The sequence below is a fragment of the Armigeres subalbatus genome, unplaced genomic scaffold (genome assembly GCF_024139115.2).
Source record: "Armigeres subalbatus isolate Guangzhou_Male unplaced genomic scaffold, GZ_Asu_2 Contig1141, whole genome shotgun sequence".
Classification (NCBI taxonomy): Eukaryota; Metazoa; Arthropoda; class Insecta; order Diptera; family Culicidae; genus Armigeres; species Armigeres subalbatus.
Window position 1 is genome coordinate 25113 of NW_026941893.1, and position 60948 is coordinate 86060.

A 60948-nucleotide genomic window follows, 5' to 3' on the forward strand; every position below is an offset into this window, starting at 1 on the left:
CAGCGTTATTGGAAATGTTATTTAAATTCACCTGCTATTTTTTCGAATCTGCTTAAAAAAAGGTTTTCAATTTCGTTGAAAAACTCAGTTGAAAATATCTCGTAGAAACTCACATTAATTTTGTAAAATGTTAGCAAAATCTCTCTAAGAGTATAAGATGAATATTCTGATTATTTTTAATATTAATATTGCCCTTGAACCTCCAAATGTAGTTGGAGTAGATTTTCCTTTGAAAATTTAAATGAATAAAAAGCCACGCCGCCGCCTTCGCTTCCGTGCAAAATTACGTCAAACACTGCGAATTTTAAATTGGCGCTCATTTCTACTCTAGACATTTATACAAAGCTTTTTAGGAGCTTATTTATGGAGGCATGACAAACCTTTTTATTTTCAGACCTTTCTGATTTTCCGCACATATTCACAGTTTTACAGAAACTGGCTGGTGTTATTTACAAATACTAACATTGATACCATTTCCCCTTCCAGGCCCACTTTGCCAACCCGGTGTACGACTCGATGTATGCCGGCGGAGTGAACGTGCACGCTGACTCGTCCTCGATACCGGGTAACAGCGCCCATCCGCTGTTGAACGTGTCCGGTTCGGCCCCGGAGGAGAAGAAGGGCCTCCTCCAGCACACACTGGACGACTCGAACGCGCAGGACTTGTTATGATATCGGTTGAAGAAATAGTAGCAAATGCGATTCTAGAGGCTGATCGCGATGGGAAGAGCAACGGTCCGGTCCCTCTAGAATAAGGTTCGTCATTTGCCAGCTTTGTTTACTTTGTTCTCTGATGATGTAGGAATAGTTAGATGTATGTTATTTCTCTATCATAATGTTAGAAATATGCGTTTATTTCGTTACGCTTTGATGAAGAAACATAAAGATAGTCATTTTCTAATTGTTAGACCCTGTTCTAGGTCAAAGAAAAATGTTTCACAGGGAATCTGTACATAGTATGTAAAAGTAAATCTACATCAGAACTCATTTAACTTTAGTAGTAAGATTGTAAAGTTTCAAAGATCTCGAAAAACACTTTTAGTGAATACGAGATCGTGACTATTTTTATATTTGCCTTTTATCTGTTTACGATATTGATTCAGTGAACGTAAAGATAGACGATGTAAATTAGTATCCAATTGAATCTATGATAGCTTCTATTTCTGTTAGTTAGTCAAAGATCAAACGTGGTGCCGTGGAGGTAGTAGGACAGATCATAAAGATCACCCCAATGAGCTTTAAACAACTTTATGTTAAGTAATCCATAATAATCATTCATTGTACATTCACAATATAGTATCCAATAATAGTTAATACTCCAGAATTCTTCATGATCACCTTTTACTCGAAACCACGACGACGAAACGCCATCATTAAAAAGCGTTCATTATTATATTTCTCTTGAATGACAAAGCAACAATAAAAATAAACACTAACCATGATGCGAAATTTGTCCATCCACTTTTTGATAATAAGAAAACCTTAGCAAATAACAATTGTTAATAAAAAGAACAGATCCATGCTTGTTTGTAAACGAGAAAACTAAACGAAAACTCTAGAAATTGATTGTGATTTTTATAAAACAAACGTAAGTAAACGAATCCTATCGTTAAATAAATTATTACTAGTTCAGAAAGATTCTGTGAAACGAACAGTTAAAACAAATATTAGTTAGTAAAACATATTGTAAGGGAAGCAAATCCTGTAAAGAAATAGTTTAATTCAGAACGATAGCCATTTCTATCTTTTAAATCGCGAACGAAACAATAGAATGCCATAAAAGAAGATGATATCGCAAACAAACTGCTCTAATGCCATAACGAAATATCAGTAAGCACAGTTTGCCAACACGGAATAGCCAAACTCATTGAATATCAGCAAACTAAACAGATAAGCGCCGATACAATTGAGACTAGTTGTAAAAATATCGTTTTTGTACTCAACGCGCGATTGAAGTAGAGTCAACTGTTGGCAGAAATCGAACACCCAGACGACGTAGGACGAGATTTTGTCACGAACAAATTTAGGAAAATCGTTTTAAATAAAGACTGTAATTTTGCAAACTGTGGATTTTACTTGAATGGAAAGAAAATAATCATTTTTTGGTTGAAATTAGGGAAATTTAAATGTATTTAGGCTTTTCTAGAGAGGTACCCCTTCGGTCTTCATTCAAATAAAGCCTCTTGGAAGGAGGTTTCCGAGCCTCTTGAAAGGAGGCTTCCGAGCCTCTTGAAAGGAGGCTTCCGAGCCTCTTGAAAGGAGGCTTCCGAGCCTCTTGAAAGGAGGCTTCCGAGCCTCTTGAAAGGAGGCTTCCGAGCCTCTTGAAAGGAGGCTTTGAGCCTCTTGAAAGGAGGCTTCTGAGCCTCTTGAAAGGAGGCTTCCTGAGCCTCTAGAAAGGAGGCTTCTGAGCCTCTAGAAAGGAGGCTTCCTGAGCCTCTTGAAAGGAGGCCTGAGCCTCTTGAAAGGAGGTTCTGAGCCTCTTGAAAGGAGGCTTCTGAGCCTCTTGAAAGGAGGCCTGAGCCTCTTGAAAGGAGGCTTCCTGAGCCTCTTGAAAGGAGGCTTCTGAGCCTTCTTGAAAGGAGGCCTGGAGCCTTCTTGAAAGGAGGCTTCTGAGCCTCTTGAAAGGAGGCTTCTGAGCCTCTTGAAAGGAGGCTTGAGCCTCTTGAAAGGAGGCTCTGAGCCTCTTGAAAGGAGGCCTGAGCCTCTTGAAAGGAGGCTTCCGAGCCTCTTGAAAGGAGGCTTCTGAGCCTCTTGAAAGGAGGCTTCTGAGCCTCTTGAAAGGAGGCTTCCTGAGCCTCTTGAAAGGAGGCTTCCTGAGCCTCTTGAAAGGAGGCTTCTGAGCCTCTTGAAAGGAGGCTTCTGAGCCTCTTGAAAGGAGGCTCTGAGCCTCTTGAAAGGAGGCTTCCTGAGCTCTTGAAAGGAGGCTTCCTGAGCCTCTTGAAAGGAGGCTTCTGAGCCTCTTGAAAGGAGGCTTCTGAGCCTCTTGAAAGGAGGCTTCTGAGCCTCTTGAAAGGAGGCTCTGAGCCTATTGAAAGGAGGCTCTGAGCCTCTTGAAAGGAGGTTTCCTGAGCCTCTTGAAAGGAGGCTTCCTGAGCCTCCTGGAAAGGAGGCTTCTGAGCCTCTTGAAAGGAGGCTTCCTAGCCTCTTGAAAAGGCTTCCGAGCCTCTTGAAAGGAGGCTTCTGAGCCTCTTGAAAGGAGGCTTCTGAGCCTCTAGAAAGGAGGCTCTGAGCCTCTTGAAAGGAGGCTTCTGAGCCTCTTCAAAGGAGGCTTCTGAGCCTCTTGAAAGGAGGCTTCTGAGCCTCTTGAAAGGAGGCTTCCAGCTCTCTTGAAAGGAGGCTCTGAGCCTCTTGAAAGGAGGCCTGAGCCTCTTGAAAGGAGGCTTCCTGAGCCTCTTGAAAGGAGGCTTCTGAGCCTCTTGAAAGGAGGCTTCTGAGCTCTTGAAAGGAGGCTCTGAGCCTCTTGAAAGGAGGCTTCTGAGCCTCTTGAAAGGAGGCTTCTGAGCCTCTTGAAAGGAGGCTTCTGAGCCTCTTGAAAGGAGGCTTCTGAGCCTCTTGAAAGGAGGCTTCTGAGCCTCTTGAAAGGAGGCTCTTGGAGCCTCTTGAAAGGAGGCTTCTGAGCCTCTTGAAAGGAGGCTTCTGAGCCTCTTGAAAGGAGGCTTCTGAGCCTCTTGAAAGGAGGCTTCTGAGCCTCTTGAAAGGAGGCTTCTGAGCCTCTTGAAAGGAGGCCTGAGCCTCTTGAAAGGAGGCTTCCTGAGCCTCTTGAAAGGAGGCTTCTGAGCCTCTTGAAAGGAGGCTTCTGAGCCTCTTGAAAGGAGGCTCTGAGCCTCTTGAAAGGAGGCTTCTGAGCCTCTTGAAAGGAGGCTTCCGAGCCTCTTGAAAGGAGGCTTGAGGCCTCTTGAAAGGAGGCTTCCGGGCCTCTTGAAAGGAGGCTTCCTGAGCCTCTTGAAAGGAGGCTTGAGCCTCTTGAAAGGAGGCTTCTGAGCCTCTTGAAAAGGCTTCTGAGCCTCTTGAAAGGAGGCTTGGAGCCTCTTGAAAGGAGGCTCTGAGCCTCTTGAAAGGAGGCTTCCAGCCTCTTGAAAGGAGGCTTCTGAGCCTCTTGAAAGGAGGCTTCTGAGCCTCTTGAAAGGAGGCTTTGAGCCTCTTGAAAGGAGGCTTCCTGAGCCTCTTGAAAGGAGGCTTCCTGAGCCTCTTGAAAGGAGGCTCTGAGCCTCTTGAAAGGAGGCTTCTGAGCCTCTTGAAAGGAGGCTTCTGAGCCTCTTGAAAGGAGGCTTCTGAGCCTCTTGAAAGGAGGCTTGAGCCTCTTGAAAGGAGGCTCTGAGCCTCTTGAAAGGAGGCTTCCTGAGCCTCTTGAAAGGAGGCTCTGAGCCTCTTGAAAGGAGGCTTCCTGAGCCTCTTGAAAGGAGGCTCTGAGCCTCTTGAAAGGAGGCTTCTGAGCCTCTTGAAAGGAGGCTTCTGAGCCTCTTGAAAGGAGGCTCTGAGCCTCTTGAAAGGAGGCTTCTGAGCCTCTTGAAAGGAGGCTCTGAGCCTCTTGAAAGGAGGCTTCCTGAGCCTCTTGAAAGGAGGCTTCTGAGCCTCTTGAAAGGAGGCTTCTGAGCCTCTTGAAAGGAGGCTCTGAGCCTCTTGAAAGGAGGCTCTGAGCCTCTTGAAAGGAGGCTTGAGCCTCTTGAAAGGAGGCTTCCTGAGCCTCTTGAAAGGAGGCTTGAGCCTCTTGAAAGGAGGCTTCCTGAGCCTCTTGAAAGGAGGCTTCTGAGCTCTTGAAAGGAGGCTCTGAGCCTCTTGAAAGGAGGCTCTGAGCCTCTTGAAAGGAGGCTTGAGCCTCTTGAAAGGAGGCTTCCTGAGCCTCTTGAAAGGAGGCTCTGAGCCTCTTGAAAGGAGGCTTCTGAGCCTCTTGAAAGGAGGCCTGAGCCTCTTGAAAGGAGGCTTCTGAGCCTCTTGAAAGGAGGCTTCTGAGCCTCTTGAAAGGAGGCTTCTGAGCCTCTTGAAAGGAGGCTTCTGAGCCTCTTGAAAGGAGGCTCTGAGCCTCTTGAAAGGAGGCTTCTGAGCCTCTTGAAGGAGGCTTCCTGAGCCTCTTGAAAGGAGGCTCTGAGCCTCTTGAAAGGAGGCTTCTGAGCCTCTTGAAAGGAGGCTGGAGCCTCTTGAAAGGAGGCTTCCTGAGCCTCTTGAAAGGAGGCCTGAGCCTCTTGAAAGGAGGCTCTGAGCCTCTTGAAAGGAGGCTCTGAGCCTCTTGAAAGGAGGCTCTGAGCCTCTTGAAAGGAGGCTTCCTGAGCCTCTTGAAAGGAGGCTTCCTGAGCCTCTTGAAAGGAGGCTTCTGAGCCTCTTGAAAGGAGGCCTGAGCCTCTTGAAAGGAGGCTTCTGAGCCTCTTGAAAGGAGGCTCTGAGCCTCTTGAAAGGAGGCCTGAGCCTCTTGAAAGGAGGCTCTGAGCCTCTTGAAAGGAGGCTCTGAGCCTCTTGAAAGGAGGCTCTGAGCCTCTTGAAAGGAGGCTTCTGAGCCTCTTGAAAGGAGGCTTCTGAGCCTCTTGAAAGGAGGCTTCTGAGCCTCTTGAAAGGAGGCTTCTGAGCCTCTTGAAAGGAGGCTTGAGCCTCTTGAAAGGAGGCTTCCTGAGCCTCTTGAAAGGAGGCCTGAGCCTCTTGAAAGGAGGCTCTGAGCCTCTTGAAAGGAGGCTTCCGAGCCTCTTGAAAGGAGGCTTCCGAGCCTCTTGAAAGGAGGCTCTGAGCCTCTTGAAAGGAGGCTTCCTGAGCCTCTTGAAAGGAGGCTCTGAGCCTCTTGAAAGGAGGCTTCCTGAGCCTCTTGAAAGGAGGCTTCCTGAGCCTCTTGAAAGGAGGCTTCCGAGCCTCTTGAAAGGAGGCTTCTGAGCCTCTTGAAAGGAGGCTTCTGAGCCTCTTGAAAGGAGGCTTCCTGAGCCTCTTGAAAGGAGGCTTCTGAGCCTCTTGAAAGGAGGCTTCTGAGCCTCTTGAAAGGAGGCCTGAGCCTCTTGAAAGGAGGCTTCTGAGCTCTTGAAAGGAGGCTTCTGAGCCTCTTGAAAGGAGGCTTCCTGAGCCTCTTGAAAGGAGGCTTCCTGAGCTCTTGAAAGGAGGCTTCCTGAGCCTCTTGAAAGGAGGCTTCGAGCCTCTTGAAAGGAGGCTTCTGAGCCTCTTGAAAGGAGGCTTCTGAGCCTCTTGAAAGGAGGCTTGAGCCTCTTGAAAGGAGGCTTCCTGAGCCTCTTGAAAGGAGGCTTGAGCCTCTTGAAAGGAGGCTTCTGAGCCTCTTGAAAGGAGGCTTCTGAGCCTCTTGAAAGGAGGCTTCTGAGCCTCTTGAAAGGAGGCTTCTGAGCCTCTTGAAAGGAGGCTCTGAGCCTCTTGAAAGGAGGCTTCCTGAGCCTCTTGAAAGGAGGCTTGAGCCTCTTGAAAGGAGGCTTCCTGAGCCTCTTGAAAGGAGGCTTCCTGAGCCTCTTGAAAGGAGCCTGAGCCTCTTGAAAGGAGGCTCTGAGCCTCTTGAAAGGAGGCTCTGAGCCTCTTGAAAGGAGGCTTCTGAGCCTCTTGAAAGGAGGCTCTGAGCCTCTTGAAAGGAGGCTTCCTGAGCCTCTTGAAAAAGGCTCTGAGCCTCTTGACAGGAGGCTCTGAGCCTCTTGAAAGGAGGTTTCTGAGCCTCTTGAAAGGAGGCTTCCGGGCCTCTTGAAGGGAAGGGCCTGGAGCCTCTTGACAGGGAGGCTTCTGAGCTTCTTGAAAGGAGGCCTGAGCCTCTTGAAAGGAGGCTCTGAGCCTCTTGAAAGGAGGCTTCTGAGCCTCTTGAAAGGGAGGCTTCTGAGCCTCTTGAAAGGAGGCTCTGAGCCTCTGAAAGGAGGCTTCTGAGCCTCTTGAAAGGAGGTTTGAGCCTCTTGAAAGGAGGCCTGAGCCTCTTGAAAGGAGGCTTCTGAGCCTCTTGAAAGGAGGCTCTGAGCCTCTTGAAAGGAGGCTTCTGAGCCTCTTGAAAGGAGGCTCTGAGCCTCTTGAAAGGAGGCTCTGAGCCTCTTGAAAGGAGGCTCTGAGCCTCTTGAAAGGAGGCTCTGGAGCCTCTTGAAAGGAGGCTTCCTGAGCCTCTTGAAAGGAGGCTCTGAGCCTCTTGAAAGGAGGCTTCAGGCCTCTTGAAAGGAGGCCTCTGAAAGGAGGCTCTGAGCCTCTTGAAAGGAGGCTTCCTGAGCCTCTTGAAAGGAGGCTTCTGAGTCTCTTGAAAGAAGGCTTCTGAGCCTCGTGAAAAAGGCTTCTGAGCCGCTGGAAAAAGGCTTCCTGAGCCTCTTGAAAGGAGGTTTCTGAGCCTCTTGAAAGGAGGCTTGAGCCTCTTGAAAGGAGGCTTCTGAGCCTCTTGAAAGGAGGCTCTGAGCCTCTTGGAAAGGAGGCTTCTGAGCCTCTTGAAAGGAGGCCTGAGCCTCTTGAAAAGGCTTCTGAGCCTCTTGAAAAAGGCTTCTGAGCTCTCTTGAAAGGAGGCTTCCTGAGCCTCTTGAAAGGAGGCTTCGAGCCTCTTGAAAGGAGGCTCTGAGCCTCTTGAAAGGAGGCTTCTGAGCCTCTTGGAAAGGAGGCTTCTGAGCTCTTGAAAGGAGGCTTCCTGAGCCTCTTGAAAGGAGGCTTCTGAGCCTCTTGAAAGGAGGCTTCTGAGCCTCTTGAAAGGAGGCTTCCTGAGCCTCTTGAAAGGAGGCTCTGAGCCTCTTGAAAAAGGCTTCTGAGCCTCTTGAAAGGAGGCTTCCTGAGCCTCTTGAAAGGAGGCTTCTGAGCCTCTTGAAAGGAGGCTTCTGAGCCTCTTGAAAGGAGGCTCTGAGCCTCTTGAAAGGAGGCTTCTGAGCCTCTTGAAAGGAGGCTCTGAGCCTCTTGAAAGGAGGCTCTGAGCCTCTTAAAAGGAGGCTTCCTGAGCCTCTTGAAAGGAGGCTTCCAAGCCTCTTGAAAGGAGGCTTCTGGAGCCTCTTGAAAGGAGGTTTCTGAGCCTCTTGAAAGGAGGCTTCTGAGCCTCTTGAAAGGAGGCTTCCGAGCCTCTTGAAAGGAGGCTTCCGAGCCTCTTGAAAGGAGGCTTCCGAGCCTCTTGAAAGGAGGCTTCCGAGCCTCTTGAAAGGAGGCTTACAACCTGCATGGAAAGAGGCTTTTGACACGCGTAGAAAGCGGTTTCCAGCCTTTCGCAACGAAGTAACTGCGCTTTTTTTTAAAAAGCCTTCATGCCTCTCAAATGAAAAGTTCATTTTTTCAACATTTCATTTCAACATTTAAATTTAAGATTTTAGTTCAGAGGTATATTCTTAATATATTATTCAACATTTTGTTTCGAACAGTTAGATTGCATTTAAAGTTTTTTCAGATCTTTAATCCAACAGCCCTTCATACTGAAACTAGAGTTTCCTGAATCGTCAACAATCAATAGCCAGGCCAGACCAGGGCACAAGAGACTCTCCGGCAATTTCAGGGTCGGCTAACTACTGGGTAATCAAGGATTTTTCGCGGTAAACAAAAACTAACACCGGGAACTTTCACTTTACTCATATAATTTTATTGATTCCTAATTGTGGTGTGTGCGTGTTGTTCTGTGTTATCAAATTGTGTGTTAATTTGTTAAGTGTGACCTATTTTTAATGTTGGTACCGGTACATATCACTGCTGCTTCGGTTGTTGGGGCCGGAATAGCCGGCACAGCGACTCCTGTCCTGCTGTGCGGCCAGAAATCTCGCCGGAATAGCGAGGCGAGCGGCTATGCGGACGATCGTCGTCCGACGGGACCAGCGGGCGTTGCTGGACAATGGTGGGCAGGCGTCTTCCGTCGTAGGCGCGATCGGCCGGCCGTGGCTTAGCCACCTTGGACGGCCGAGAGGGAAATTCCTTCTTGACGATTAGGGCCTACGGCCCGAGGAATCGTCCGGTGAAGGACATCACAATCCTTGACGGATTAGGCGCGGAAGCCTGAAGGCTTCGCGGGCCGAGCCGTGCGCTGGACGGAAAAGCAGTCCGAAAACGTCGTAGAAAAAGAGGCCCTAAAGGACACAAAGGAATTAATTCCAAGTTCCATAGTACAGGATTACCTGAACACTTTTTTTCCCGGAGCTCACACTAGCTCCCACTAGAAAAGGGGGAGGGGGTTCACTTGGAATACTTCACTTTACTTCCACTTCACAGCACACGGACGCCTGATTTACTAAGAGGCCGAGTTTGGGCAATGGCTACTCTTTTATACTAAAATTCCCTTCATATTTTCCCGCTAATTTTTATTGCCTTTTTCATCCAACATGACATTTGCAGAATCATGATGCCATGTTGGATATTTGATAGCATCCTCATGTCTTTACAGCGGTACCAAACCCTAACGCTTCTGTGGTACCTCTGCTGGTATTACACGAGAAACGTGAAGGCTCCGACAAAACAACATAATTACAAAACAAAAATCTACAATTTGTAACCAAACGGTTACAATACACCGTGCTAGTTGTGGTGGGCAGGATTTATTAGACTTTGATTCACTGATCGCCGTGCATATTGTGTACAATAGAAAGTTTTTAAATAAAATAATATGCAGTTATCAAAACATTATCGATAATTTTTTATCGGATTTGTAATACATCCGCCATTACGCATTTTTGTCCAAGGTACCCCCTGGAGTCAGCGAAGGTACCCCTAGGGGTACATGTACCCCAGGTTGAGAACCGCTGATCTACATTATTCACGAATAGAAGGCATTCGGTATGCGTTAGCATTCATGTCACTGTGCATAGTAAAATAAAATCTATTTCTAAACTCACTGGTAAGTGGGAATCCAAACAAGTAGGATCTACCATTCAGGAGATCTCTTCTTGTGTGATTGCTTCCCGCTGTTTCCGCGCTGCCTTACGACTCACGTACACCATCTCGATGGCCCACATGATCAGTGTCACAATTGTGAAGCCATTGATGAACAGAATGCTTTTCGAGTAATCACCCGAGAGGTCCCGGATCAGCCCGACCAGCGGACCAATCGTCATCAGGATTATACCGTTGGTCATCATCTGGATGCTGGATGCCGCGGGTAGACGTTTCAGCGGGATGTAACTTGGGATGACCAAGCCCATGTAAACCGTGCGAACTCCTTTGGCCACTCCGAGGAAAAATGCCACCACAATCATCTCGGTGTAGTTGCGCGCAATGAGAATACCTGCGAGTGACAGAAATGGCTTGTAAACATGGTTGAACGACTTGAGAACGGAAATTGAACTACTTACTAAACCTAGTAAGTATCAACATGCTGAGGGCAATCATGTACATGATCCGAGGAGTTAGCTTCAGCGAATCTCCAACGAATGGGGAGATAAATCGAAACATCAAATCCGCAACCGCCAGGGTCGACATAATTGACGCAATCTGCTCCGTCTCGTAGCCCAGATCATTCAGAATGAATGGCGTCAGCAGGGAGAAGTTTATCTCAGCGAATACAGCAATTGACATACCCAACATCATGTTGACATACACTTTGTCCCGCAGGAGAGTGAGATCAAAAAGGGTCACTATTTTTTGTGACAGACTTTTCCGTTTCTCTTCATGTAAAGTAACGGGATCCCCCTTGCCATCCACGTGGCTGAAATCAAATTTGGTGGTTTTCGGCCCCTGCGGCTTTGGAGATGCTGGATTATCCAACTGTCTCATGATCGACGGCAGTCGGTTATCATCCGTAAGGCCTTGGTTTTCACTTAAAACTGGAAGCTTCGATTGGGAGATGACAAGCATAGGAACTGCCAGTTCACGAATGTTTGATTGGGAACTCCTACGAGATCCTGGGTGCCGCTCGTCAAACAACTTCAGTGAGCTCCCCAAATGGAAGGATTCCTCCGACTTTTCGAACCATCGTTTGGTTCTAGGAGAAAATCTTGCTGTCGAAGATTTCCTTCTGGGAGAACCGTTGTCCAGAGAACCTCTCCGTTCTAGTTCTTTGTCTTCAAATATTTTCACTGAACTTCCTAAATTGACCGTTTCGGTCGATCCAGATTGGAACCATCTCCTCTTGCCGGTTTCCATGTGCGGATCCAAATTCTGCGAGTACGTTTTGAGCAACATTTCGGCCGTCGAGGGGTGCCTCTGTATGGGATGAATAACTGATTACAGTTTTGGGAGTTAATAGGACTCATTCAGTGCAGCAACATTCGGTGCAAAATTACCTTCACTTTTAGTTCGCGTTAGGTGCATCGCCGCGGCCATCGATTCCCGGCGGCGCATCTGAGATGTTTGCTCAAAGCCGTAGATACTTTGGGCATCCATGTCGTGGTCTGCGAAGTAGCTTTGTTTTTCGAGATAGTCGTCTTCGTTGTCAGATTCCAGTTCCCATTTGCTGTTGATTCTCTGGGATGCTGCGGATGGAAGCTTCTGTTAGTTATATTTTCAGAAAGCAATCTACAGTGTTTTTATGTTTAGCAGATAGGGCATAGTTTCTCATGAAAGCATAGGGAATTAAAAATGGAGCAGTAGCGAGGCCTTGCACAAATGATTCAACTCTAAATTCAGTTTGTGGTGAAGTTGAATGTATTAGAAGTTCGTAAAAAAATTAAAAAGTGATGTTAACCTTCGGGGACTCGCGCCGTTGTAAAAATAACAACACCTTCGAAAAAGCACGCTTCTCGTTCACAACAGAAGCGGGACTGTGTGAGCGGTCCAGGACCAAGCAAGTCCCGGAAGGTAAATTATGACTGAGAGCCTATTCGCAAATATCATTTTACGCTTTAGGAGGTGGGAGTGCACAGAATCAGACATTTTCATTTGAATCTAATCTCTTAGTTTTTATGCACTGAAATTAAAATAAAAACATTGCTTTTCTACTTTGCGTTATACCTACTATCAACAACTGAGTATTTTTCATCAGCAGCTTCCTCCTTCGGTAAGGATGGGTCGATCTTCGCCTCCACCGGAATCATGTGCCGATTGACCGGTTGCAAAAGTAGTGCACCGGCTACGATGTGTGTCGCCAGAGCCCCAATAATTAGCAAACAATTCCGGGATCCGTATAGAGCTACCAGCAGTGAAACTAACTGAGGTAGGAGGATCGGCCCTAGTCCGGTGATGGTCATTGCAATGCCGGCCGCTTTATTTCTGCGCGTGACGAAGTACGTATTCAGGGCCAACGAGAATGAAGAATTACAGAATCCCATACCCAGAGCTGAAACGGAAGATTTTTAAGAAAATGATTTAGCAATTTTTTAGTGGAATGTTTTCACTGTCATAAGACGAGTTTAGCACAATTCCATTCAATTCCACCACTTCGTATTACTTTTACATATACGTATTTCGACCTCAACTGTAAGGTCGTCTTCAGTGTCTCGTACTTGACTCAACTTCAAGTACAAGTCGAGTCAAGTACTAGACACTGAGGACGACCTTACAGTTGAGGTCGAAATACGTATATGTAAAAGTAATACGAAGTGATGGAATTAAATGGAATTGTGCTAAACTCGTCTTATGACAGTGAAAGATTTTTGGTGATTTCGTTTATGACGTTATATTCGCTATTATAGTTCTTGTTAAACTTACATGCTATAATACTGTAAGTAATGATGAAGTGAAGGAACGTTTCGGCACTGGAGGTGAACATGAGACCGAGGGAGAACATACATCCACCGAGGGTAGCTACCTTGCGGAAACCGAAGCTGCGCAGCAACGGGCCATTGAACAGGCCAAAGGTCATGCCGACGGCAGAGGCGAGGTTGATGATGAGCGAGGCGTCCGTTGCGGAGATGTTGATCTGTTTGAAGGTGTCCTTGAAGATGAGACCGAAACTCTGGAGCACTGGCACAATCATGATCTGTCGTGTTTGGAAGAGATTATGATGGAGATTTTATTATATTTTTTTTTTATATCCGTCAAACGATTGTGCTACAGAGCTGATGAATCTATATTTGTTTATATAATCAACAAGGATGACTCCAACAATGTATGGATAAGACTTTAATTATTTCACCGAAGCCTAGCGATAAGGATGGTAGACAAAACCCAGACCTACATCAAATTTTGGGAGCTGAACGCAAATCCATATCTAAACCAGATTATTCTTTTTTATGGCAGGAAGGTACAAATCTGTGAGAGATTATGAGCGAATAAACGCTACTGGGGAGCATGGATTATTAAGAATGTTAAGTCCGTAGTCCGGTTTGCGTACCTCGCATATAAACGTCATACTTGCACATACTTGGGTAGCGAAGGCTTATCAAACACCTGTTGTCCGACACTGATTGAGCAAGGCCCCGACACCCAAAGCCGCAGCGTGGACTCTCAGCATTTATTGGGCGCCGCTTTCTTACATAGGATAATAAAATTTGTAATACTTACTTAAAATTCGGAAAATAATTTGAATACTCCTCAAAGAAGTAAAATTAAAAATGATGACTAAAAGGTGACTTACACAGCAAATAATTTTGAAAATTCAACGACGTGTAAAATTGCAGGTAACCCTATCGAACGAATTAACATTCGATATTCAATTAAATTTGATTGAATTTTACAAGCAAGCACAGTTTAAATTTATTTCGATTCAAAAGAAAAGCAAGATCGATTGAATGTTACGTTTATTTGCATGCTCCAAATATGTGCATGAAAATACATTTAAAATCACAAAATATTTTTATCTGTGTATATAATAATTAATATTCGACGATATGCAGGAACCAGGTTCCTGATTCAGTCTATAATCGGTATTGATTATAGATAGTAGAATCTATAGATGAGCGAAAGCATGGCTGAGTCGATTTTTTTTTGCCCGTGCACACGCGCAGATGACGTCACAGCCCTTAACGTTTGCATTGAAATCGTGACGTCATGCTCGTTTGGAGACACGTTTGACAGTTCGTTTGGAGACAGAGGATTTATCTTCGCTCATCTATATATTCCACTATCTATAGTATTGATAGACTATTTGAAAAATATTTGGGATAACCTTGCAAAGTTGTATTGATTTCTAAATCATCGTACACGGAAGAAAAAAAGTACCCAAAATTGAGTATTTTTATACTTACTTTTGAGTTATTTTTTCTCTTCTCTTTCATCCACTCTTTCTTTTGTTGTCAAAAACAAAAGAGCCAAACAATCCAACGACGCCAGTTCAATACGGGAAGCCAATTTTGAGTTTTATTATCTGAGGTCGAAATTGAGTGAATTTAACTTACATTTGGGTGAATAAATTTTCCGTTGGGTACTTTTTTAACATGGGAGTAAAGGCAAACTACTTCGACCCTACTTACTCAATTTTGGCTTCCCGTACGGATGTTCGAGGTTGAGTGAATTAAACTCACTATTGGGTAGTTTATTTCTTCCGTGTATGGAATCCGTAAAAATCCAGAACGAGTTGAAAGTTGTTAACATTGCTGTTAGTCGACCGTCTACATATAATATACTTCAGAGCCGAACAAATCCATAAACATATAAATATATTTAAGATGATTAGAACAAGTTGTATGACGATAACTAGAGTGGCCTCTGCAGTTCATAGAAGACGTCTCTTTCAGTTCGGTCCATAGCTACCAATCGCCAATCACGCAGTCACAATTCTCATCTGCCTGCTGTACGGACTTCGAGAAAAACGTACCACTTTTTTTTAAACTAATTTTATTTGATAACTATCTAATACGTGCATTCATCTCTTAGACTAGGTGTTCCGTGTTTTCTTAACACTATCACCCTTATTTGCTATGTTACGTTTTTAGTTATTATTAATACATTTCAATTGCCTGTGACAGCTAGGATATTTCCTCTGGTTGAATTGAACCATGTAGGAATAACAATGTTTTCTACTTAAACTAAACTTAACCTATTTTATACTAAGGGTACAAGGAGTTAATCGTTGCAATAGAAGATTCCAACGATTTTTGTCTAAAATTGGAAATTATTTTGTTGGGCATTTGTTGCAATGTCTCTATATAAGAAAATCTATGAAGTTTATTGGTACTATACCACGGAGGCAACTTCAGAATCATTTTCAAAATTTTATTTTGAATCCTCTGAAGTGCCTTCTTTCTGGTATTGCAGCAACTAGTCCATATTGGCACAGCATACAACATGGCAGGTCTAAAAATTTGTTTGTAAATCAAAAGTTTGTTCTTAAGACAAAGTTTTGATTTTCTGTTTATAAGTGGATATAGACACTTAATATATTTGTTACATTTGGTTAAAAAAAAAGTTAATTTTTGATCTAGCAGAAGTTTTAAATATTTAGCTTCGCTAGACCAATTAATTGGAACCCCATTCATAGTGGCAATATGTCTGCTAGAAGGTTTCAAATAAGAAGCTCTCGGCTTATGTGGAAAAATTATAAGCTGAGTTTTGGAAGCATTCGGGGAAAATTTTCCATTTTTGCAAGTAAGTGGAGAAAATATCCTTTTTGCAATCCACTACAAATGACACGAAGGCTTCGCCCTTTGGCTGAGAGGCCCGTGTCATCTGCAAACAAGTTGGACACTATTGTTTTTGTTCGCTAATAACTCATACGGTTCGAATAATATTTCTATTTTTCTTTTAACAAATACGCTGTTTACATGCACACTTTAAATCATTAATCAATTTAGCCGTGACGCAATCCATTACTCTCATAGTTGAGTAATTCTTAAGCAGCGTGATATAATCGCATCAAAGCTTTTAACCGCCAAAATGTAGGCAATTTACGTTGCATTTACCATACTAATTCGAATTCAACACATTGAATCGAGAAAGGCATAATCACCACTGGGGGATAAATTTGGGTTTTGGATTGGATTGCTAATGGCTTCCTGTGAGATTTTGAATGTCACAGGAAGGTGATCAGAGTCAAAGTCGGCATGAGTTACCAATGAATGAATCGCCTGCTTTGAGCGTGCTTACAGCGGCACACTAGGAGTTAACTTTCTGAAATCAGTATGGCGAAAAGCATCTAAGGTTCAATTTCTCAAAATTAAGCACCTTAATGGAGAAAATATTTGGTAGGCGTAGTAGTGAACACCATCCTTCATAACCGGTATCAAATAGTTTTTCATGAAAAGTTCCTAATTTTGAGAAAACCCGTATTAGATGTCTTTCGCCATACAAATTTCTGGCGGTTAGCTCTTGCTGGTTATTTTGCACATATACTATAGCGCCTGGATGTGACAGCGGCGGGTAGAAAATCAGCCACTGCCAATAATTCATTGTTTGGCATTGAAGTCATAAATTATGAAAAATTTGGATTTGTTGCGAGTTAGAATTTGAAGATCAGCTCTCAACAAATTCCTTTGCTTGGCCATTGCACTCCCGTGACGGCTTTACAGAAAATCAAATCGACCACATCTGCATCAGCCGAAAATGGAAACGGAGCCTTCTTGATGTACGGAATAAACGTAGTGCCGATATCGCATCTGATCATCACCTCCTCATTGGCAAAATACGCCTGCGCATTGCGCGGTTTCGTCGGCAGGAGGAAAGGATTGGACGACGATTCAACACACGCCGACTGGAAGATGCCACGGTGAAACGGTCCTTCGTTGAAGAACTGGAGACGCGTGGTGCAGATATTCCGGAAGGTGGCAGTGTGGAAGACCAATGGACCGCCATCAAGAATGCCTTCATCGCCACCAGCGAGAACAATCTGGGCGAACTGCGCACCCAGAGAAAACAATGGATCACCGATGAGACCTGGAGGAAGATAGAGGAGCGAAGAGAAGCCAAAGCCGCGATAGAGCGATCGAAAACCAGAGGAGCCAAAGTCTTAGCCCGTCAACGATACACGGCTCTTGAAAGGGAAGTAAAACGCTCATGTCGATGGGACAAGCGAGCGTGGGCAGACTCTCTGGCCGACGAAGGAGAGAGAGCCGCCGCAACCGGGGACATTCGCCTCCTCTACGATATCTCACGACGCTTAAGCGGGGCGAAGATGAATGCAACGATGCCTGTGAAAGACGCGAATGATCAGTTATTGACCGACCCAACTGACCAGCTGAAACGCTGGTTCGAGCACTTTTCAAGTGCCAGCCAGGCCATCACCACCTCGGCATGATCTGCCTGGGATCCGACGTATAACACGCGTCAATACCGAAGCTCCATCACTGCTAGAGATTCAAACAGCCATCCAAAGCATGAAATCGAATAAAGCCCCAGGGGTCGACCGCATATCAGCCGAGATGCTCAAAGCTGACCCCATGACATCCGCTCAACTACTGCATCGTTTATTTCGTAATATCTGGGACACCGCAACTTTCCCGGTCGACTGAATGCAAGGTATCTTAGTGAAGGTGCCCAAAAAGGGTGACCTGACTGTATGCGATAACTGGCGAGGCATTATGTTGCTGTGTACCGTTCTCAAAGTTCTGTGCAAAATTATCCTAGCCCGGATTCAGGAGAAAATCAATGCGACTCTCCGGCGGCAGCAAGCCGGATTCCGTGCCGGAAGATCCTGTGTGGACCATATTGTCACGCTCCGCATCATTCTGGAGCAGGTCAACGAATACCAAGAGTCCCTTTACTTGGTATTCATTGACTACGAAAAAGCTTTCGACCGTCTCAATCACGAGAATATGTGGGGCGCCCTGAGACGCAAGGGAGTTCCTGAGAAAATCATCGGCCTCTTCGAGGGACAGTACGAGGCCTTCTCGTGTAGAGTGCTGCACAATGGGGTCTTGTCCGACCCTATCCGGGTCGTAGCTGGTGTGAGGCAAGGATGTATTCTATCACCGTTACTGTTCCTCATCGTAATCGACGAAATTCTGGTAGATGCGATTGAACGTGAACCAAACCGCGGGCTGTTATGGCAGCCTATAACCATGGAGCACCTAAATGACTTCGAATTGGCGGATGATGTTGCACTCCTCGCGCAACGGCGCTCTGATATGAAGAGTAAGCTCAACGACCTTGCCGAGCGCTCGTCTTCGGCAGGTTTAGTCATCAACGTCAACAAAACCAAATCGTTGGATGTAAACACGGCGACTCCTTCCAGTTTCACAGTAGCCGGGCAACCAGTGGATAATGTTGAAAGCTTCCAATATCTTGGTAGCCAAATGGCGTCAGACGGCGGCACCAAGATCGACATAGGCGCACGGATCAAGAAATCAAGGGCTGCCTTTGCGAGTTTAAGAAATATCTGGAAAAACAGGCAGAGAAGTGAACGCACCAAAATACGAATTTTCAACTCTAACGTGAAATCTGTGCTGTAATACGCTAGCGAAACATGGTGTGTATCAGTGGAGAACACTCAACGGCTGCAGGTGTTCATCAACAGATGCCTACGGTATATAATTCGAGCCTGGTGGCCTCACAACTGGATCTCAAACAACGAGCTCCATCGTCGTTGTCACCAGAGGCCGATAGCAACAGAAATTCGAGATCGGAAGTGGGGCTGGGTCGGCCACACTCTCCGTAGGGGCGGAAACGAAATCTGTAAACAAGCATTAGACTGGAACCCAGCGGGACATCGCAGCAGAGGCAGACCCAGAGGCTCATGGCGGCGAAGCCTCAATAAAGAAATAAAAGAAGTCGACCAAAATCTAACCTGGCAACAGGTTAAAGCGATAGCCGGGCAACGCTCAGGATGGAGATCTTTCAACACCGGAGGTGTACAGGATCCATAAGTAAGTAAGTGAAGCACTGGAAAGGCAAGTAGGCAGGTACAAAAGAGAATTATCCAAAATTTGTTTCAACAGAAATTCCCAAGGTTTCCAAAACTTTGGTTTCAAATGAAGAATATAATTTATGTTTGATACGTCTATTAATGGCGACCCCACCACAGACGCTGTCAAGACGATCATTTCGGTATATAAAATAATTTGGATTTCTTTCGATGAAAAGACATTAGGCATAATTTATCTTCCTTACCCTTTAAAGAGCGGTTGAGTTCAGTGCGAGATTTCTCTTGTTTCGGACAGCAGAACGATCGCGCGATCGGCCGAAATATTGTGTTCTGCATTGCGCGGCCGGTAATAAATAAAGGTAATCATGACCCTACAGTACGCTAGACTGGTGCTTTAACCAGGTATCAGGTATCAGAACGTCGGCTCAGGAGGCACGTTCCCCTCAATTTGGGAGATTTGTGCCATCGCCTTCACTGGCCTTCCTCATCATTTACCTGACGGAAAAGGAAGTGAAAAGGGGAAAGAAGAGGAAGTGAAGTTGGAAAGGAGAATGGAACCATTTTTAGGAAAGCCAATTATGTAGACGCATTCAGCTAGGGACTAAAGAGAGGTGTCACAAAAACACAGAGGACGTGACAATGGACGAACGTCAAAGACGAAACACAGAGTGCACTGTGAAAAACGCATAATGCGAATCCATATAGGTGACAATCACAAAGTATATTGTAAAAAACGCATAATGCGAATCCATATAGGTGACAATTTGTTGAAAATTAATTAAAACACATATTCATAACCCTACTCTTATTTAACCTCACGATGAGGTTGAATAAGAGTAGCCGATTATCTCGGAGAAGTAAAGAGTCAACTACGCCATATCTCCGGTTAGCGCAGCGAGGGCTAAAATACTGTGAAGGGGGCCCTGGTGCTTCACAGGCTCCGTTTGCGGTTAGGTTCTTATTAGACCCCCCTAACCATTCATTCGTAGGCACGGTAAGCATAAAGCCGCATCACACCGAGAATTAGGGGTCACCTGTATGGTGGACTTTTACCACTGGAACAGGCAATCCGTAATGTTATTCTTAGCCAGATAACCAGCTGCCGACACCACACGGCTATCTAGGCTGTTCGTGGAGAGAAGTTGACATTGACTTTACGTCAACTCTCAATGTGGCCGAACAGCCACAAAATTTGTTTCAACAGAAATTCCTAAGGTTTCGAAAACTTTGGTTTCAAATGAAGAATATAATTTATGTTTGATACGTCTATTAATGGCGACCCCACCACAGACGCTGTCAAGACGATCATTTCGGTAAATAAAATAATTTGGATCTCTTTCGATGAAAAGACATTAGGCATAATTTTTCTTCCTTACCCTTTAAAGAGCGGTTGAGTTCAGTGCGAGATTTCTCTTGTTTCGGACAGCAGAACGATCGCGCGATCGGCCGAAATATTGTGTTCTGCATAGCGCGGCCGATAATAAAGTTAATCATGACCCTACAGTACGCCAGACTGGTGCTTTAACCAACTAAGCTACGAAGGACCTCCGTCGGCCTTGTTACCGTATAAGGGGTCGTACAATAATTACGTAAGCACTTATGGGGGGAGGGTGGGTCTGCCATTTTCTTACGTTCAATATAAATAAAAAATTATTTGTATGGGAAAAATCTTACATGGGGGAAGGGGTGTTGAAGAACCCAGAAAAAATGCTTACGTAATTAGTGTACGGCCCCTTAAGCTAACAATACTTATCGACACATTTGCCTGACCCAATTTTATGCTGTGAGACTTCACATGTAGTACCTTACGTAGACTAGATAGTAATACAATGTGTCTAGTCTACTTTCACTATGTAAGCAATAACTAACCTCCCCCCCCTTTTACACGATTCGCTCGGGAGCGAACCTCACTATATGGCCACCCTATGTTCGCGGGCGAAAGGGAGCAGAAAAGCGAGCAGAAAACTGAAAAAGGTTCGGTTGTTCGGGAGTGCGAGTTAAGGAGTGATCGAAGACAGACCGGTCAAGTTTGACGATCGAAGAGCGCATAGTGGCCACGCGGGAACTTGTTGCTCGATAACCTCGACGGCCATTGCCCGCCGTTAGAAGCGTATAGTACAGTGGTCCCCAGGATGCTTACTATAAAGGGCCGCACAGACGTTTTGAGCTGTTGAAGCGGGCCGCAGTATATTTGCAAGATTTGTAGCGGACTTGACATAGGAAAATGTTTTCGCTATATATAGCATCTTATCGGCACAGTTGGCAGAAAATATTCTATGCTTTTTTCCTAAATTATCAAGTGGCAACTAATTCTGTAATTTTGATCTCATGCTTTTCATACTTGTTGTTCGTAGCAAATAACAAAGGGATTCTTAAAAACACTCTAAGCAGCATCCGCTCGATATTCGAAGCAAAATTCGTTTGAGTTTCTAAACAGAATCCGTTTGGGATTCTAAACAGAATCCGTTTGAGATTCTAAAAAAATCATTCGGGAATCTGAACATAATCCGATCAGAATTTTAAACAGAATCATTTTGGAATTCTAAAGAGTATCCATTCGCGATTCTGAACAGAATTCCGGTCGAGATTCGGGGCAGAATCTTTTCGGAATTTGTATGAGATTTTCAATAGAGTCCGCTCTGTTGATTAGTCCTGTTGAATACAGCCCGCTCTGCTGTCAATACTTCTGTTTGAGATTCTGAAAAAAAAACGATTAAAGGTTCTTGTGTAGCTTGCTGCTGCGCCAGGAAATCACCCATTGCGCATTATTGCACTCGGCGAAGGTATCGCCTTACTCGGATCACTGTTGGACTCTGACTGAGGGAGAACGATGCTTGGCTGCTTGCTCGTCACCAACACCAAGACGGCATAAACAGCATATAATATAGAGTGGTATACAACAGGGCTGTCTCGCCCCACACATCCCCCTTTCTCTCCGGCTTTTTTTATTAGTCTCTTGCAATTATAACTTATCCTTGGTTTTCTCTTTTATTGTAAATGTATTATTGAGCTTATATTTAATTAAACACTCGGTAAAAATACCACTACAAAGATTTATTTGCCGAAGGCACCATTCAAAGGCCAAGGAAATCTAAAACCATTTTCTACGGAATATTGTCTTATATTCAGGCAACGAACAGATATTTCCGGTTTGAATAGATGAAGTTTCCTCCAACGGTTGTTCATTCACCTCATTCATATGCTCCAAGATACAATTTGTACGTTGGTCTCCCTGGTCTTCAACCCATAGAGGGCCATCGCACTTTGTAGGTGGTTCTAAGTACGATTTTCTACTACAATTTTGGCGCGTCAATCTCCAGCTGCTGAGCGAAGCACATCAACTCAACACCACGACCTCCTACCAAATATTCCACTCTCTCATCTGTCACTTTCCCATCTAGGGCTAATGCTTATGGCTAATATATATGCCCTTTATTCGGTTTATGTCATTTACCATACCCGTCTCAATCCCTACAGATGCGTCTCCGAATTTCGTCGCTGGCTCATTCGTTTCATTTATTCAGTTTACATCTAAACAGACAACACTGAATCAACAATTTGACGCCACAATACACGGTTTGAGGCCTGCACCTGGTCTGCTCACCTCGCCCGCTGTGCTCTACGCTGTCTCATTCCTCCCGGATCGGAAGCGAACACCATCTTTGCAGGGTTGCTGTCCGGCATTCTTGCAACATGTCCTGCCATCGTACCCTTGGGGCTTTAGCTACCTTCTGGATACTGGGTTCGCCGTAGAGCTGGGCGAGCTCGTGGTTCATTCTTCGCCGCCACACAACGTCTTCTTGCACACCGTCAAAGATGGTCCTAAGCACCCGTCTCTCGAATAATCCGAGTGCTTGCAAGTCCTCCTCGAGCATTGTCCATGTTTCATGTCCGTAGAGGACTACCGGTCTTATCAGCGTCTTGTACATGGTGGTGCGGTGGCGAGTCTTTTTTTTACCGCAGTTTCTTCTGGAGCCCGTATTAGGCCCGACTTCCACAGATGATACGCCTTCGTATTTCACGACTAACATTGTTAGCAGCCGTTAGCAAGGATCCAAGGTAGACGAATACCTAGACTACCACGAAGGTATCCCCGTCTATCGTAACACTGCTTCCCCGGTGGGCCCTGTCGCACTCGGTTACGCCCACAAGCATGTACTTTGTCTACGATGCATTCACCACCAGTCCAACTTTTGTTCAACAACACGTTTCAGGTAGGTGTACAGTTCTGCCACCTTTGCTAATGTTCGCCCGACAATGTCCATGTCACCCGCGAAACAAATAAATTTACTGGATCTGTCGTCGCTGGTATTGATTCCGTAGATTTGCAGTTAAACAAAGTACGCGAACACAATAACCGCCCTAGTTTCAGCTCCGAACTTCTTCTGAAACGAACTTTCTCTCGGAGTTTGATCTGTCGAACTGAATGATGCGTTTTTTAGTGCAATTTTATGAGAATCTAACGCACTTCGTCCGAAGTTGGGTTTCTAGCCTATATCTTGCATGCTATGATGGCATAAACACCAGCTATCTCGCATCGACAAAACACGCTAGCAGTGCACCACTATCTTGTGCATCTTCGCATTCGTTCAAAAGCCTTCATTCCTTACACAAGCAAAATTATCCGCTCTTTTTTTCGTTATTCAATCACACGCACATTTTCTAAAAAATAGTGATCGACATCACTATGTGTGCCATATTCCGAGTACTGATCAAATTTGACATGATATTTTAGGGAGCATCAGAACTAGCGAAATATCAAATTCTTTTTTATATGAAACTGTATCTGAATGATAAATACATTTCAAGACAAGACTGATCACCATCGATGCAAACTCATGGTGCAGCTACATTGTCTTCTTTTATGTCTTTTCCTGTCATGTACATCGTTTTCCAGGTGGTCATGACTGTACACAGAAAAAAATAATGAAAAGTAAACAGCGCGTAAAACTTGAGATGCGGATATTTACACTATTTAACGCTGAAATGGCCCTCTTCCTAACAAGTTTGCTTACAACTTGCATGCGATATTGATAATTCACGTCAAATAATTCATACATTTAGGCTGTATCTCGCATGTATTTACGCTGATAATGGCGTTCCATTTATGTGCATGATTCTTAGCGTAAATTTCAGTGGATTTTTCTATCTGTGTAGCAGGTTTCCTCTATCTTATCGTTCCGTGTCAAAGCACCAATTCCGACATTGCTAAACGGTCCTTATACAAATCATACTAATAGAGTTATTCCATACCAAAGCGAAACTCTCTGAATGTTCCCGAAAGGATCGAAAGCGTTCGTGTAGTTTGAAATACTCGTTTTTCGTCTTTCCAACGTCGCCTTAACTAATCTTGTTAGTTTATCCGAAAGTTCACATTCGTGCATTAAATGCCCTAGCAAACGAACATAACAAAACGATACAGATTTATTTTTAGTATTCTATTCTGTAGTGTGCTCATAAGATGTAAGGGAAGGTAATCATATGATAATTACTTCTGCCTCATACGCAGCTGGTCGTGGGATCAATCCCAAGTTCAATTCTCCTACTTTTTCTCTCCATATATTTCTCATGTTTTAGCAATTGCTAAGATTAGAAATAGATTGAATACCGGTTTCATCTTCTATTCTCTACATCATCTACAACTTGACTAATTCTAGCCGTTAGAAACCAAAAAGAGCGAAAGAAAGCTCGTTTTGGCATCCATTGCAACTTGTTAACCATAGAACCTATCCCCTAAATTCCAATAATATTCTCGTGGCGAGTGCAGAAGTGTTCTTGGTTTACAATGTGGCGAGTGACTGCATCTTTTATTAATTCCTTTACATCTACGGTAGCCCGAAAGGACGTGGCCAGCGCCGTTTGTTAACCCCCCTAGAGCTTTTGAACTGAGCCCATTGAGGTGCTCAGTGCAAATCCCATGCCCTAGCCGTTGACTCTCTATGCAATTGCGATTGTTCTGGTAAAACACGGAGTAGCAACTACGACATGTAAGGTTATCATGCTCAGGCTCTACTTTGTTAATGTAGTGTTCTTCTCATAAGACAAGAACCTCGACTAATTCTATTCGCTTTTGGAGCGAAACATCGTGATTTCGCATGAATTAAAACTCAAGCATAATCCATTTCTTCAAATTTGCGAGCAAGTTTTCCAAAACATTAGGACTCCAATATTAAGATCTGGGCAGGGATCTGGGTATTATTTAACCACCATGGTTGGAGATACATTCAATATTATTCCTGACATTTGCACGAAAAGAAAGTTGAACATGTTCAACCTTTGGCAAGTCAAATGAATTTTACTGAAATGATCAAATTACTTGCCTTGTCAAAACCTCGGTTAAAACATAGCATGATACTTTAGGATCAACGCCCCATTGTTGTTTCCTCAGAAACTTGCTTTGTGTTTTCTAGTGCTTTTAACACACCATTGTGTTTTTCGTCATCAAACCATTTCAACTATGAACGGACCTTTCTAATCGCCCACGACATGCTTTGAACTGTGTTCCAACTCGCAAACCTTCAGCTATTTAATTGATCTGGCTGTCATCATAACTCGCATATCATTCCAACTTTACTTGGCGGTCTTCCCAACACGCCATTACGGTTCTCAAAACACGTAAAAAGTCTCTACTTTTCTTGGCGGTCCACCTAACACGACATTTCAGTTCTTTCACACGCAAATCATTCAAGCTTCACTTAGCGAGCTTACCAATACGCCATTATGGTCCTTAAAATACGCTAATCATCAACCGTCTAAGACGAGTTAAGTAACTCCATTTAATTCCACCAATTATTTCGATATCTTTGCAGATACGTATTTCGACCACAACTGTGTGGTCGTCTTCAGTGTCTCGTACTTGACTCGACGACGCTAATCATTTTTACTTTGCTTGGCGGTCTTCAAAACACGCAAGCCATTTCATCTTTACTTGGCTGTTCACTAAACACGCCATTGCGGTACTAAAACACGCAAATTCTTTCATCTTTACTTGGCAGTTCTCCAAACATGCCACAGCAATTCTTAAAATACGCAAAAGATTTCATCTCTACTTGGTGGTCTTCCCAACATGTCATAGCGGCCCTCAAAACCCGCAAAAAAAATCATCTTTACTAGGCGGTGCTCCAAACACGCCATTGCGGTCCTTAAAACTCGTAAATCATTCCATCTTTATTTGGCGGTCCTCTAAACACGTTATTGCGGTCCTCAAAACTCGCCAGTCATTTCAACTTTTCTTGGCGGTCCTCCAAACACGCCATTGCGGTTCTCAAAACTCGCAAAACATTTCATCTTTACTTGGCGGTCCTCCAAATTCACCATTGCGGTCCTCAAAACACGCGAAACAATTCATCTTTTCTTGGCGGTCCTCCAAACTCGCCATTGCGGTCCTCAAAACTTGTCAATCATTTCATCTTGGCGGTCCTCCAAACACGCCATCCATTGCGGTCCTCAAAACTCGCATAACAATTAATCTTTTCTTGGCGGTCCTCCAAACTCGCCATTGCGGTCCTCAAAACTCGCTAATCATTTCATCTTTTCTTGGCGGTCCTTCAAACACGCCATTGCGGTCCTCCAAACTCGCAAAACAATTCATCTTTTCTTGGCGGTCCTCCAAACTCGCCATTGCGGTCCTCAAAACTCGCCAATCATTTCATCTTTTCTTGGCGGTCCTCCAAACACGCCATTGCGGTCCTCAAAACTCGCAAAACAATTCATCTTTTCTTGGCGGTCCTCCAAACTCACCATTGCGGTCCTCAAAACTCGCCAATCATTTCATCTTTTTTTTGGCCAAACACGCCATTGCGGTACTCAAGACACGCAAACAATTTTGAATCTTCTCCGTTTTACTTACTTACGCAGCCACGTCTCTCCCAATTTGGAGCACCGGTCCCCACGTAAACACAAGCAAAAAGCAAACATCCTTCTTGGTTCAGGAATTTACCTTTTCTTCTGAGATTGCGCGGTGGGTGATTTCCATGACGCAGTATTTTTATCAGGCACATTAGTTTTAACATTATTCCACTTGATTCTAACAGAAATGAGCAGTAAAACCTGCCACTGTCGCCAAATGTGTAGCTTGCTGCTGCGCCAGGAAATCACCCATTGCGCATTATTGCACTCGGCGAAGGTATCGCCTTACTCGGATCACTGTTGGACTCTGACTGAGGGAGAACGATGCTTGGCTGCTTGCTCGTCACCAACACCAAGACGGCATAAACAGCATATAATATAGAGTGATATACAACAGGGCTGTCTCGCCCCACACAGTTCTGAACAGAATCTGTTTGCGATTCTAAAAAGAATTCGAATGGTATTCTGAACAGAATCCATTTCTGATAGTCAACGTAGTTTCTGGAGGTAATAATCCACTAAATTTCAGTTCAATTTCTCCAAAACCTTACTTATTTTGAGAAATTGAAACATTCATGTTACGGAGCAGTGCACAGTGTATTACAACATTATTTTTACCTGTAGTTCAATCTTCAGTTCCTTCAAATCTGAGATGAAATACAAATTTGCCATTATCATATCCCGAGGCAATAACATCGAAGTATATTTGCTGCCGGCCTGCATATCATCCATATATGAAGTTATGAATTTTATGAACCGTAATGATACAACTATTCTAAATTTGTAAATATTGCTTCAACATCATAGTGATGTGAACTTGACAGGTTCCCCAAAAAAACCGAGATATTGGGAATGATAGAAAGCTTTTCCTATCATATAATGCTTATCAATGGGCCACACGTAGTGTATTCTCAAAAAACCTTCGCGGGCCGCACTCTGGTGATCACTGGTATAGTATAATCTGGGAATTTCACTCCGTAAGTGCAAGTGCTGTTGGTCGTCGACTCCAACAAACCCTAACTAGCAAGGCTCAGTCAAGCAACACGTGGTAATCAAACGGCTCCGCCAGCCTTACCCTGCAACGCGGAAACCTTCAAATCCCAAGGCGGATATCCAGATCCAGTGGCTGATACCCCCGGGTAACAGGTATGTCACCGTCAGCCAGCATGTCCTCTAAAGGGCCCCAACGCATCGATTGGCCACAACATTTACTAACCCTAACCACTAACACAAGAAAATGAAAAAAATAAATAAAAGTTAAATAAAATGTAACTATATCTATTTCTTAATCACTCGCTTTCCTTTTGGCTATTGCATGTAATTGCGTCGATATAATATTGTTTTGTCCACCCTTCTTTGTCTTCTGTGTCGTTGAGTCCTCAAGCAGGTAGATGGTGAAGCCTGAGTATCTCAAGCTTAGAGAGCTAGTTAGGGACGTGCGGATGTCCACTGCATAGACGTATGGACGTCGACAGCAGTAACAGCCTTCGCAACCTAGCGGCTACTAAACGAGCTCGAGATTCCCAAATTGGACGCATAGTCACATCACTCGCAATTTTGACTATGCGTCCAATTTGGGAATCTCGAGCTCGTTCAGTAGCCGCTAGGTTGCGAAGCCCGACGGAGGTCCTTCGTAGCTTAGTTGGTTAAAGCACCAGTCTAGCGTATTGTAGGGTCATGGGTTCAAGTCCCATCGGAGGGAAAGTGGTTACCTCCAATACATTCTCCAAATCAATATCTTCCACATAACGTACATATTCACATATGAGTTTTCACAACATTGTAAATTAATGTCCAAGTCGGGTGGTTTTATCCCCGGAAATAGGCAATTAACTTTGATCAATTAATCAGTTCAGTGCGTGATTTCTCGTGTTTCAGATTCTCCAGTAAGCAAGGTCACCGAAATTTTGTTCTGCTTTGTGCGGGTGAATAGGTTAATCAGAAAGTGAAAATTGAGTTCGCATCCGATAATTAAAATATTTAGCGTTTTTCGATTGTTTTTGTGTTAAATCAAACTACACGCTATGTATACATGGCAGACCGTTTACCAAAACGAACCCTGCCACACTCCCTACCCCATATATCCAACATCCCAGTGATTTCTCCTGGAAGTGCAGATGACTCGTCGGCTTCTATCAAAGCGAGTATCGCGTCATCAGTTTCCTACCTATTCCTTAATTGATTTTTGGCACTTACGGCACTGAGTGGGGTTTTGGAAATTTCCCTCAGGCCTGCGGAAATGTTCCCATGTAACACGGACATGGGACATAATACAGGCCTTTTCCAAACTTTTCATATTAAAAATAATTTCCTACCTATCCCTCAATTGACCTGCATTCGGATATGGCCGGCGCTAGTATTGTTTATATTTGGGTCACCAGTTCTTACACACTGAAGATGATGTTAGTCCCAAACTTCTTCTGTTGGTTTTCTGTGTAATTACAGCTGACCTGGCAATAACGGAGTAGCAACCGTGGGCGGTCAATCATGCTCATGCCCATGCTCTTTCCTGGCTTCGTCGAACAACATTCCTGGGGCTATATTTATTCTATGAATTCTCCACCCTTCCCTCCTTACACAGCGCATAGCTCCGCTGTTCGTGTATGTCTCGGAGGTCCATCCTGATTGTCATTTAAACGCATTTTGACTATATTTATATCTGTGTGTCATAATCGTGCGGAGGGGCTGTCCTTTTCCGAAAGAAGCTTTGGCCATATGGTCACGATGCACTATATTTAAAGCTCTGTCTAGTTAGAATGCGGAATCATTTATTGTATTGCAGCGGCACGGAAATAATTTTGCATATATGGCAACGATCGCAATGATATCGAAGCACTGCAAAAAGGTGAGCCTGCTGGAGAAGAAAATAGAGTTCCATCGGGTCTTCCTTTACCCCGTATGCACGGCTACAAAGCAAGGCCATGCTGAAGGTGGCTAGTGGAAGCTGCGAGGCGGCAATGTCGCAGTGGGGGATATAAAGCCAATAAGAAGAAGAAAAAGAAGTTGTGTGCAACTTCGGGGTTTATGAAGAAACAAACGAGAAGCATCTACAAATAACCAACGATGCGTCTGTCCCCGAGTGCGAGGACCTCTCCCTTTAAGTTATTTACACTTATTTCAAAGATTAATGTCTAAAATATGTGAAATACATGTTTTGCATGTCGTTATTACTTCTAAGGTTTTCAAAAATCCTTTGGAATTTAGCTCTTTGATCTCTATGGAGTAATCCCTTTTTATCTACGAACGTAACACGTACGTTCACAGCAGTCTATTGATGTAAATTTTATTATGGTGCAGACCTATAGAATTCAAACTAGAAAATTGTGTATTGTCCTGAGCTGTACAGATGTTCTAAGTAGCCCAAGGACTCCATAGAATACAGGCTTTTGAATCTACGACGTAACTGGTTGTCTTTGAAGGATTTTTTTTTAAATTGGTTCAGGCTTTTAACCTTGAAAACAAGCCTAATGAATACAATATTTGAAACCTACACAAAACAATCAACGTTTATCATGATTGTAATCGACTGATTTGTGTACAACGGAATGGGTTTTTTCGGCATGCAGTCTTTGGAGGTAAGCTGAATGATATCTATTTAAGCATCGCCGACGTTTCGGTGTTGGATTTACAGTTCTTCAGGGAGAATTTTGTAATCAAGTCGGCGATGATTAAATAGACATCATTCAGCTTCCCTCCAAAGACTGCATGCCGAAAAAACCCATTCCGTTCAACCAACATTTATTTATTTTAAGGACACTCCTGATGGAATCCAAACTTCAAAGTACTCGCGTTTTCAAGGGCACACCACTCGACAAGGAAGCAACGCACAACTGTCATTTTTATTTTTTCAGCTTTGCTGCGTCGCAGCATGCGTGAAATAGTAAAAATGACAGTTGTCCGCTACTTCCGTATCTAATGGTGTGCCTCTGAAAACGCGAGCATTTCTTAACCTGGATTCCATGAGGAGTGACCAGATCGATTAAAATCAAATATGGCATTTTTCTCACTTTTCACATCTGTTGCACATGCACTGCAGGAGCTTTCAGTCACTAAAAAAATTTGAACATCGTATTCCAGATTAGATTTATTTTGAACTCGGTTACCTAAGTTTAGTGAGCTCAAAGGATCCGACGAGCTAAGAGCATAAATGAAAATGTCTTGTAAATTTTCATCTATTGATGGTCTCCTGGCATGATAAGTCCAAATTTTTACTTAAGTGCTTGTGTTGGCACTGCTTCTTCAGCCAATCTTCCTAGTGATGCTAGTTAATGAATTATTATATCCCCATCATGGGCAAGGACTTTATGCACCGTAGCATGAATTTTATACCAATCATACCAGCATACGGCAGAACAGAGGTTAAAAATCGGAGTTCCAACCGAAATTAAGAGCCATTGAAGAAAAACATTAAGTAAACTTAAATAATAATTCTGTGCGTACAAGATAAACTGAATATTAACAAGCATTTCAGTAGTAGTAGCTTCCATACGCATCGAGTTATTCAAGCAGCTGTTTAAAAAATGTGAAAACTTATATTCGAATTGCACAAACTTCCGCCCCAAAACAAATATCTCCCTAAATGATTCCACCAGATAACGCACGAGCACTGATAATCAAGGCGAATTAGAATTAATTCCCCACATGTCACCTAGACGTCGGCCATAAACATTTGGGTACACATCAAGGCCCAAGTGCAAAATTTCGAAAGACAAAGAAGCACTAGCTTGCGTTTATTCATCAAACGGGCGAACGGGAACTGGCAATCCCCTTGGAATGATTTAAGTTGGATTTATTCTATTTGGTCCCGTGTGCATCTGACGTAGGTGAAAAATCTTATATTGGATCGGAAGGGCAATTTTAAATTTGGTTAAATTGGGTACAAGTTGACTTACATTGGCCATGCCGTAGGCGAAAACCACCATCCATCCCCAGCCGCCGTCTGGGGGTCGCAGTTGGGCCGGTTCAGCCATGTCTATGTCTGCCACTGGGGTCTGTGAAATATTCACTTCCAGCACAAAAACAGAACACTTCCAGTCACGTAGGCACTTCCCGGGGTTATCACTGTACTATCACCTGTTGCAGCAGCCGCTTTCAAATTGCTTTGAATGACCAACGAGCGTGTATCTCGCCTACAATGTCGATATCTCCCGGGTGCGGGGCAGCGCATATCGTTTAAGCTATCACCGAATCTAATATCATGTGTCACAGGGTAGCTAAAGCGACGTCGGGCGTTATCAGCTCAGCTGTTTGCTTGAAAGCGAATGCGGCAGTTGGTGGAGAGATTACATTCGGGTCGTGTCACGGCGCCGCTGAGGATCTGATTCTGCTGGCGTATTAAACTCGCACAATGATATGCAATCTAGGACGAGTGCTGTCTCGTCGAATCCATTATCGCGCTAGATATGTTTGATGACGTTGCATATTCTTTATCACTTTTACACATATGGCACTTTTCGTTGTTTATTTTATTGTCATATAATATAGCTATTTTAAAACCATGATCACGAACTTGAATGCATAAAACTGTTGGTTCTGCATTGCACACCGAGATATCAACCGAACAGATCAGTTTTGTTTAGAGAACGATTTCCAACTAAGTTTAAGTTGAAAGCCAACATGTTCGACCGAGTAACGGCCGCCTGTGCTGTGACTTAATCACGCGGGCACTTGACGAATAATGCGCGGCGCGCGATATGTTTATCGTTCCAGGTCGTTCCGATTCCATCGAGCGCTCTATCAGAGAGCAAACGAAACACGGTTGGTGTTGGTGGATCAGCAATCTGCAGTGATAAGAAAGGCATAATGAACGAGTTAACACTTATTTATTTTGACAATTTGATAGAAAATATTGAATGCGATAGTAGTAATGTATGGTCAGCGTTAAAATTAGGTCATCTCGGTTAGCAGGGTGGCGACTCATTTTCAAAATAAAAGTTCCCTGATTTTTCCAGGTTTTTCCAAGGTTTTTGTTAAATTTCCAGGATTATAAAAAATACCCCATAACGCTGGGTAGACACCTTTGCGTGGTATGTTACGGTGTAAGATCTACTATGGTCACAGTGTCAGCTTCAGATAAATCCTGACCAAACGAATTCCTCCCCCCATAACCAACTCTGTGGTACTTATGAGGGTGTCGCTGAGTCTCTCATCAAGTAAGTACTACCAACATGCCTTTTCCCTTCCAAGCTAAGGAGCCCAGGAGTAATAATCCTCATGCCTTTGTGATTTTTGTCCTAGATTAAAATCAAAGACCACACCACCTTGATTTCTAATAGTAATCTGAATGAAGATTTCAAAATAAAAACATAAGTATCACTAGTGCCCAATCTACCAAGTACACCGTAGCTTTGCTGGCTGTGCTAATGCCAATTTTCAAGATATTAAAAATACGTTGAATACACACATAACATTTATAAGCAGATATAAATAATTTTGAAGGGATTGTACGACGATTCCTCGAAAACCAATTCCCCGAATAACAATTCCCCGAAAGAAACAATTCCCCGAATGTAACATTTCCCCGAATGCTTCTCTCTTCTTTTTAGTGCGGCACAAAGCGATTGTAGGATTTCTGATGCGGAGGTAGCGAGTTCGATTCCCGGTTCGGCTTAGGATGCTTCAGGGTGGAAAGCATTTTCGGCTCCGCAGTGTGGCCATTGCACTTGCCACACAAGACATTCATGCAACTGCCTTCTTTAAATGTATAAGTTTCCTTGGTGTGATGAATTCATCTGCCCGGTTTAAAGCAAAAGGAAGTAATAATGTCTTCAATGTCTTGTAATAATGTTTGTGGATGGAAGGTGTCGTGTGTCCCATCTACAAAAAGGGCGATAAGCTGGATTGTAGCAACTACCGCGCAATCACATTGCTGAACGCCGCCTACAAGGTACTCTCCCAAATTTTATGCCGTCGACTAGCACCAATTGCAAGAGAGTTCGTGGGGCAGTACCAGGCGGATTTTATGGGCGAACGCTTCACCACGGACCAGGTGTTCGCCATTCGCCAAGTACTGCAGAAGTGCCACGAATACAACGTGCCCACACATCATCTATTCATCGACTTCAAAGCCGCATATGATACAATCGATCGGGACCAGCTATGGCAGCTAATGCACGAACACGGTTTTCCGGATAAACTGACACGGTTGATCAAAGCGACGATGGATCGGGTGATGTGCGTAGTTCGAGTTTCAGGGGCATTCTCGAGTCCCTTCGAAACCCGCAGAGGGTTACGGCAAGGTGTTGGTCTTTCGTGTCTGCTATTCAACATCGCTTTGGAAGGGGTAATACGAAAAGCAAGGATTAACACGAGTGGTACAATTTTCAATAAGTCCGTCCAGCTATTTGGCTTCGCCGACGACATAGATATTATGGCACGAAACTTTGAGAAGATGGAGGAAGCCTACATCAGACTGAAGAGGGAAGCCAAGCGGATCGGACTAATCATCAACACGTCGAAGACGAAGTACATGATAGGAAGAGGTTCAAGAGAAGACAATGTGAGCCAACCACCGCGAGTTGGCATCGGTGGTAGAAGAATTTGTGTACTTGGGCTCACTGGTGACTGCCGAAAATGACACCAGCAGAGAAATTCCGAGACGCATAGTGGCTGGAAATCGGACTCCGCAAGACGCTCCGATCGAATAGAGTTCGCGCCGTACCAAACTGACAATCTACAAAACGCTCATTAGACCGGTAGTCCTCTACGGACACGAGACCTGGACGATGCTCGTGGAGGACCAACGCGCACTCGGAGTTTTCGAAAGGAAAGTGCTGCGTACCATCTATGGTGGGGTGCAGATGGCGGACGGTACGTGGAGGAGGCGAATGAACCACGAGTTGCATCAGCTGCTGGGAGAACCATCCATCGTTCACACCGCGAAAATCGGACGACTGCGGTGGGCCGGGCACGTAGCCAGAATGTCGGACAATAACCCGGTGAAAATGGTTCTCGACAACGATCCGACGGGTACAAGAAGGCGAGGTGCGCAGCGGGCAAGGTGGATCGATCAGGTGGAAGATGACTTGCGCACCCTCCGTAGACTGCGTGGTTGGTGACGTGTAGCCATGGACCGAGCCGAATGGAGAAGACTCTTATATACCGCACAGGCCACTTCGGCCTTAGTCTGAAAAAATGAAATGAATGAATGTCTTCCTCAAATGAGCACATTTGCCCGGTATAAGGTAAAGAGGATAGATAGTGAAACAATGAGACAGTGATAATTCGTTCACTCTAGGAGCGCGCTTGCCAGATATAATAATGGATTGATATGGAGCAATTATATGTTTAAAAACTGCCTCTATGCTTAACTTATCCAAGAAAATGCCAACATTCTGAAAAAACCGCCTGATGCTATTCTGAGAAAATGAATTCGGCAAAATGTTTTTCGATAAAATATTATAGATTCAATGCATATTGCTTATATATTTTTTCCTTATTCTGGCCTAAATGGTATCAAAATAAGAGATCACATTAATCCTTATTATCATTCTCGATTTATCTTTATATTATTTCGAGCTAACGCTTATTTCAGAAAAAGAGGCTACATCTACCACTTCCTTACTTCGTGAAAATGTCTTCTTTGAAAGAATGGATCACATCCCTATTACCTTTTTTCGGGCAGATACGTGTTATTAAAGATAGAATAATAACATGAATAATCTGGGGAAACACCCACCCATTAACCGACGCATTTACCATTGCATTATTCCGAGCAAATACATTATTTTTAAAGAAGGAATCACATTCACCATTGCCTTAGTCCGGGCAAACGCATTATTTTTGTTTAAAAGGATTCACATCAACCATTGCCTCATACTTATATAGAAGGTTTTACAGGACAGGAGTTTAATTTCAAAGATAGAAAAATATTAACCAAAACGCTTTCAATCGGAAATGCCGTTTGCGATTCTGCTTTTTAAAGAAACACAGCCGTTGTTCGACTATTATAGATCAAAAAGCACCTTGGAAATCATTGTACTTTGATATCTTTATAATTTATAAAAACCCATCTTGGAGGATCAAGAATATCTAATACTACCAAAGGATATTGAACTGATAAGCATAGCACAGTTACGGCGTACTTCGTAGATTGGACACTAGTGATACTCATGGTCACATTAACCTTCACCAAAGGATATTACGCTGGTAACGTCCAATAAGACATACTTGAACGTATCTTTTAACGCTGTTTATTTTTCGGACGCATACAGTCGATTATGAAGATGTGTTTGCAAAAGGTACTATGTTTCGGGGAATTGTTACATTCGAGGAAATTACCTTCGGGGAAATTGCATTCGGGGAATTGGTTTGAAGGTTCTATGCACAGCTGAAGCAGACATACGATGAACGCTCACGTCAAAATCGTCATAGGTGACATGAACGCTCAGGTAGGAAGGGAGGAAATGTATGGACCGGTCATCGGACCGGATAGTCTGCATACCGTATCGAATGACAACGGCAAACGATGCATAAATTCTGCAGCCTTCCGCGGAATGGTAGTTCGAAGCACTTTCTTTCCCCGCAGGACTATCTACAAGGCCACATGGAAATCACCTAATCAAGTAACGGAAAACCAAATCGACCACGTTCTAATCGACGGAAAATTCTTCTCCGACATCACTAATGTCCGCACTAGACTGGCCCAGATTAGTATGGGGAGAAAAATTTTTTGTCGAATTCCACGGGGCACCCCCCAGAATTGTGTCTTTGGGTGAGAAAATCAATCTCTGAAAATTTCAGCTCAATCGCTTGCTGCATAAGCTGGCGCATTTTATTTGAAGCATGTATGGGGATTTCAGCCAAAATGTATAGGAAAATACACCTCCGTCACTCATTCCATCTGGAAATTGGTTCTGATTGCTCGATTGACCTCAGAATTGCAAAAACGGTAGTTGGTATGCTACATAGCAATTTCACAGAACATTGCATGATGATTAAATGAACTTTTATATAGTTTTCTGATGATTTATTAGGAGCTGATTTGTCTATTTTTGGATTTTTTGATCGAATCGCATCAGCCGAAGGCCATACAAGATACAATCACTGTGCTGCAGTGGAACTGTCATAGTCTGAAAAATAAATTGGACGTGTTCAAGTTTTTAATTCGCAACTCCGATTGCGATGTATTTGCACTCTGTGAAACATGGCTTTTTTCTGAAGATGAAATCAACTTCCACGATTTTAATATTATTCGCCAAGATCGGAATGATCATTATGGTGGCGTTCTTTTGGGAATCAAAAAATGTCACACTTTCTACAGAATTCCCTTTCCGACTGTTAATGGTTTAGAAATCGTCGCTTGCCAAGTAAATGTAAAGAAAAAAGATCTTTGCATAGCTTCAGTGTACATTCCTCCAAATGCCTCCCTTAATCGTCGGTATCTTTGGAGCGTAGTCTCTCTTCTCTCATCCCCAGTTTTAATACTGGGTGATATGAATGCACATGGTATTGCTTGGGGCGAAACTAGAGACGATAACAGAGCGCCTATTTTCTATGATTTGTGCGACGATTTCAACTTGAATATTTTGAACACAGGTGAAGTAACTCGAATAGGACCGAATGGTCAACAAAGCAGTATTGATCTGTCTTTATGTTCAAATTCACTATCATTAGATTTCACGTGGAAGGTAAGATCCCCATGGTAGTGACCATATGCCAATAGTCACCACAATTAAAAGTGGCAGTCTGCGCCAGTTAATGTTCCTCTCAACCTCACGAAGAACAGAAGACTAGCCACTCCAGGATGGGATGATGAATGTACTAAGTTGTATTCTGAGAAATCTAATGCTTTCAAGGCTTTCCGTAAACACGGAAGGTCTGAGCTTTTCGAAGAGTATTTGAGGCTTGAAAGAAAGCTGAAAAATCTTCCAAAGGCTAAAAAGCGTAGCTACTGGCGACGTTTTATCGAGGGACTATCACGAGAAACCTCAATGACAACTCTTTGGAAAACGGCCCGCAATATGCGGAACCGTATCTCCACCAACGAAAGTGAAGAATGCTCCAATCGATGGATATTCAACTTCGCAAAAAAGGTCTGTCCAGATTCCGTACCAGCTGAACCGCTATTTAGAGAATCAACTACTGATCCCGGTTCTCTGGGTGGACCATTCTCAATGCTGGAACTATCTATGTTTCTTCTTTCATCGAACAACTCTTCCCCGGGATGCGATAACATTAAATTCAACCTTCTGAAAAACCTCCCTGATATCGCTAAAAGACGATTACTTGGCCTGTACAACTGTTTCATGGAGTACAACATTGTGCCACCAGAATGGCGATAGGTGAAAGTAATAGCTATTCAAAAGCCTGGGAAACCAGCGTCTGATCACAATTCATACCGACCGATTGTCATGCTATCATGCATGAGAAAATTATCGTAGAAAATGATCCTTTTAAGAATCGACCATTGGGTCGAACAAAATACATTGCTTTCAAATACTCAGTTTGGTTTTCGAAAAGGTAAAGGAACAAATGATTGTCTAGCGTTGCTCTCTTCAGATATACAGCTGGCCTATGTGCACAAGGAACAATTGGCTTCAGTATTTTTGGATATTAAGGGCGCTTTTGATTCAGTTTCCATAGAAGTACTGTCGGAAAATCTGGACAGTAGTGGATTACCCGTTATTTTGAATAATGTCTTGTACAATTTGTTGGCAGTAAAACACATGAACTTTACTCTCGGCACTCTGACAACTTTCAGAAATAGTTACATGGGCCTTCCCCAAGGATCATGTTTAAGTCCCTTGCTTTATAATTTTTATGTTAAAGATATTGACAATTGTTTGGAAGGACAATGCACGCTCAGACAACTTGCAGATGACGCCGTGATCTCTCTAAGAGGTCCATGTGCAAATGCCTTGCAAGGACCATTGCAAAGTACCCTAGATAATCTGACTGTTTGGGCCAGACATTTAGGGATCGAGTTTTCACCGCAAAAAACTCAATTGGTTGTGTTTACTAGAAATCTTCAATAGGTTTCGATCACCGCTTACTTAATCTTTCGAACTTGAATTGGTTTTTCTCGGTGAAATAAAAACTCACTTTTGATTTTTTTTTTACGTTTCAACCTACTTTGTTTTTTCGGTCATCCTCAGAAATATTCCGCCTTGCGTTCGTTTTTATTGGCGGTTAACTTATTTCTCTAACTAAGTTAACCGCCAATAAAAACGAACGCAAGGCGGAATATTTCTGAGGATGACCGAAAAAACAAAGTAGGTTGAAACGTAAAAAAAAAAATCAAAAGTGAGTTTTTATTTCACCGAGAAAAACCAATTCAAGTTCGAAAGGTTTACTAGAAAGCGGTATCCAGCTCAACTGAAACTAAAGCTGTGGAATGATGACATCAACCAATCTTTATCTTCAAAATACCTTGGGGTCTGGTTTGATTCCAAGTGTACCTGGAAAACCCATATTGATTATTTGTTAGAGAAATGCCGAAAAAGGATCCATTTTCTCCGTTCTATCTCCGGAACGTGGTGGGCGCTCACCCGGAAGATCTCATCAAACTATATAGAACGACTATTCTCTCTGTTTTAGAGTATGGCTCTTTCTGCTTCCTCTCAGCAGCTGATTGCCACCTGATCAAATTGGAACGAATTTAGTATCGTTGTTTGCGTATTGCCCTTGGCTGCATGCATTCAACGCATAACATGAGCCTGGAGGTGCTTGCTGGAGTCACTCCTTTAAAGCACCGTTACTGGGAGCTCTCACTTAGAATACTGATCAAATGTGGAACAAGTAACACACTTGTATTAGAAAACTTCGATAATATGCTTGAACTGGCTCATCGTTCAAGATACCTGCGAGTCTATCTCAACTACATATCGACAGATCTCTGTCTTCCATGTTATAATCCACCTCGAGTTCACTTCGTCAACGACAGTTCCTCAATTGAATAAGATCTGTCCATGAAACACGCTATTCAAGGAATACCAGATCATCTTCGACAAATATCTATCCCTTCCATTTTTTCTGAAAAATATGGACATGTCAATTGCAATAACAGATATTTCACAGATGGTTCTCGCATTAACGGATCCACTGGCTTCGGTGTTTTCAACGTAAATTCAACCACCTTCCGAAAACTTCAAGAACCGTGTTCGGTTTATGTTGCTGAGCTGGCAGCAATTAATTTCGCTTTGGGGATAATTTCCGATCAGCCCGTAGACCATTATTTCATCTTCTCGGATAGTCTTAGTTCTATCGAGGCACTCCGGTCGATGAAACCTGTTAAGCACGCATCTTACTTTCTTACAACTGTAAGAGAGCAGATGCGTGATTTGGTCGAAAGATCATTCAAGATTACCTTTGTATGGGTCCCATCCCATTGCTTAATCTATGGCAATGAGAAGGCGGACTCGCTAGCAAAGGTGGGCGCACAGGAAGGTGAAGTTTTTGATAGACAAATCTCGAACAACGAGTTTTTCCCACTAGTCCGTCAGAGTACTCTTCAAAATTGGCAAATGATTTGGTCACACAATGAACTTGGACGGTGGCTGTTTTCCATAGTTCCTAAAGTTTCTGCGTGAGCGTGGTTCAGAGGTGAGGACTTAAGCCGAGGCTTCATTCGCACGATGTCGAGACTTATGTCCAATCACTATTCACTAAACGCACACCTCTATAGAATAAACCTGGTCGATAGCAACCTATGTAGGTGTGGAGCCGGTTACGATGACATCGATCACGTAGTTTGGTATTGCTCGGAAAACGACGCCTCCAGAGAGCAACTATTGGATACCCTTGTGGCCCGAGGTAAACAACCCTACAGGGAAGTAAGAGGTGTTCGGGATCACGATGTGGTTTATATGCAGGCTATCTATGCTTTTATTTGCTCGTCTGACATAAAAGTCTAATTCCCCTATTTTTTTCTTTCTCGTTTTGTTTTGTTTTTGTCTTATTGTTCTGTGTAATACGAAGCTATGGCCATCCGGAAGATGCTCCCTGACGAACCACAACTCGAGCCCGACGCTACGCCATACCGTTAATGACGTCAAATACCCGGATGAGCAGCTGTAATGCCTCAAACCTAAATCCCAACCTAGTCCGTCCTGAAATTACGCAATCTAACCTTGAGTCGCCACGAGTATCTTGGTCTATACCCTTTCCCCTTACTAACTGTTGATAATAAGATGATATCGATTGTAAATATCATAAAGTCTCGGCTCCGTTAAGTGTTATACACGCCTGAGCCTGTCAAATAAACGAAATAGATAAAAAAATCGCGAAGCTCTGGGATGAACTTAGAATTGGCCACTTTTACGGATGTTCTGGATCATCCGGAGGACCGTTTCTGGGAAATTTTGGAGTCACAGAAGACATTAACTGTTTATTGCACCCACAATTTGCCAGAATGAATGGTTATCAAAAAATCGCGAAGCTCTAGGATAAACTTTTGGAATTGGCCGTTTTACGGATATTCCGGATCATCCGGAGGGCCGTTTCTGAGACATTTGTAGGTCACAGAGGGCTTTAACTATTGATTGCACCCACAATTTGCCAGAATGAATCATTACGAAAAAATCGCGGAGCTCTAGGATAAACTTTTGGTATTGCCCGTTTTACGGATGTTCCGGATCTTCCGGAGGACCGTTTCTGGGACATTTGTAGGTCACAGAAGGCTTTAACTATTGATAGCCCCCGCAATTTGCCAGAATGAATGGTTTTAAAAAAATCCCGAAACTCTAGGGTGAACTTTTGGAATTGGCCGTTTTACGGATGTTCCGGATCTTACAGAGGGCTTACCGCTCGAGGGATAAATTTGCCCAGAAATGGCATATGCAATATAGCAAATACGGTTGGGATCATCAGAGCACATATTTGCAAGCAATTTTATGTTTCATAACACGAAACTCGAAAATTAGGTTCCAAATTGAGAAGCTCAAACAGTACCTCTTTAGCACAGGTTCCCCGGGGACTAGAGTGGTCAATTTGGATGAATCACCCCGTGGGCTTGTTATTGGAACCCACAGCTTTCGTTTGGTGCCTAAAGATCGAAAACCGGTTGAAATTTGAGTTTTTGTGATCGAGATGAAATCTTGGGTCCAAATGGACCCCAATGCACAATGTGTCACTTTTTTTGTGGCGCTTCTCCTAGATGTCGCTGGAAGCTGATTTTCTCAGGGAATCCTTATTTCCGAAAGTTAGGAAAAGTCAGAATTTTTCAAATTTTTATCTCGTTACGTTACAAAGTTACAGCGGTGTTTTGGGTGTGCTTGGGTCGAAATGGACCCCAATGCACTAGGAAGGTTAAACACAGGTGAAGTAACTCGAATAGGACCGAATGGTCAACAAAGCCGTATTGATCTGTCTTTATGTTCAAATTCACTATCATTAGATTTCACGTGGAAGGTAATTCAAGATCCCCATGGTAGTGACCATATGCCAATAGTCACCACAATTTCCAATTTCGTTTATTTGGTAGGCTCAGGCGTGTATAACACTTTACGGAGCCATTGTTCTTTGTGATATACCCGAGCAAAGTCGGTTAACAAAATGAGAGCAAATTGATATTAAGCTCTGCTGTTGAGATTATATTGAAAACAAAATTTGATGTCAATTGTTAGTTAATACAAATTGATATCGCAACATGTTTTCAATATGCATTCCTCAGTTATCAAATTGATAGCAGCTTTACATCAAATTATGCTGTCGATTATCTAATTATGTGTTTTACGAAGATTAAAAGCAATCTGCAACCAAAATATGCTGTTGTTGTTATGAATGCTCATAAACACAATCTAATTGAATACTCATTTTGTTATCAAATTAAAAATCTTATGATATCAAATTTAGTAATCATGTTGATTTCATTGATAGCAAAATGTGTTTTCAGTATGATTTCACAGTGTAAAAATATGCTCTCATTCCTGCTGTGTTAACCGTTAATCCATACAAAACGAGATCAACTGAAGTAATCAAATAATTGACATCATGACAGCAAATTTTGATTTCAATTTGATTTCAAACTTTGCTCGGGTATACAATCAATATCATTTTATTATACGGTTAATAAGAAAGGGGAAGGAGCCAGCGTACTCGTGGTGACTCGAGGTTAGTTTACAATGTTTAAGGATGGACGGGGCTTAAGATTTGGGATCAGGAAATTTCAGCTTCTCATCCGGGCATTTGGCGTCAGTGACGATGTGGCGTGTCGTCGTGCTCGAGGAATGGTTCGACTGGGAGCATCTTCCGGATGGCAAGAGCTATGGAGCTCTACGGAACAAAAAGGCAGAGACAGAACAAAAAAAAAAAACTTTAAAGAAAGAAAAAAAAACCAAATGTTAGATTTTGATGTCAGAAGCACAAAGAAAACTATAAATGGCCTGCATATAGACAACATCACGATCTCCCAAAACACCGCGAACTTCCCTGAAGGGTTGTTTACCTCGGGCCACAAGGGTATCCAATAATTGCTCTCTGGAGGCGTCATTTTCCGAGCAGGACCAAACTACGTGATCGATGTCATCATAACCGGCTCCGCACCTACATAAGTTGCTATCGACAAGGTTTATTCTGTACAGATGTGCGTTTAGTGAATAGTGATTAGACATAAGTCTCGACATCACGCGAATGAAGCCTCGACTTAAGTCCTCACCTCTGAACCACGCTCGCCCAGAAACTTTTGGAACTATGGAAAATAGCCACCGTCCAAGTTCGTTGTGTGTCCAATTTCTTTGCCAACTTTGAAGAGTACTCTGACGGACTAATGGGAAAAACTCGTTGCTCGAGTATTGTCTATCATAAACTTCACCTACCTGTGCGCCCACCTTTGCCAGCGAGTCTGCCTTCTCATTGCCGAAGATTGAGCAGTGAGATGGGACCCAAACAAAGGTAATCTTGAATGATCTTTCGACCAAAACACGCATCTGCTCTCTTATGTTTGTAAAAAAGTAAGATGCGTGCTTAACAGGTTTCATCGACCGGAGTGCCTCGATAGAACTAAGACTATCCGAGAAGATGAAGTAATGGTCTACGGGCTGATTGGAAATTATCCCCAAAGCGAAGTTAATTGCTGCCAGCTCAGCAACATAAACCGAGCACGGTTCCTGAAGTTTTCGGAAGGTGGTTGAAGTTACATTGAAAACACCGAAGCCAGTGGATCCGTTGATGCGAGAACCATCAGTGAAATATCTGTTGTTGCAATTGACATGTTCATATTTTTCAGAAAAAAATGGAGGGAATTGAAAGATTTCGAAGATGATCTGGTATTCCTTGAATGGCATGTTTCATGGACAGATCGTATTCAATTGAGAAACTGTCATTGGTGAAGTCAACTCGAGGGGGAGTATAACATGGAAGACAAAGATCTGACGATATGTAGTTGAGATAAACTCTTAGGAATCTTGACCGATGAATCAGTTCAAGCATATTATCGAAGTTATGTAAGACAAGTTTGTTACTTGTTCCACATTTGACGAGTATTCTAAGTGAGAGCTCCCAGTAACGGTGCTTTAAAGGAGTGACTCCAGCAAGCACCTCCAGGCTCATGTTATGCGTCGAATGCATGCAGCCAAGGGCAATACGCAAACAACGATACTGAATTCGTTCCAATTTGATCAGGTGGCAATCAGCTGCTGAGAGGAAGCAGAAAGAGCCATACTCTAAAACAGAGAGAATAGTCGTTCTATAGAGTTTGATGAGGTCTTCCGGGTGAGCACCCCACCATGTTCCGGAGATAGAACGTAGAAAATGGATCCTTTTTCGGCATTTTTGTATCAAATACTCAATGTGGAGTTTCCAGGTACATTTGGAATCAAACACGACCCCAAGGTATTTAGATAATAAAAAGATAAAGATTGGTTGATGTCATCATTCAACAGTTTTAGTTTCAGTTGAGCTGGGTACCGCTTCCTAGTAAACACAACCAACTGAGTTTTTTGCGGTGAAAACTCGATCCCCAAATGTCTGGCCCAAACAGTCAGATTATCTAGGGTACTTTGCAATGGTCCTTGCAAGACAGCTGCACATGGACCTCTTAGAGAGACCACGGCATCATCTGCAAGTTGTCTGAGCGTGCATTGTCCTTCCAAACAATTGTCAATATCTTTAACATAGAAATTATAAAGCAAGGGACTTAAACATGATCCTTGGGGAAGGCCCATGTAGCTATTTCTGGAAGTTGTCAGAGTGCCGAGTGTGAAGTTCATTTGTTTTTCTGACAACAAATTATACAAGAAATTGTTCAAAATAACGGGTAATCCACTACTGTGCAGATTGTCTGACAGTACTTCTATGGAAACTGAATCAAAAGCGCCCTTAATATCCAAGAATACTGAAGCCAATTGCTCCTTGTGCGCAAAGGCCAGTTGTATATCTGAAGAAAGCAACGCTAGACAATCGTTTGTTCCTTTCTCTTTTCGAAATCCAAACTGAGTATTTGAAAGCAATGCATTTTCTTCGACCCAATGGTCGACTCTTGAAAGGATCATTTTCTCCAATAATTTTCTCATGCATGATAGCATGGCAATCGGTCGGTATGAATTGTGATTAGACGCTGGTTTCCCAGGCTTTTGAATAGCTATTACTTTGACCTGTCGCCATTCAGGTGGCACAATGTTGTACTCCATGAAACAGTTGTACAGGTCAAGTAATCGTCTTTTTGCGATATCTGGGAGGTTTTTAAGAAGATTGAATTTGATGTTATCGCATCCCGGAGCAGAGTTATTCGATAAAAGAAGAGACATAGAAAGTTCCAGCATTGAGAATGGTCCACCCAAAGAACCGGGATCAGTGACTGATTCTCGAAATAGCGGTTCTGCTGGTACGGAATCTGGACAGACCTTTTTTGCGAAGTTGAATATCCATCGATTGGAGTATTCTTCACTCTCGTTGGAGGAAGTGCGGTTCCGTATGTTGCGGGCCGTTTTCCAAAGTGTTGTCATTGAGGTTTCTCGCGATAGTCCTCGACAAAACGTCGCCAGTAGCTACGTTTTTTAGCCTTGAGAAGATTTTTCAGCTTTCTTTCAAGCCTCAAGTACTCTTCAAATAGCTCAGACCTTCCGTGTTTACGAAAAGCCTTGAAGGCATCAGATTTCTCAGAATACAACTTAGTACATTCATCATCCCATCCAGGAGTGGCTGGTCTTCTGATGACAGATGTACTTGGAACGCGTCGTTTCTGAGCTTCTAGTGCGCTTTTTTGAATCAACTCAATAAGGAATCGATATTCATCCAAAGGTGGAAGAGTATCAGTTGAGTCAATACCAATTTTTACCGCCGATGCAACATCGGATTTTGGCAATGGCGGGAATGCCTTACTGCAACTAGGATCAAAAGAAGCAGTAGGGACAGGTTGCTTCGGGATTTTAAATAAACCCCCATTACCTTCAGATTTTGCCAAGCTTTTATGGATGATTTTTGTTCTCTTGCGGCGCGATCCCGGGGAAGACGGTTGCTTCCTCTTTTCGGGCACGTGTACCTCCGCAGGATCATCCATATCGGCTGCGTCAGAGTCTAATTCATCAATGGATATGGAATCATAATAATCACTTACACGAACGGTGGCTGAATTAGCAGTCGATGCAGTGGCTGTGGCGGATGTGTCTTGCGACTTAACCATTTCCGCATACGACTGCTTGGAGCGCTGTACCAACGAGCGCTTCACTTTTTGGGTGCGCTTTTTGTACACCGGGCATTCCTGCAAACCATGGGGAGGATTCAAACCACAATAAGCACATTTTGTTGCCTGTTGCTGGCAGGACTCCTCCTGATGCCTTTCAGAACATTTGCCACAACGTGGTTTGTTGTCACAAAACTCGGCAGTGTGACCAAGTTGTTTGCAATTGGTACAATTAAATACCCTTGGCACAAAAGACGCACCGGAAATAGCATGTTTTCAATATCAACATATTTTGGGAGCATCGAACCGGCGAACGTCACCCGAAGCGAACCTGACTTGGAATATACCTTCTTTCCATCTACCGTGGCTGCTGAATGCAATTCCTTGCAGTCCAGAATATCCACGGTAGACTCCATTGCATTCTTTAGGCGGCCTTTTCCCGCAAGTACATCCTTGCAAGTCAGGCTCGCTGCGTTGATCACACCTTCAATTTCGACCTCCCGCGAGGGGACATAAGGGAACATCCATTAATTACGTAACGCGAAAATTGGGCATTTTCAACCCCCCCTCCCCCCTATGTCACACTTTTTGTATGAAACGTCTGAAAATTTTGAATGGATCGTCACACTTTGGTCAACCCCCCCTCCCCCCTCAAAGCGTTACGTAATTTGTGGACGCTCCCTAAACCATATATTCAACATTGTACGCCCTGTCGCCAGCAATTTCATTCGCCACCTGGTATGTAGGTGCGGTGATGCGTAGTTTGTTCCTGTTGATCTGGCTAAAATCAAGCTTCGGAAAACGACGCGTCAAATCTCGTTTAATGCCGAGAAAATCTAGGCTTTTTACTTTCTGCCGAAAGTAAACAACCCAAGGCCCAGGCGAAGCCGCATGGTACAATCGAGTGCGCCCTCCATCTTTAGCAGGCACATTGCCTTCTCCAGTCTCCGCCTCCATTCTCACCCCGCAAGGTGGAAGGATAATTTTGCTTATACTAACTTAAAACTAATAGCAAATTAGAAAAAAAGACTTAAAAACAAAACTAATTCGATTAATTCTAAGCAGTCCCACTCTGTATCAAACAGAAGGGAGAACAATAAAAAGTTTGCCACTTATCTGCCCCTGCTGCTGTAGGTAGCAGCAGTAACAATAGCCTGCTTCACTGGCGTCGCCAGAAGCAGCTACTTCACTCGCCGACAGCGATCGCCTTGGATCCGTAGGTAGGAGCGCACCACACAATAGCCGTTTCACTACCGAACACAATCCGCGATGAGACACAGCACACACGTCTGGCTCGTTCGAACTATCGGCACGGAATGAAGTCACCACAATTAAAAGTGGCAGTCTGCGCCAGTTAATGTTCTTCTCGACCTCACGAAGAACATTGACTGGCAAAAATTTGCATCGGCGGTAAAAACTGGTATTGAATCAACTGATATTCTTCCACCACTGGATGAATTTCGATTCCTTACAGAATTGATTCATAAAAGCGCATTAGTAGCTCAGAAATGACGCGTTCCAAGTACATCTGTTATAAGAAGACCAGCCACTCCTGGATAGGATGATGAATGTACTAAGTTGTATTCTGAGAAATCTAATGCTTTCAAGGCTTTCCGTAAACACGGAAGGTCTGAGCTTTTCGAAGAGTATTTGAGGCTTGAAAGAAAGCTGAAAAATCTTCCAAAGGCTAAAAAGCGTAGCTACTGGCGACGTTTTATCGAGGGACTTTCACGAGAAACCTCAATGACAACTCTTTGGAAAACGGCCCGCAACATGCGGAGCCGTATCTCCACCAACGAGAGTGAAGAATACTCCAATCGATGGATATTCAACTTCGCAAAAAAGGTCTGTCCAGATTCCGTACCAGCTGAACCGCTATTTAGAGAATCAACTACTGATCCTGGTTCTCTGGGTGGACCATTATCAATGCTGGAACTATCTATGTCTCTTCTTTCATCGAACAACTCTTCCCCGGGATGCAATAACATTGAATTCAACCTTCTGAAGAACCTCCCTGATATCGTTAAAAGACGATTACTTGGCCTGTACAACTGTTTCATGGAGTACAACATTGTGCCACCAGAATGGCGACAGGTGAAAGTAATAGCTATTCAAAAGCCTGGGAAACCAGCGTCTGATGGCTGATGGTTCTCGCATCAACGGATCCACTGGCTTCGGTGTCTTCAATGTAAATTCAACCACCTTCCGAAAACTTCAGGAACCGTGTTCGGTTTATGTTGCTGATCTGGCAGCAATTAACTTCGCTTTGGGTATTATTCCCGATCAGACCGTAGACCATTATATCATCTTCTCGAATAGTCTTAGTTCTATCGATGAAACCAGTTATGCACGCATCTTACTTTCTTACAAAAATAAGAGAGCAGATGCGTGATTTGGTCGAAAGATCATTCAAGATTACCCCATCCCATTGCCTAATCTATGGCAATGAGAAAGCGGACACGCTAGCAAAGGTGGGCGCACAGGAAGGTGAAGTTTATGATAGACAAATCTCGAACAACGAGTTTTTCCCATTAGTCCGTCAGAGTACTCTTCAAAATTGGCAAATGAATTGGTCACACAACGAACTTGGACGGTGGCTATTTTCTATAGTTCCTAAAGTTTCTGCGCGAGCGTGGTTTAGAGGTGAGGACTTGAGTCGAGGCTTCATTCGCGTGATGTCGAGGCTTATGTCCAATCACTATTCACTAAACGCACATCTCTACAGAATAAACCTTGTCGATAGCAACTTATGTAGGTGCGGAGCCGGTTACAATGACATAGATCAAGTAGTTTTGTTCTGCTCGGAAAATGACGCCTCCAGAGAGCAATTATTGCATACCCTAGTGGCCCGAGGTAAACAACCCTTCAGGGAAGTAAGAGGTGTTTTGGGGGATCGCGATGGGGTTTATATGCAGGCCATCTATGCCTTTCTTTGCTCGTCTGACATAAAAGTCTAATTCCCCCCTTTTTTTCTTTCTCGTTTTTGTTTTGTTTTTGTCTTATTGATCAACATTTGCGAGCTGCTGAAACGGGCACTTCAAGAATAGTTGGTAAATCCCAACCACTATTCACTTGGATCGTAGTGCAATTTGCACCAGTTCTGATCAATCACGGAGTAGCAACCATTGATATAAGTACAGTCAGTCTAAGCTAAGCTAAGAATTATCTGAATATTATTTTGTTGCCCCAGAGGGGGGAGGGACAAAATAGTTTTTAAATATTTGTATCGGCCCAAATGTGTACTTTAAAGCTTTGTAGCAGACCTCTTGACAAAAATGTGTCTATTCATTGACCATTAAAGTGAGGATATTGGACTGGACTTGCTCTTCTTAATATAGAGAAAGCATTTGACAGTGTTTGGCATGAAGGTTTGATTGTAAAATTGATGAATTTCAATTTTCCTCTGTACATTATTAAACTGATCCAAAATTATTTATCAGATCGCTCACTGCAGGTATACTATCAGAATTCGAAATCTGATAGATTACCTGTAAGAGCTGGTGTTCCCCAGGGCAGCATACTGGGCCCCATATTGTTTTTTTTTCTGATTTACCTGATTTATCACCAGGGTATCAAAAATCTTTGTTTACAGATGATACGGGCCTTTCCGCCAAAGGGCGAAGCCTTCGTCATTTGTACTAGATTGCAAAAAAGTTTGGATATTTTTTCCACTTACTTGCGAAAATGGAAAATTTCCCCGAATGCTTCCAAAACTCAGCTTATAATTTTCCCACATAAGCCGAGAGCTTCTTATTTGAAACCTTCTAGCTGACATATTGTCACTATGAATGGGGTTCCAATTAATTGGTCTAGCGAAGCCAAATATTTAGGACTTCTGCTAGATAAAAAGTTTACTCTTAAAAATCACATTGAAGGCATTCAAACCAAATGTAACAAATATATTAAGTGTCTGTATCCACTTATAAACAGATAATCAAAACTTTGTCTATTAATTTACAAACAAATTTTTAGACCAGCCATGTTGTATGCTGTGTCAATATGGACTAGTTGCTGCAATACCAGAAAGAAGGCACTTCAGAGGATTCAAAATAAAATTTTAAAAATGATTCTGAAGTTGCCTCCGTGGTATAGTGCTAATGAACTTCATTTAATTTCTAATATTGAGACATTGCAACCAATGTCCAATAAAATAATTTCCAATTTTAGAGAAAAATCGTTGCAACGATTAGCTCCTTGTACCTTTAGGTTAGGTTAAGTTAAGTTTTAGATCATTAAAGTGCTTTCAACTGATTCAATGTTGGGAAAAAAATTCAGTTCCTTGAAGCGCAATAGTAGCATATAGGGTAGAGAACCATTTGGGCAGCACCCCCTATTCCCGTCCACAACGTTCATTACTCGACCGCATTACTACCGAATTACTTGTTTCTCTGTACATCGTTAGTTTCTATCGATATCTAGTGATGTACACAATATCAAGCCATTTGGTTGGAACGCGGTCGAGTTATTAACGTTGCGGACGGGAATAGGGGGTGCTGCCCAAATGGTCCCGCTGCCTATAGGAGATATTTAAGAAAATTACATCGAAGCGCATCGTGCCCTTCACATGAAGAGCGTTACAATTCTGTTTGATCTTTTCATAATCCTGACTACAGTAAAGCATTGCCACTATTATTTTGACATTGAAGACATTTTGTTTGATTGATTGATTGTAAAGTCAGTGGCCTATTGGCCTAGCATGCTATACTTCTCTGGATGAGCTGCAACATGGCCGTGGCTGCCATTCAGAATACATATTGGAAAGAATAATGCAGCCGTTGTAGGCTAAATATTACCTGAAATAACAGTTAATTCAGTCAACGAAATAAAATCTAACTCAAATGAGCCTGCAGAGCTTTCAACGGCTGCAGGCCATCAACAGGTGCTTGCGACACATTTTTTACGGCTGTACACTCCTTGTCAATGTTATAAATAAATCTAACAAAGCCGCTAATTGCCATATATTGTTTTTATATAAGATTATGGAAGTATATTTTTAAACAGAGTAATAAAAATAATCGTCAGCTGCAGTTTATTCCCATTTAGGTGTTACGGGTAACTGTTTACAAAACAGATTAATTTCATTGAACTGTGTCCATTTGAGATTGTTATCAGTAGGTACGGTATTAGTCTTCATATGAATTGCTAGATGCTGATCGCATTGGCGATTCTTGTTTACTTATATGAAAGCATATGTGGTACCTGCAGGGTTGTTACGGTGATCTCGAAATATTATCCACGCCAAATCCGGGAAAATCTCGAAATTCACGTAGTCGAAACCAAGGATGTTATCGATCATTTAGTAATCTGTGTTCGATCATTTAGTAGTTTTTCAATAACTCATTCCAGAGGCTAAATTTCAAAATGTGTTGTATGGTGGACTTCTAGTGCGAAGGTTTATCTACAATTCTGCCTAACAGTTCGTTGTTTGAATTTCACTAGGAACGAAGCTATAGCGCTAATAGCAGTAACTTAGACTAAATGATTGCATATTTTGTTATCATTTAGTATAAGTATAGCAACTAGCAGCGTAACTACTTTCGCAGTGAATTTCGAACATCGACTTGTTAAGGAAAGTTGTAGAAAAACCTTCGCACTAAAAGTCCACCATACCAAACATTTTGAAATTTAGCCTCTGGAATAAGTTATTGAAAAACTACTAAATGATCGAACACAGATTACTAAATGATCGATAACATCATTGGTCGAAACAACCCTGTACCTATGTGGGCCTTGTTACAGTAGAATCTATTTGCCAAAAAAAAACTTCAAGAGCCAAGAGCCAGCCAGTTTTCAAGAGCCATTTTTGAGGATTATTGTTTTCTGACGTAAACTACGTCTAAGGGGAAGACTTGGATACAGGGTGTAAAATGAAAATTTCAAAATTGTGGACCGTCTCAAAATCATGAAAGATTTGTAACATTAATAGGTCCTTTATTTTTCAATGCATTCTAAAGATGTATATATCAATCGATTCGCAATCTCTCCACCAAATTGCTAGTAGTATTTTGAGTATCAATGATAACTATTGAAAATTTTAGTTCTTTCATATACCATTCATCTTCTATGCAGCAGCGCGTTCCATTCCTTGGTAATTGTCTACTTTTAGGGTATTATCAATTGTTGAACTGGAGTGAGAACGATCGCGCAATTTGCCGAAATTTTGTGTTTTGCATTGCGCGGCCGGTAATAAAGTTAATTAGTTCAGTGCGTGTTGGCTCTTGTTTCGGACGGCAGAACGATCGCGCGATTTGCCGAAATTTTGAGTTTTGCATTGCGCGGCCGGTAATAAAGTTAAATAGATCAGTGCGTGTTGGCTCTTGTTTCGGACGGCAGAACGATCGCGCGATTTGCCGAAATTTTGAATTTTGCATTGCGCGGCCGGTAATAAAGTTAATTAGTTCAGTGCGTGTTGGCTCTTGTTTCGGACGGCAGAACGATCGCGCGATTTGCCGAAATTTTGAGTTTTGCATTGCGCGGCCGGTAATAAAGTTAAATAGATCAGTGCGTGTTGGCTCTTGTTTCGGACGGCAGAACGATCGCGCGATTTGCCGAAATTTTGAATTTTGCATTGCGTGGCCGGTAATAAAGTTAATTAGTTCAGTGCGTGTTGGCTCTTGTTTCGGACGGCAGAACGATCGCGCGATTTGCCGAAATTTTGAGTTTTGCATTGCGCGGCCGGTAATAAAGTTAATTAGTTCAGTGCGTGTTGGCTCTTGTTTCGGACGGCAGAACGATCGCGCGATTTGCCGAAATTTTGTGTTTTGTTTTGTTTTTCCCTTAGGACGGTTCGTAAGTAAATTGATGAATATATTTTATTACTTTTACAGCATATACTGTTATTGACAAACGCTCTATATTGTCGAATAGAGCTCCCTATTATTCACCTTTCCCACTAACACAAATTTTCCTTCCCGAGACATCTATGAAGGTAGTATGGGTTCCCTGCATCTTCACTAGTAGATGTTGAACTAACATTCCTTCCCTTCCTTCCGTGATTGTAAGGACGTGGCCAGGTATACAACTGCTACTGTATAGGAAAAGGTACTAATCCCAAGTACCAATTTGCGACAATATACAGTAGATTGCTCAATTCAAGCTCTGTCTGGTAAGGGGCAGGTGTCGCGGGAGAGGGTTCTCTTCGTCGACTTCCCCTCATTTGAATGAAAGTGACAGGCAGGGAGCTTCTTTGCAGTTTATCACCTCAGAATGCGAGTTCGCATTGTTTTCTTTCGTTCTGAAGTGATAAACCACAGAGAGATCTGCTGCTTGTCACTTTTGTTTAAGGGATGGGGGGTCGACGGGGAGAGTCTTCTCTTGCGACATTCGCCCTTATTCCAGATGGAGCTTGAATTGAGCATTGTATAGCCACCCACGATTTGTACAATCACATATGCTATGCTATGCTATGCTATTATCAATTGTTGAACTGGAGTGTATGAATGGGGTGGCCCAGCTGCTAAACAGTGCCAGTGGGGTCCCTACTCACAGAGTGGGAGATGCTGCTAAAGCTGGGTAGTAGTGTCGGTGGGATAGTTACTTCTCTTCTATATAGAGCAGAATAATTGGTTCAGTGTACTATATTTGGTTTTACGTAGTTTATGTCGAGCGGTCTTGTCTTGTATACAACCCACAAATTTTAATGTTTACGACTTTATTTACTTAAAGCTGAACCTTCACAAATTGTCGAGATGTGGACTTTGTCTTATTTTGAAGTATTTAGGAAGCACATTGTGTTCATTTAAACTTCTGAAACATAAATCTTACAACTCTGTATGGTATCGTTGCATATACACATTCTATAAGATTTCAACACAAAAATTTTACCTTTTTCACAAATAGTGTATTCAATTAATAAATAATTGTGAGATTTCAATAAAATTTTGTATAGACAACCTCCAAATTTGCCAAAACTTAATACATATTTTGCAAGGTTTTAATGCAAGAACTGTATTAAAATTTGACATCCACTGGTTGGGTGAAGGAATGCTTATCATTTCTCGGTCAAGTTTTATGTACTGAAGGTAAAAATGATATTCACAACCAGTCGAATTGTAAGCAAACTATACAGCATGGGTGACTTTTAAAATTATTTTATAAAAATTATATTATTCATTAGATTTGTGGTCACTCACCTAGTTGGAATGTTTATCCAATCTGTAAGTCAATATTTCATTCACTGAAGCCGCGTACGTGCTCCAAATGTGTTTTAACTAATAATTTTGAAAGAGGAAAAAAACCGTTTTGAGTGATTGAAATTTCTTCACTAATATGTACTTACCCCTATTATATTTTCCCTCAATTTGCATCAACGTTGGGCTATTTTTAGTTAGCATCTATCTATTTGGTTCAATGGCCTTGTTTTCTACATTTTTCACACAGCTTGTTTGAAACACTATTAACGTCTCGGTAATGCATTAAACTGCTACAGAAAAACATTAATATTACAGCGCTTATCGCTTTTCAACTGGAAAAAACGTGCACGAAAATGTGTACCAGTAATAAACCATCGAGAAAGCGTTGCGAAATTTGACAACCAAAAGGGCTCTAGGCCAGTGGCAGCGCTCTTCATTACTACTATTACTACTACTACTCAACTCGACCGACACCACAGCACTGTTTTCGGGAGACCAGACAGGCATGCATCAAGCCGTTCCAAATTGTTTTGTTGCACGCATCGGTTGTTGCTCGGCGTGAATTTGTTCGGGTGCTTCGTTCTATCACGCACACCATCGCAATGAGCCGTTGGATAGCAACTTTGTTTTGTTGCATGCTGCAGGATTTGTTTCATTATATTAGTTATGCGTTGGTCACCTCGCATCTTGATGCTGATGCAATGTCGCCGAAAGTCACACTACCCGTGTGACATAATTTTGTGAAACATTTCAACCAGATACCACTGGGACAAAAAATCAGATTTTGATGATCAAATGGATCCGCGAATGTAATGTACTACATTTTCTCGATTTGTTAGTAACGTGTTAGTCTGGACTAAGACTTCTATAGACTAGAATGTTTTAGCCTCGGTTTAAGAGTGCGAAACATTTGCAATTTCATCTTCCTTCGTAAGAGACGAATTTATTTCCAAGATTTTATTCTGTATTTTGATATTTCGCATATGCTTTTGACAATCATAAAAACATAATTTGCATTATTGGTTTGCCATCTTGACTCTAGCCTGACTCTTGGTCACGACAATGACCGGTAGAATTGAATTATATTTTTTTAAGTTGGTTGAGCTCCCTGCCTACATCTGTTGAAAACGGTGTCATCGGAATCAGATAAATAAAAAAAATGTGTATTTGTAAAATTAAAAACAAAAAAGTTGGCGGAATGCAAACAAGAAAATGATCAGAGGAAAATAAATCAAAAGTAGAATTTGGATTGGATTCAGATTGATTTTTTATTCGATTTGGATTGGACTCAGATTGAATTTGATGTGGATTTAAATTGAATTTTATGCGAACAACTTCAAATTTATTTTGTTTTGAAATTGGATTGGATTTAGATTGGACGTGGATTGGATTCGGATTAGGTTCAGATTTGGTTGGTTTTGATTTGGATTCAATTTATACTGAATTTGGAACGGATTTGGATTGGATTTGGACTGGATTCTTGGAATTTTGTTTCCCGTCACAAATTTTGATTTTTTTTTTTAATTTAAAAAAAATATCCTAGAGGCGCGCTTACAGTTCGGCTAAAACAAAACATAGCGATAGTGAACGGTATTTTTGATAGTTAAAACACAGAGAACAGACGTTCATCTTCATTCGCGTGCTTGTGTAAAAGTTTGTACTGGTCATTTTGAAGTATGTTGTTATGCCCCCGTTGCGCGGTGCTAGTGTGCTGATGAATATGGTTAAAATTTACCGTGTTTTACTTATTAGCGCTAGTGTTCATTCCGAATCGCTCCTAGGCTCGCTCCTAGTTTTTTTTTTAACGAAGGTAATGGAAATCTGCAAACAGACACCTGGGGAGGCGAACCCAGGTAGTGTGGGGATGGGATCACCTCTCCCGACCCACTAAAACCAACTCCTTCCTCTCCAGTCATTCCCCCGGCCCGCAATTAAGCAATACTTCGGGGGGATGACTATTGGGCATTGCGCCCCCTCCATGACGTACACAAGTGCACGTATGCGCCTCAACTCTTCGACACTCCCCATGCAACTCATTTGCACAAGACATACTGGCACCACATGTGCCCCAACACTCACCTGCCTATGCCGCTTGAATGACTGCAAGGGACTAACAGGTACCCTGCAGGGGGTACCCCATGCCGCCATCACACAACATAGACATTCCTCACTCAGTGTGGTGTTCACCCCGTCCTGCAACAGGGTGGCACCACTTGTCTACCAAGCCGGAGGCGACCCTAGGCTGGTGGCTCCTATGCCGCTCCTACCTCAGCTACGAGGCAGACCCTTTCATGTCTCCTATTTCTGAGGTGCCGCAGAGACATCAACTCCCCGACACTCCTGCCAGTCATAGCGAGACTTTCGTGTCCCCTACTTCTGAGGTGCCGCAGAGGTATCTGCCCCCCGACACTCCTGCCAGGCCTAGCGAGACTTCACTCATTCCGTCCCTGACAGCCGGATCACACTACTGCCTAAGCAGCCACTCTGACCATACGTACCATGCGAGTCTAACTTGTGTGCTCGCTCATACATTCAGTCCCAATCGCTTGCACCACTTGTGCACCACTCTCTTTGACATTCAGTCACTCACTCAGTGGGGGTTATAATACCCCCATCTCCCATTTTTAACCACTCTGTGCACCTCCTGTGCATCGTTTGGGCGTGGAACACCCGGCACGTCAGGCGTGCCTAACACTCACCTACCCAGGCTTTGATACTGCCAACAGGTCACCGTTAGGTACTTTGCAGGCAGCACCCACCTATTGACATTTCGAAGCCCAGATAGTCCTCAGCCAGTGTGGTGGTCTCCCCATCCTGCAACGGGGTGGCACCACTTACCTTACATGTCTCCGATTTCTGAGGTGCCGCAGAAGCATCACACACCCGACACTCCTGCCAGACGCAGCGAGACTTTCGTGTCCCCTACTTCTGAGGTGCCGCAGAGGTATCTGCCCCCCGACACTCCTGCCAGGGCTTACCAGACTTCAGTCATTCTAACACTACCGACCATGCGTACCATGCGAGACTTACTTGTGTGCTCACCCTCACACTCGGTCCCTCACTCTGTGGGGGTATTACGAGTAATACCCCCAACTCCCATTCGCTTGCACCACATGTGCACCACTTGCGGGTGTGTGGGTACCACCCACTGCCACCCGCTTGCCGCCGAAGCAGCCCTCACTCTGTGGAACCTCCACAGACTCCGTTAACGACCTGGCTAATTGTTTCACCCCCCAGGCCATTCATCCCTTCGGCACGGGTCGCCTGACACCTTGGGATTCGGGGTTAGGGGCTTGTATGCTTTAAGCGGCACACGGTCGCTTGATAAGGTTTGCTTGCGGATATGTGGTTTTTGGGAGGGAATTAACAGCGCCCCCTGTTAACCCCACCACCTCCTAGGCAGAACCCCCTGACTCACAGACAGCTGGGGAGGGGTCGTCAAGCCCTTGGACATGGTCCCTGCTGCCCCCAGACCGAATGGCGGGTCCCTAGTGAAAGAGAGTTTTATTTGAGGAATTACTACGAAGGAGGAATATGTGACGGTTGTTTTTATTTTTCACGAGTGAGTTGTCGTTGCTGGTGCTATGTATGTGGTGGCTCTCCCACATTAGTCGTCTTTTTGAAGGATGTATAAAATCATCGGAACTCGATTTGCATTTGGCGAGATCAGTCCAATATGATTTTTTCTCTTTGCTATATTTTTTAACCGTCGTATCCTCAGTCTTATCTTTGCTTCTCCATTGATCCTTTTTTTTTCAAAAATCTTTTACAGAATGGCTACGGTACTTCATACTCAAGCCGACTTTCGCTACAGACTTTGCGTTTGCGCAATGCGCCTTGTGTGCGTTTTCCATTATTGCATTTTTTTCCAGAACCATTTTTCTATAATCATCACAGGCTATTGCGATTTCTATACATGTTCGTAATAATTCACTTAGTTTTCTACTGATGTTTGTTATTATTTGCTTTCATATTCAAGACGTCATGCATTTATGTTTTTTGTTCAATAACGTTTTAGTCCAAATCTGTTTATTTTTTATTTTTTTGTAGTTAACTAATTTTATTATAATTTTCTCATTATTGACGTTTCGTAATTAAATTAACAGCTATGCGTAGTGGAGTCCTGTCCAAAACTGAAGCTATTTTGATAGTGGATCAACTCTACTAGTGAGCAATCTCCAATTCTTTCCTCTCTTTCTTTCATTGCTATATAAATTTAAAACTAAACACTAAATACGTACAGGGCATCGTTTGCTGCTATTGCCGCGGATATTGTGGGAATCCCAGATATCCGGTTCACGCTTAAGTAAGCAACGGTGTCTCTTCTTGACCTTCTATCACAGAAAACAGACATGGATGCTCGAATAAAATTTAATTAAAAACGTGTGTAAAGATTTAAATCGCACTTCAGCGCCGCCAACGCAGGCTACCCGACCTAAAAACTCAATCTCACTAAGCGATGGCGTTGGCATCAGGCCTTGGAAAATTCGTTCAAAAACGAACGAATGCTTCGTTTTTAGCCCACAGTGAGGTTTTAATTTCGGTACACCGATTGATGTTCCTTCGATGACGTGCTGCTTACTGCACGAACAAGGGAAGAGGCAATTACAAAACATTCGTTTTGTTCATTGAAAGAGGGGAGTTTTGAACGTGGCATCTTCACAAGCCGGGTACTACCGAAGAGGCAATGTTCAGCAGGGAAGCGTGAGATGAGGATCCTTCCTTCGTTCATCGGCAGTGGTTCATATGCGAGTGAGTGTGGTGTAAATACAAAACCACATTAGCGGGAAAGAGATAGCCTGCGTTATATACCTCTCTTTTACACATTCATTCCAACAGAAATACGCAACTCAGTAGAAGTGAGGCAAGAGAGTTAAATATTCTCTGCACGAGCGGGTGCTTGCTTTCACTCTCCAACTGTTTCGTACAGCAGTGCCATATAGAGCGAGGAAGCTGTCGTGACCCGGACGAGCGTGCCAGACTCGACCGTCCGTCTAAACAATACTCAGCAAACTGACTTTTTTTGGTATTTCGTTTTGTTACGATCCTTCTCCGAAATTGATCGGGCTAAGCCGTCCGTCACTGAATTTAAGTTAGCCCTCTACACGTTTACTAAAAACACGCCAAAACAGAGCATAAAATTTCTGCAAATCATAAAACTGCTATGAATTATATCAATGACAATAATCATTTCTGGGCAAGTATTTTAAATTTGTTTTTGTACCCATCTCATTCTCCACATTCTTCCTCTTCTCTACTTCTACAACATGTATCATCTAAAGGAGATTTTATTGTTCAGGCCAAATCAAATTCTAATGAATTTCACATTTAATAACAAATGCTATAAATTCGACGAAAATCAAATTCAAACCAAATGCTAAACAGAATCGAACGCACACTAATCTCAATACAGTCGTTGTCCAAACCAAATCAAATATAAAACAACTCAAAATCCAATCCAAGCACAATTCGGAACACATATTGAAACTAATTCTAATCTTCACAAACCCAAGTCACATAGCAATCAAATTCATTTCAATCAAAATCAATACCAATCTAAAGTAAATTCAATCCAAACTTAATCAAAACAATTTTTTTTCTACCGATCCAAATACAATTTAGTTTCAATCTAAGAACAATCAAATCAAAATCCAAATCCAATCCAAATTCATATTCAATCCAAATCCAAATCCAATCCAATTCCAATCCGAATTCAATCCAAATCCAATCTAATTCAATCCAAATTCAGTCCAAACTCAATCCTAATCCAAATCCAATGCAAATCCAATCCGTATTCAATCCAAATCCAATCCAAATTCAAAAATAATTGAATCCAAATCCGAATACAATCCAATCCAAATTCAATCCAAATCCAATCCGAATTTAATCCAAATCCAAATTCAATCTAAATTCAATCCAAATCCGAATCCAATCCAAATCCAAGTCCAATCCAATTCAATCCAAATCCAATCCGAATTCAACCATCCAATCCAAATCCAAATTCAATCCAAATCCCATCTAAATCCAATCCAAATGCAATCCGAATTCAATCCAAATCCGAATTCAATCCAAATCCAAATTCATTTCAAATCCAATCCAAACTCAATCCTAATCCAAATCCAATGCAAATCCAATCTGTATTCAATCCAAATCCAATCCAAATTCAATCCAAATTGAATCCAAATCCGAATCCAATCCAAATTCAATCCAAATCCAATCCGAATTTAATCCAAATCCAAATATATTTGTGTCATTATTACTGGACTTCTTCTAGACGTATACTTCTATATCGCATGTGGAAATAATAAGCGACTCTCGTTTTTTTTTTACTTTTCGCCATTTTCATTTTCCATCGCTCTGACATTTCATTTTCAAGTTGCCTTCGCTGTTCTTTTCATTTCTACTTCTTCCTCAGCTCCACTGCCCTTCCGTCAGGGAGCATCCAATTCAAATCCAATCGGAATTCAATCCAAATCCAATGCAAATCCAAATCCAAATTAAATCCAAATCCTAATCCAATCTAAATCCAAATCCAATCAAATCCAAATCCAATCAAATCCAAATCCAATCCAAATCCAATCCGAATTCAATTCAAATCCAAATTCAATCTCAATTAAATCCAAATCCGAATCCAATTCAAATCCAAATCCAATCCAAGTCGAAATCCAATCCAATTCAATCCAAATTCAACCATCCAATCCAAATCCAAATCCTATCTAAATCCAATCCAAATTCCATCCAAATCCAAATCCAATCCAATCCGAATTCAATTCAAATCCAATCCAATTCAATCCAAATCCAATCCGTATTCAATCTAAATTCAATCCAAATTCAATCCAAATCCAATCCAAGTTCAATCCAAATCCAATCCGAATTTAATCCAAATCCAAATTCAATCCAAATGCCAT

General features: G+C 42.8%; 2 protein-coding genes across 3 annotated transcripts in view; one reads left to right on the forward strand and one right to left on the reverse strand.

Moving 5' to 3' along the window:
* Positions 1-2063, forward strand: part of LOC134202312 (prolow-density lipoprotein receptor-related protein 1-like) — a gene marked incomplete at its 5' end in the record, with an annotated part of 25067 nt that extends 23004 nt beyond the window's left edge. Inside the window, one exon of the mRNA XM_062677340.1 lies at positions 487-2063. Within this exon, the coding sequence (XP_062533324.1) occupies positions 487-672 (186 nt within the window). The remainder of the gene's footprint in view (positions 1-486) is intronic.
* Positions 2064-9695: 7632 nt separating this feature from the next.
* LOC134202295 (uncharacterized) lies at positions 9696-54507 on the reverse strand. 2 transcript variants are annotated; one of them, XM_062677326.1, is made up of 8 exons: positions 54187-54507; positions 54041-54118; positions 31243-32130; positions 12475-12745; positions 11783-12103; positions 11112-11300; positions 10182-11048; positions 9696-10114 (listed from the first exon to the last, which is right to left on the reverse strand). In XM_062677326.1, exons 3-8 carry the CDS (start codon positions 31318-31320, stop codon positions 9762-9764), a joined length of 2079 nt encoding a protein of 692 aa, XP_062533310.1. In that variant the 5' UTR covers positions 31321-32130; positions 54041-54118; positions 54187-54507; the 3' UTR covers positions 9696-9761. The 2 variants fall into 2 exon arrangements, with proteins under 2 accessions (XP_062533310.1, XP_062533309.1); XM_062677325.1 differs by lacking the exon at positions 54041-54118.
* Between the last annotated feature and the right edge of the window lie 6441 nt (positions 54508-60948).

Excerpts from the sequence above, each read along its gene's own strand:
- LOC134202295 (XM_062677325.1), bottom strand. The coding sequence starts at position 31,320 with ATGGCTGAACCGGCCCAACTGCGACCCCCAGACGGCGGCTGGGGATGG. Across the intron at positions 11,049-11,111 it reads AACGCGAACTAAAAGTGAAG|TTATTCATCCCATACAGAGG; the intron begins GTAATTTTGCAC and ends AACTGTAATCAG. Across the intron at positions 10,115-10,181 it reads GTTGATACTTACTAGGTTTA|GTATTCTCATTGCGCGCAAC; the intron begins GTAAGTAGTTCA and ends TGTCACTCGCAG.